The 70,404-nt window shown below is 47.5% G+C and overlaps 2 protein-coding genes across 14 annotated transcripts; both read left to right on the forward strand.

Annotated features, from left to right (window-relative positions):
- The first annotated feature begins 7,748 nt into the window (after positions 1 to 7,748).
- Positions 7,749 to 37,859, forward strand: KHDRBS1 (KH RNA binding domain containing, signal transduction associated 1). 5 transcript variants are annotated; one of them, XR_014785178.1, is made up of 12 exons: positions 8,028 to 8,456; positions 18,136 to 18,260; positions 22,328 to 22,444; positions 23,497 to 23,643; positions 25,980 to 26,113; positions 26,255 to 26,284; positions 27,310 to 27,523; positions 28,516 to 28,583; positions 29,108 to 29,166; positions 30,925 to 31,117; positions 34,005 to 34,055; positions 37,345 to 37,859. XR_014785178.1 is itself a non-coding variant. In XM_084816064.1 (10 exons), exons 1-10 carry the CDS (start codon positions 8,120 to 8,122, stop codon positions 31,020 to 31,022), a joined length of 1,329 nt encoding a protein of 442 aa, XP_084672190.1. In that variant the 5' UTR covers positions 7,749 to 8,119; the 3' UTR covers positions 31,023 to 32,309. The 5 variants fall into 5 exon arrangements, 2 of the variants coding, with proteins under 2 accessions (XP_084672190.1, XP_084672189.1); XR_014785179.1 differs by lacking the exon at positions 37,345 to 37,859 and adding an exon at positions 35,116 to 35,291; XR_014785180.1 differs by lacking the exon at positions 26,255 to 26,284.
- A 2,845-nt stretch (positions 37,860 to 40,704) lies between these two features.
- TMEM39B (transmembrane protein 39B) lies at positions 40,705 to 54,807 on the forward strand. Of its 9 annotated transcripts, none has more exons than XM_084816055.1 (9): positions 40,705 to 40,801; positions 43,233 to 43,511; positions 46,012 to 46,231; positions 46,755 to 46,847; positions 47,738 to 47,892; positions 49,302 to 49,638; positions 50,693 to 50,880; positions 52,655 to 52,775; positions 54,287 to 54,807. In XM_084816055.1, exons 2-9 carry the CDS (start codon positions 43,294 to 43,296, stop codon positions 54,521 to 54,523), a joined length of 1,569 nt encoding a protein of 522 aa, XP_084672181.1. In that variant the 5' UTR covers positions 40,705 to 40,801; positions 43,233 to 43,293; the 3' UTR covers positions 54,524 to 54,807. The 9 variants fall into 9 exon arrangements, with proteins under 9 accessions (XP_084672181.1, XP_084672185.1, XP_084672179.1 ...); XM_084816059.1 differs by having other exon boundaries at positions 43,233 to 43,421; XM_084816053.1 differs by having other exon boundaries at positions 40,705 to 40,797.
- Positions 54,808 to 70,404: the final 15,597 nt, after the last annotated feature.

The raw sequence follows: 70,404 nt of genomic DNA on the forward strand, positions 1-70,404 counted from the left end.
ACCACATTTGCCAGTTAGATGCCCATTCTCTCAGTTGGGAGAGATCCTTTTGGAGCTCTTCACAATCCCTTTTTGTTTTAATCACCCTAAATAATTTGGTGTCATCTGCAAACTTGGGCACTTTATTTATTTATTTATTTCATTTCTATACCACCCAATAGCCGAAGCTCTCTGGGCGGTTCATTTCACTGTCACTCCAAATCCCAGGTCATTTATTTATTATTATTAAATTAAATTTATTTATTATTAAATTTATTAATCGCCCATCTGGCTGGTCACCCAGCCACTCTGGGCGATGTACAACATACAATAAAAACAGTTTAAAACAATAAAATTCTACAATAAAAACATTTTCTAAAATACCCTAACCCACCCCAAATGCCTGCCTGAACAACAACGTTTTTAATGCACGACGGAAGCTCATTAAAGAGGGGGCATGATGGAGTTCCCTAGGGAGGGAGTTCCACAGAGTGGGGGCCACCACAGAAAAGGCCCTCTCCCTCGTCCCCACCAGTCTAGCTGTCCTGGCTGATGGGACAGAGAGAAGGCCATCCGAGGCTGATCTTGTTAAGCGGCCTGTCTGGTGCTGCTGGAGGCGCTCCTTAAGATAGGCTGGGCCGGAACCATATAGGGTTTTAAAGGTCAAAACCAACACCTTGAATTTGGCCCGGAAAACAACTGGTAACCAGTGCAACTCCTTCAGCACTGGAGTGATGTGATCTCGCTGGCGGCTGCCTTTAATCAGGCGAGCCGCCGTGTTCTGTACCAGCTGCAGTTTCCGAACCGTCTTCAAGGGTAACCCCACGTAGAGCGCATTACAGTAGTCTCAACGAGAGGAGACCAGGGCATGTACTACCGATGGGAGCAGATGGTCGGGAAGGAAGGGGCGCAGCCGCCGTATCAGATGGAGTTGATACAGTGCTGTCCGGCTCACAGCTGACACCTGAGCCTCCATGGACAGCTGGGAGTCCAAAATGACCCCCAGGCTGCAGACCTGGTCTTTCAAGGGTAGCCGTACCCCATTCAACACCAGGTCAACATCCCCCAGCCTCCTCTTGTCTCCCACCAAAAGTACCTCGGTCTTGTCAGGGTTCAGCTTCAGCCTATTCCTCCCCATCCAGCCACTCACCGTCTCCAGACATTTGGACAGGGATTCTACGGCCAACCTTGGTGAAGATTTGAATGAGAGGTAGAGCTGCGTGTCATCCGCATATTGATGACACTGCACCCCAAACCTCCTGATGATAGCCCCCAGCGGCTTCACATAGATGTTAAATAGCATTGGGGAGAGGATGGAACCCTGTGGCACCCCACAAGTAAGTGGCCACGGGTCCGAAACCTCCTCTCCCAGTGCTACCCTCTGGTACCTGCCGGAGAGGAAGGACCGGAACCACCGCAATACGGTGTCCCCAATGCCCAACCCCTCCAGGCGGTCCAGGAGGATACCGTGGTCAGCGGTAGCGAAAGCCGCTGACAGGTCGAGGAGAACAAGGAAGGAGCATTCACCCCTATCAAGAGCCCTCCACATATCATCTACCCAGGCGACCAAGGCCATTTCTGTCCCATGTCCAGGCCTGAAGCCCGACTGAAATGGGTCTAGATAGTCAGTTTCTTCCAAGTGTGCCTTCAACTGCACCGCCACCACCCGCTCAATGACCTTGCCCAAAAATGGCAGATTTGAGACTGGGCGAAAGTTGTTCAGAACTTGAGGATCCAAGGAGGGCTTCTTTAAGAGCGGTCTTATCACTGCCTCCTTGAGGGCTGATGGCATCACTCCCTCCTCAAGGGAGGCATTCACCACCGCATTGATCCCCTCACCCAGTCTCTCTCTGCAGCTCATAATGAGCCAAGATGGGCAAGGATCAAGTAAGCAGGTGGTTGGCCGTACTGATGAAAGCACCTTGTCCACTTCATCAGGAGGAAGAAGCTGGAACCGATCCCACAAAACCGATCCCAGGCCACCTCTTGCTCACTAACTGTATCCACAGCGTGCAGAGTAACACACCTAATCTGATCAATTTTATCTGCAAAGTGCCTTGCCAAGGCCTCACAGGAGCCCTTAGAATGCTCCAGTGGTTCCGGAGCCACAGGACCGACCAGGCTCCGGACCACTTGGAACAGCCTCCTGGGACAGCACTCTGCAGACGTGATGGAGGCAGCATAATATTCCTTTTTTGCTGCCTTCACCGCCACGTGATAGGCTGAAGATACAGCTCTAGCCCGTGTCTGATCGTCTTTGGAGCGAGACTTCCGCCACCGGCGCTCTAGCCATCTCACCTCCTGTTTCAGAGCTCGTAACCGCGGATTGAACCATGGTGCAGTCCAAGCCCTGTTCAGGGGGAGAGGGCGTTTCGGAGCCACCTGATCTAATGCCCCAGTGATTGCGGCATTCCAGCCACCCACCAGGGTCTCGACCGAGTGGCCGTTGGCATGCCCCAGAGAATCCCCAAGCGCGTTCAGGAATCCATTTGGATCATAAGACGCCTGGGGCGGACCATTTTAATGGGTCCTCCACCCCTGCAGAGCAGTTGTGGAACCGAGAAGTCCAACGTCACCAGATAGTGATCTGACCATGACAAGGGGGTGGTGGATATACCCCCGACTTCCAGATCACTCCCCACTTCTCCAGAAACAAACACAAGGTCTAGTGCATGACCGGCTACATGGGTGGGCCCAGTTAGAATATGGTGCAGCTCCCAGGAGGCCACGGTCTCCATGAAGTCCCGAGGTGCTCCTGTGAGGATGGCCTCCGAATGTACGTTGAAGTCCCCCAACACCAGTAAGTTAGGGGACTGCACGTGCACATCAGAGACCACCTCAAGCACCTCGGCCAGGGAGTCAGTCGTGCAGCGGGGTGGACGGTACACGAGCAGAATCCCCAGACTGCCCTTCAGGCCCAACCTCCAGTACATGCACTCAGCAACCTTGGTCTCCTGGAGAGGGGGTCTGGTGAAGACCAAGGACTCTCGGTAGATAACAGCCACTCCCCCTCCCCAATCCCCAGCCCTCGGCTGCTGTGCATACGAAAATCCAGCTGGACACATGGCTGCAAGGGTTGGAGCAGCAGCCTCGGCCAGCCAGGTCTCCGTAATACATGCCAGGTCTGCACCCTCATCCAGGATCATGTCATGGATGAGGGAGGTTTTCTGGGTAACAGACCTGGCATTGCAGAGCAGCAAACGAAGGCCAGAAGATGGGGTCACGCCTCCCCCAGCCATCCTTTGGCTCTGGACAGGCCCGGAGCAGGGGACAGATACTACACATCTCTCCCTTGTTCCCCTTACCTGGCATGGCCTGCCCCTAGCGCTCCGCCAGCGCCTGCCGCCCAGCCTCGATATCTTCTGGCCCCCAACACTCACCCCACTGCCTCCCTCAGGTGGACACATGCCCCCTCGCTCCCGCCTATCAGGCAGGCTACCCACCCCTAAAACCACAACAAAATCCCCCAGGAAAAAGAAAACACACACACACACACAAAACAATTAAAAATCCCCTTAAAAATAATGCCAGGCCGGAGTCCACAGGGAAGGCCAGGTGGTGGTGGCGGCAGCTGCTGCAGGCCCAGCAGCAGTAGGCGCGCCTCTTCCCCGGTGGTGGTGGCCTCTCCTGCAGGCCCTGGCTCTCCCAGGCCTCCTCAGCCAGCCAGCTTATGTAGCCCCTCCAGGGAGGGCAGGTAGAGCAGCACAGCTGGCTCGGTACTTGGGGGCCTGGTCCTGCAAGGACTGGCAGTCTGCCAGGCAGAAGTCTCCAGAGAGCCTGGTGGTGGTGGCGGCGGCGGCAGCAGCAGGCCCGCCTCTTCCCCGGTGGTGGTGGTGGCCTCTCCTGCAGGCCCTGGCTCTCCAATTTATGAACAGATTGAAAAGCATTGGTCCTAATACAGATTTCTGTGGGACCCCACTATTTACTTCCCTCCATTGGGAGAATTTACCATTTGAATTCAACAGATACATAACCCTTTGATATAAATCAAGATAGTGATGAGCCAACCCAGAATATCTTAGGTGAATGAGTGATGACAACTCTGGAGTGTAATGTTATTTCTGCACGTACTCAGAAGAAACTATTGCTTGTATGACCAAAATATTAAATATACAGCCAGATTACATTCCTCTCCTATACCACACTCAATGCTGAGGCTAAGAAATGAAAGATAAAAAATAAATGGGGGCGCATGAATTAATCTCATGGGAGCCTGAAGTAATATTTAACTAATTTACAGCTGTCCTAAATCACTACCTGAGGGCATTTTGAAAAAATAATTAATTGGAGCACTTCAATGAATTTTAACAGGAGCCTATCTATTCCAAACCAAAATAAAATTTTGTTGCCCTAAAATTATAACAAAGTAAGTGCCTATATTATTTAAAATACTTTCAGTGATTGTTTTGATCAAATATGTTGATTGATCCCATGGACCATAGCACGCCAAGCGTTCCTGTCCTCTGCTCTCTCCCGGAGTGTGCTCAAGTTCATATTCATTGCATCGGTGATGCTATCTAGCCATCTCATCCTCTGTCGTCCCCTTCTCCTTTTGCCTTCAGTCTTTCCCAGCATCAGGGTCTTTTCCAGAGAGTTTTCTCTTCGCATTAGGTGGCCAAAATATTTGAGCTTCAGCTTCAGTATCTGTCCTTCCAATGAGCATTCAGGGTTTATTTCCTCTAGGATTGACTGATTTGACCTCCTTGCAGTCCAAGGGACTCGTAAGAGTCTTCTCCAGCACCACAATTCGAAAGCATCAATCCTTCGGCGCTCAGACTTCCTTATAGTCCAGCTCTCACAGCCATACATTACTACTGGGAAAACCATAGCTTTGATTAGACAGACCTTTGTCAGCAAGGTGATGTCTCTGCTTCTTACTATGCTGTCTAGGTGTGCCATAGCTTTCCTCCCAAGGAGCAAGCGTCTTTTAATTTCATGGCTACAGTCACCGTCTGCGGTGATCTTGGAGCCCAAGAAAGTAAAATCTGTCACTGCTTCCATTTCTTCCCCTTCTATATGCCAGGAAGTGATGGGGCCACATGCCATGATTTCTTGACTTCCTACTTTGGCATTCCAATCCCCTATGATGAAGAGGAAATCTTTTTTTGGTGTTAGTTTTAGAAGGTGTTGTAGGTCTTCATAGAACCGATCAACCTCAGCTTCTTCGGCCTCAGTGGTTGGGGCATAGACTTGAATTACTGTGATGTTGAATGGTTTGCCTTGGATTCGTACTGAGATCATTCTATCATTTTTAAGATTGTACCCCAGTACTGCTTTTCCCACCCTTTTGTTGACTATGAGTGCTACTCCATTTCTTCTAAGGGATTCTTGCCCACAATAGTAGATATGATGGTCACCTGAATTAAATTCGCCCATGCCTGTCCATTTTAGTTCACTGATTCCCAAGATGTCGATGTTCAATCTTGCCATCTCATGTTTGACCACCTCCAGCTTACCTTGATTCATTGATCTGACATTCCAGGTTCCTAAACAATATTGTTCTTTACAGCATCGGATTTTCTTTTCACCACCAGACACATCCACAGCTGAGTGTCCTTTCGGCTTTGGCCGCTTCACTCTTTCTGGCGCTACTTGGAAATACCCTCTGCTCTTCCCCAGTAGCATATTGGACACCTTCCGACCTGAGGGGCTCATCTTCCGGCGTCATCTCTTTTAGCCTTGTGATAAGTTTCATGGGGTTTTCTTGGCAAGAATACTAGAGTGGGTTGCCATTTCCTTCTCCAGTGGACCACATTTTGTCAGAACTCTCTGCCATGACCTGTCCGTCTTGGGTGGCCCTGCATGGCATAGGTTATGGCTTCACTGAGTTACGCAAGCCCCTTCGCCACAACAAGGCAGCGATCCATGAAGTGGTTTGACCCATGGATAATTTAGGACGAGGCTAGACCTTGTAGGGAGTGGATCCTCAAGTCTTCTACAATAGCTAGTTTTGAGAACATGGAAAAATCTAAACACACCCTCAAACCAGGCATAGCTTGTGCAACTGGCAGATCTGGAAGGAAGGAAGGATTCCCAAAAGTTCACTTTGGGAAAAACAAAAAAATATATTTGCAATTCTGGAGTCAATTTCTGAGTTATTTTAGCACCGACAGTAGTGATATGTCTCTCCCTCGTCAACTGAAAGATTAAAATAGAATCTAACTTTATGAAAAGTTGATCTATGTACAATTTCCGTGTTCATTTGCTTGTTTTTAAAGTTTGCCTCACTGAGGTGCAGGGCAGAGTCAGAATATGGGCAGTTATGGATTATTAATTAGCTTTGTATTAACCAGCATTCTTGCATAAAATTGTTAACGGGGGAAAACACTTATAATAGATGTGGTACCAAGCCCACAAAGCATGCACACACTGTTCTATCATGCGCAGTAGTGCATTTGGCCTCTTAAGCTTTGTCCTTGGTGAGGCAGCTACATTCGGTGCGAGTTGCGCCGCAATCCTATACATGTCTACTCAGATGTAAGTCTCATTGTGTTCAGTGGAGCTTACTCCCAAGTAAAGTGGGAATAGGATTGCACAGTCCTGTGCAGAGTTAACTGATAGTAGGTCCCACTGAACTCAATGGGGCTTACTTCTGAGCAGACATAGGGTCAAACCGCTAGACTCTCACAGAGCGCAGCATCCGGGCTCACCTAGAAATCCAATTTAGGGCCTCCCTCGTCAGAAGGGAGAGCTGCGTGTAGAAAACAACGTAAAAATCCAGGTATGGATGGACAGCCAAACAAAAGATAGCAAGCAGGACAGCAGTTCTAACTTCGGTCTGTCCGATTTAGGTCTTATTTTGTGTGGGGGGAAATGTGACTTTTTCCATGGTAAGGCTGCAATCCTATTCAGGCTTACTTGGGAGCAAGCCCCAGCGGTGCGCCTGTGCAAACGTGCGCAGGACAAAATCAGGGCCCAGCTGCAGGGGAGTCAGCGGCATAGCAGGCTTCCGCACGCGACTCGGTCCTGGATTTGGGCTGGGCGGGCCCTGCCCCCCCGCCCAACCTGCCACGTGAGTGGACTACACTGCAGGGCCGAAAACTGGGGCCGGCGGGCCGTTTGAACATCGCCACGGACGGGTCACCTCCGTGGAACGTTTAGGAATGCGGCCTGGACCAGGCTTCTCACACGAAAGAACCCCTGGCGTGGGGCGCAACCCTACGCACGTTCAGACGGCGGAAAGGCCTACAGCTCCCAGCATTCCCCGGCCGAGCGCGGGGAGTTGTGGGCCTTCGCTCCGTCTGCACATGCGCAGGATCGCGCCCTGGAAGGCACGAGCAGGGCGGGCCTCGGTACATACAGATACAAGGTGGTAGAAAAGCGCAGGGATCCGAACTTCCCGGTTCCCTGAGACCCCTTCTTGTTCTCCCCGAGGAGAGCAGCGGCCTCTTCCCACAGGGAACAAAAGGGGGGCCCAGGGGCGCGGCCATTCTCCGCATTCTTTCCCTGCTCCGCGTACTTCTTGGATTTCTCCGTTGTCCTCTCCGGTCAGCTCCTTCCCCAACCCTGTGCCCTCCAGACATGTTATACTACAACTCCCAGCATCCCCATCCCGGGGAAGGCTTTCTGGGGGACGTAGTGTTAGTCCGTTGCAGCAAGAACAAAGAAGAGTCTTGCGGCACCTTAAAGGCTTCCGAATTGCATTACGGCCGCGGACTTTTGTTAGTCTCCAAAGTACCGCAAGGCGCTGAGGTCTTGCTTTTCTTGTCTCTATGTGCTCGCCAAAGAACCGAGCCCGGCCCCCACCACGGGTTTCTATTTTGCCGAGCGCGCATGCGCGGCGCGTGAGCGCGAGCGTGGCGAGCGGAAGGGAAGAGAAGGGCGCCGCCGTCGAGAGAGCGCGGCGCCTGCGCAGCTCCTCCCGGCGCGTCTTTTTTGGGGTTGTTGTTCGCGGCGAGGCGGCCCCGGGCTGGCGCGTGCGCAGTCGGCGCCGGAGCGAGGCCTGCGCAGGCGCAGTCGTGGCTTGAGCCGGAGGACGGTTGGCGGCGGTCGTGCTCGGGCGCGAGGCGGAGAGCGCGAGAGCGAAAGGCGAGGCCAGCGCGAGGCGTTTCCGCTCCGCTTCCTGCCCCGGTGGCCCCGGCGCTCCGTCGGCGTGGCAGCCCTGTTCCCTCGCGCGCCTTTACCGCTCCTTCGGCCGCGGATGCAGCGCCGCGAGGACCTCGCCGCCGCCCGCCTGGGCCGGGCCCCAGGCCCCGCCGCCGCCCGGCTGCAGGCGCCTCAGGCCGCGGCTTCCCCGCGGAGGCCGCCGCGGGGCGGGGGCGGGGGGGTGCGCGGGGCCCAGCCGCCGCCCCTCCTGCCGCCCTCGGCCACCGGCTCGGCCGGCCCGCCGGCCCCCAGCGTCGCCCCCACCCCGCTGATGCCCGGCGCGGGGCCCGCGGCCAAGGCCGAGCCCGAGAGCAAGTACCTGCCCGAACTCATGGCCGAGAAGGACAGCCTGGACCCCTCCTTCACCCACGCCATGCAGCTGCTGCAAGCGGGTAACTTCCCTGTCGCGCGGGGGGGCCGCCGGGCGGGCGTGGCCGCGCCGAGGCTGCCCTGGCGCGGCCTTCGGTCCGTTGCTTGGTTAACGTGTCCATAGGCCGCTTCTCCTTTGAAGCAGATCCGGTCGCCGGAGCTCGGGCGGCGGCTTCAGCGAAATCCGTAAGCCCTGCCCTCGGTTCTAACCAAACCGCGCCTCGCCCGCTGCAACCTTCTAGAAGTAGCCGCTCATGAGCCCCTCGCAAAAGGGCCCCCCCCCCGGGTCAGGGGGAGCACGGTGCTGTACAGATTAGCAGCAGAAACGGGTCTCTGCTGGTGTGGTCTACAGTCTGATAATGTAAGGGCCAAATTGGCAAGTTTCCCTTCCCGTTCAGAGTCTGGACAAAAGTTCCTTAAGTTCTCCCAAGAAAACACTCGGAGCCATCACACTAGCATAGCCAGTAGGTATCAGTGCAAATCGAAGTGCTATGGACTAGAGATACCGCTATCAAATGTCTAGTAGTGCAAGGAACTTTCACACATTATGCAGTGGTAAAGACAGGTTTATTGCTGAGGGTTCATTGGGTAGGAAGCTGCAGCCCAGTCCAGGCTTCCTAATGAGTGCGGGCTGGTTCTCAAGTGCATCACTTGATTCTGTGCACCTGAGACCTGACTTGGATTGGAAAACATGTTAGAGGCAATAGGAAGGTCTAGCAGTGTACTTGATGCTGCAACCAGCCTACTTGATTGCTGATGAATCGCACAATACTGCGGTTGAGTTATCAACCATGTGTGTACCAGACATGTATGTGTGTGCATTATGTGTTTGCAAGCACGAGTTTGTTTCACACTTGCCTTGTTCGCTTTTTCAAGTGAACACTTCCCAGTGAAATTAGGCGTACATGACTCTTTAAAAAGTACTGTGTGAACAAAGCCTTGTGTGCTCATATTTTGTAGCATAAGCTTCCTTATTGGACCTTTTTTTGATTGGATACAGAGGTATTGCCCAAATGTGGGGGGGGGGGGTGTCAAGGCTCATTCACCAGATAGTTTACCGAGGTGATCAAGTGGAAATAGAGTTCAGAGCTCTTGTACCTTTAGTAATGGCATAGAAGATAATTTTGTCCAGTACAATTTTACAAGCTCAAGCCTTGCCTAATGGAAGTATTTCTTATATAAAAAGGTAAAGGTGTCCCCAACCAGTCGTGTCCGACTCTAGGGTGCGGTGCTCATCCCCGTTTCTAAGCCGAAGAGCCAGCGCTACCTCTTTACATATGGTTATCCTAGTGATGGTACTGCACTTTAATTTCCTTCAAAATGTTTTATTGCAGAGTGATTAGGGGAAATTAAGGGGGTGCAGCTGAGGGGTGGAAATATGCTGCTCTGGTCCTTCTGTAAATATTGAGGAGGGGTGGGTGCAGAGCAGGAGCAAGCAACCTGATGCTATTCAGATTTGGGGGACTACAACACCCATCAGCCCCAGACGTGGCAGTGGGAGTTGTAATCCAAAACATCTGGAGAGCACCAGGTTGCCTACCCCTCATGTAGAGGAAGGATATCGTTGGATCCTTAGATTATGTTGTAGGCCAGGGGTAGAAAATTTCAAGCTTGGGGGCCAAATCCAGCCCTCCTGGGGTCTCAGTCTTGCCTTCTGGGGTTCCCCAGGTGGCCACACCCCCATCCCCAAACATTGATCCTTTGATGGCTTCCCAGCTTTTGTGCAGTTTTCCCCCCATTCTAAAATGTTGCAATGCCTCTCCTAAGGCTCAGTTATTGGCAAGGAGAGGTTAAAGCTTACAATATGCTGGTACTGTTTAGGCCCATCACTCTTGCCTTTGCCTTCAGCCTCACCCACCACTGAAATTTAGCCTCCAAGAGCTTCTCCAAAATGGAATCCGGCCCTTACACTGAAAGAGGTTCCCCACCCACTTCTGTAGGCAGGCCATATCCATTCTCTGCTGCTGTCTCCCCTTGGACCTGGAAGTTATGGGAATGGGTGACCTCTGCCCTCTGAGTAGTTAGATGCTGCTCTGTGTTTCTTCTCTTGTGCAACTGTAATCTTTGTTCATTCTGCTGGAAACATATACAGGACTCAGGGCTGTGAGGACTCCCTTTGTGGTTTCACACCAGTTAGTTTGTAGTGGGGAGAGAGTGCCATGTGGCATTAGTCACCTCGTGCTCTGGGTGAGCTGGAGCTTTCACACCAGCTTTCTGCCCAGCAAAGTTTGTGATAGCGGTAGTAGTGTATGTACTCTGAACAATTGTTTTAGTTGAAATTTTGATCTTAATCAGTGGTCAGAGGTGGACTTAAAAATTAGGCCCAAGAATTTTTCCTGAGCATTGTGATTGTTCTTTTTATGTTTTATTCCAACAGAGGAGCTTTCTGTGTATCTCTGCTCTTCCCTTCCTGCGGAGACAGGGGGTTTTGTAATCTACCTCTTGTTCATTGCTATGCATATCTGCATTAGTCCTTGTGTCATGCTTCTACTGGAACTAAACAGAGTGGAAATAGCAGTCTTTATCTCACTAGCACCTTCCTTCCCCTTCTGACAGTGTCTAATCGCCACAGTGCAGCTGCTGTGCTTTCAGGCTCTTGCTATATCAAATGAACCCAACTGCACAGAAATAACTAGTCAAAATTTAGAACAAAGGGGAAATGCTAGGTTTTTGACTGGTGGGTGAGATGGGGAGAGTTCTTGATCCAAGGGCCTTGTAAAGCAGAGAACATGCCGTTAAAGCAAATGGCTTTGTTTTTCAAACCAGTTCAGGGGTGCTCTGATTTAATCTTGCAGGATGAAAGGCCTGTTCCTGTTTTATTTTCTGTAACTGAGAAGTTTCATGTTGTATTATACAAATGCATGGATCCTATTAGTAGAGAATCTTAATGCAAGATCATTCCAGACGCTCCAAAACAGTAAATTCCAACAACAATAAATTCCATCTGCAAAAACAGTCCTACAGCCTTCCAGGCTCTGCCATCATTCCACAAAGAACCCCTAGGACCTAGATTCTAGGTGCACAGTGTATTTATTAATCACAAGTTTTATTGTTTCATCTGCTCTAATAACTATTTTCCAAAATTCGTGGACACTTCTAGTCCCATAATGCATGAAGAACTAGATGCCTACGGCCAAATAATTGGCTGGATAGTTCAAATCAATATAGGAAAGTTGCCCTTGCCACCACTTGCTGCTGCTTCACCCTCGTTACCTCCTTGGGTTGCCAGATCACACAGCTATGATGAGCCTTCCCCAGATGTTATCCAAAACATCTGGTGCCCTCCAGATGTTTTGGACAACATCACCCAGCACTCCTGACTGTTGCAATGCTGGCTGGGGCTGAAGGGAACTGTAGTCCAAATCTTCTGGCATGTGTTGGTTTGGGGAAGGCTGCTCTAGATCTATGCCCCTTGGCTCCCTCTGTTCTCTCTGGAACTCCCTACCCCACTACAAATTCAGCAGACATCAACCCTTTTTGGTGCCTTCTGAAAACAAACTTTTCCAACAGCCATTCCCAGGAACGTAATTTTGTCCTCTGTATGAAGTCTTGTTTTTGTACTCAGAAATTTCTTTAATATGATTCATAAAAATAATTAAATAGTGTGCAGCCCCTGCTGTCTCTAGGACCTATGTGTACTTTTGCCCAATTCTGCTTTATCCCCGGCTCCCCCTTTTTTCAACTACAAAGGACAGACACCAACCACTCAGGTTCCTGCTTCTCAAGCCGCTGCTTACTCTGCCACCATTGTTTCTTGGCCAGCCTCCCAGCTACTTTTCTTCCTCTCCCAATAGCATATGGTCCCTTCTGTATGTAATGTGAAACATCTTCAGAACCGCCCCCCACCTCAATTCTGTCTCCTCTGCCAATTTCAGAATGTTTTCAGCTACCTTTCCATTAGATTCCTCTTTTCCAGTTTGTTGTGTTTGATGATAAATATCTATAAATACATACATACATACAACTCTGGGGCTTTTTCCCAGTCCTTGTCCTCCGTGTGTAAAGTTCTAATCCTAGCCAAATTTGAACACCTAGCCTTTTCTTCCCTCACAAACTGGGCTTCAGTTTTTTAAGTTCCCTGAGGGACCGAACATTTAATGTCATCACACTAGATTAGCCAGTCAGCACAAACACAATACAATATAGTTCTCTTCATCTAGTAACTCATCTTCTAACAGTTAGGTTTGACACTTAATTTTATTATTTTATATTTAAGTTTAGTTTTTAAAGCTACATTTCATTCACAAGTGCGCTCAAAGCAGGTTATAATAAATTCACAATAAATCTTAAAATATTATTTAGAAAACAATATAAATAAAAGTTAGATCAAGAGGTCTGCCATATGACTTGTGGTTTTACCCAAACCAATTGTATTTCTCTAAAATTACTCATGAATGGCTCATAGAGTTTGTCCAGACTAGCATTAATTATTTGACTAGCATTGTCCTCTGGCAGACTCTTTCCAGTGGCTGTTTCCAAGCCTTTTCAGAGTCATGTTGGTGGAACCATATAAGTGAAGCATAACCTTGTTAATTCATACACAGAGAACAGTGTTCTGTTCCCATTTAGCAAAGTGCTGGTTGTATGAGTGGGAGTTGAAATGTAATATTGAGTATTGCATTACATCTGCCAAACAACATACCAGCAGGGTATTCTGCTTTTTTAAAACCCTTGGAGAGTAAAATCCATTTGCTTGAGTTATACGTATCTCCAGTGTTTATGTTTCGTACATACATTTGAAGATTAGACTAGGATTTGTAGTTATTGGAAACTAATGGAAGTGCCATGTTTTCCTTAATATTTGGAGTTTTCTTAAGAGGGAAGTGCTCTTCAGTCCATGCTTTAGAGACGCTTCAACTCTCTCAGACTAATATGTTTGAAAGTTTTCTAGTAATGGTTAATAACTACTGATTCAAACCTGATAAATTTCCTACATAGAAACTACTCCCATATAGGAAAAAGTTTGCAAAACGTATATAAAATGTGTGTAATGATCACACATGTCTATCTAGCTGTGTTCATGCTGCGAAGATGTGATTGCTCACAGTCTTCTAGCACCTCCAAACCTATATGTAGAGGAGTAGATGTATCTGTGATGTAGAGATGTTAAACATGTAGAAAGTTTGAAGCCATGGGGGGGAAGCTGAAAATTTTGGGGAAAATTGAAAAAAATATAAATATTTTTAGCACTCTTTAGAGATTTAAAGTCACTTTGTTACTTTAGGATAGGAACTTAAAATATATTACGCATAATTTGGTTTGTGCAAAATTATCAATTCAAAACATTTAAAAGTAAACTCAGTTCTGAGGTCCCCAACCTTTTTGGGCTGATGGGCACATCTAAAGTGATGTGGATGCTCTCACAAAATGGCTGCCATGGGGGAGTTTGCCCACTTCACAAAATGGCTGCCATGGTGGGTGTGACCAGTCACAAAGCCCCCTTTTCCCAAAGGCAAACTGGTAAAGCTAAAGGAAAAATAACATTCCCAAGAACATACAAGGCAGAGGTGTGGTCTTGTACTCCCAATCACAAAACCTCTCTTCTGAACACAGTTTTCTGCTTCAATGCCCATTTCACAGAAGGCAGATGGATGATGCTCAGAGAAACACACAAATCCAGGCAAAGCACACACCACACCAAGTAAACAAGCCAGACCACACCAAAAAAAAACAAGGCCAGGCAAAGCACAGGCAAAATACTCCTCTCATCCCCGCCATCCAGTCTGCCGCCCCAAGTTGCTGTCTCTACACGCTAGCCCTCCAGTATTCTCCCATCACCTTCAGCCTACATTTTTATTTTTCTGAGTCACTGGGCACACATCAAAATGAAGTGCTGGGCTGCAGCAGCGCACCATTTTTATTTTCTAAGAATGCCACTGTGGTCCACTTGGCGAACAGCCTCTTTGTTTAAAAATAATAATGTCTTTACAACGCTGCTTTTAAAAATCATGAGAGACAGGGAGCTTGGAGGTGGCTGCAGGCACCACAGTGGGATCCCAGAGGTAGTTAGTGACACTCTAATTGTCTGAATAAACTATACTTTAGATACCAAACAGGGTAATTTTATAAGCAAATCAAGTTATACATCATACACTTTAGGAACTTGGTCCCTGAAACATTTGAAACATCCTAAAAGCCAGAAGAAGCAGGAAGAGCTGGAAGCAGAGGAAGACTAATGTACAGCATCGGTTTCTGTTTGTGAGGAATTGGTTGAGGTGGAGTTTAGGGAAATTTGGTCTGAAGGAAAAGCTGTTGGGGGCTTATTTAGCTGGGGAAAATTCTCTTACCTATTATGGATGCTAACCAAACGTGTTTAATTTGAGAAACTTTAAGCAATCTCAACCTACTATTTGAAGAGTAACATTTCATTCCTTTTGTAAATAATCCCCATAATATTCTCTATTCTTGTTCATTTTGAACCATTTTTTCTAGTACTGTCAATCCCATGCCTGCGCCATAGGAGCGGGGTACTGAATTGCTTTTAGGTGTAGAGGTTTATTTTGGTGGCAGCGGTTCAAGGTTTTATAGCTGAGGAAGCATTCCCTAAAGGTAAGGTCTGAATGGGAACTTTATTAAAAAATAGTGGCAGTGAGTTCCATAGACCCAAGCCTCAATGGGTTTTTTATCTCCAAAAAAGATAGGTGGGTTAACTCACATGTTCCTTATCATGTGGTGGTAACCTACTGTGTTTTTCTCACATGTGGGTTTTAGAAATACATTCTTTAACTGCTGCAATATCTAACCAGAACAAGCCCAGAAATACAGGATTTTATAGCACAAAACCCAAACTATCAAGAATGCACTTTGTTCACATATGAGATAGTGACTCTAGTTACATGTTTGGAAACGTAGCATGATTTGGAGCATGTCTAAAGTGTCTATCAATAAAAGATACATTAGATCAATAATCATAATAAGGAATGGAAAAAATAACTGCTGGAAATCTTAGAGAATTAAAAAACATTTTCCCCCCATGGCTTCAAAATTTCCACAGATTTTACACGTCTAAGGGCACAATCCTATGGGAATAGGCAGCTGCCTCCAAACTCGGAGGCTACCGCCTATCCAATGCGGGGCAGGAGAAGCACGGAGTGGATCGTTCCCTCCGCACTTCTGCCCTGCATTTGCAGCTATTTGGCCATGGGAAGGAGGACAGGGAGGAAGATGCCGGATGACACATAGGATGTGTCATACCAGCATTTCCACCTTCCCCTCCCCAGAATGCCTTGGCTTGGCTGCTCCGCCCTCCTCTTTGGATTGCGAAGGATGGGGGCTGTTCCACGCTGCCTGCAAGGCAGCGCGGAATGGGGGGAAGGTCGGTTCCTGGAAAGCCAGAGATCGTATGGCCATCTAACCACTGACTAGCAGCCTTAGGATTGCTCCCTAAGTCTACCTATTACTTCATGTTTAGAAATAATTTTGGGGGGAGTGAAGACTGGGTTGTTGTTCAGTCATTCAGTCGTGTCCGACTCTTCGTGACCCCATGGGCCATAGCACGCCAGGCCTTCCTGTCCTGCGCTCTCTGCCGGAGTGTGCTCAAGTCCACATTCATTGCATCAGTGATGCTATCTAGCCATCTCATCCTCTGCCGTCCCCTTCTCCTTTTGCCTTCAATCTTTCCCAGCATCAGGGTCTTTTCCAGGGAGTTTTCTCTTCGCATTCAGTAGCCAAAATATTTGAGCTTCAGTATCTGTCCTTCCAAAAGACTGGGTAGCAATATATAAACATCATGTCTTAAGCATTCTTAAAACAAAAAAAAAAATCCATAGTCCAAAATAGTTCAATTTTAGAGCAATACAACAATGGAACCAATTACCTAGGGAGGCTGTGGGCTCTCCCACACTGGAGGCATTCAAGATGAGGCTGGACAGCCATCTGTCAGGGATGCCCTGACTTGGATTCCTGCATTGAGCAGGGAGTTGGACTTGATGGTCTTATAGGCCCCTTCCAACCCTACTATTCTATGATTCTATGATTACCATGTTTTTCTGGGCCTTCACATCTCAAGTGTGATGATACTACATAGTGTACTTGCTCTTTCTTGTACATAAGCACGTGGAAATGCGTCATGTTTGAAGTGCCCGTCAACTGCAATTTCATGTACTATTATTGTCCCCTTGGGCATATGGAGCTAGTTACCCCCCCCCACTTCATTGGAGCAATGAAAGGCTAGTGGGGTGGCCTCTCAGCCTAGAAAAATAGAAGCAGAATTGGAGAATGTCCCTAGCTATCCTCCTAGAAGCTTCTTGAATTGCTCCGAATGCTTTGCTTACATATGCATGTGTGTGAGAGAGTAAGATTGTAGTTGCCATCCACCAGCTTTCCCTCCTGCCCCAGTTCTAGATGCTGTTAACAAGATCACTTCTCACCCCGTCGGCAGAAAGCCGAACACCCATAGTTTATATCTGGAGATTCTGAGGTCAGAATGCTACAGCAAGATTGGTTGCCCTTTAAAACAGAATTTATTTTACTGTGTATGTCTGCCATGTACATCCAGCCCCTGGAGAAGGCAGTTGTTTTCTAAACTGTAGCTCTTAACAGAAGAAATTGGTTTCTATGCTTGAGTACTTCTCTTAGCCGTGTTTAACAGCTTGTGGTTTCAAAACCTTTATTCTGTGTGCAAAAAAAAATTAAATTGGGAAAATTTCAGCATGCTTCAGTGAGTTCTATGAAAATCAATATAATATTTAAGAGCCTGAAAATATGCGTTAGAAGGGTGTTCAAGGTCACTTTTTAGAAAAAAGAAAAAGCAAGACAGCAGAACAGTTTCTGTATTTTAATTGTGCTCAGAGTTGGTTTTGACTTGGGTTGGGCACCTTGCCTCCAACTCAAATACCTCAAATGGAGGTATTTTTACTGTTAGGCCCACCTTTGTTCTATAGTTACTGAGTGCAGTCTCACAGTTTCTGTGACTTGGGTGCTGCCCTCATTGCATCCTCAGAAACATAACATCACACTGTAGCTTCTCAAGCCGTATCCAAAAGTGTAGTACCACAATCTTGCAATTCTTATGTTTCATCCAGCCCTGCACAGAGAAGGCTTTGGAACTTGGAAAACAGCCCAGTCTTGTCAGTTGGAGCTTGTGAGTTACATTCTTGGGATCGCTTCTAGTACCAATGTACACAGCTTCAAATACATGATGTCACAACCAGAGCTGGGTCATCCTATTTCATCCCTTCATAAAAACAAGCAAGCAAGATCAAGTTCTTGAGGGTCTCACACCAGACATTTCCTTCTAGTATTAATTACCGCAGATGAGAGGGCTCAGAGTTTGGAGAGTTTGGGACCTGATCTTTTCTACAGTTTTCTTAGAAATGCTTGGGCTTCATGTCATAATTATGGCAAATCATATTAGCTATAAATATGATTGTCTTGATTTGTAAATTACAAAATTGGATACCAGATCATAGGAATTGGAATGTTTAAGTGTAGATTAAACGTAAGATAAACACTTCACTGGTTCCAAAATGCCTGCTGCCTTGATGAAAGGGAGTTGTAATCCCTAATACCCTTGCTTACCCTGAATTGGGCGCTCATTTTCACAGGACAGGAGCCTTGAGATGAGGCATGATGTGGAAGGCGTTCAGGCCAGCTACTGCTTGGCACCATCCACTGCTGCTCTCACTTGTGCACATGTCATGTACATTTTGTTATGTTAAAACTAAATTTAGTGGTAACTGAAGTATGCGTTGTCTTCTTTAGAAATCGACAAAGTTCAGAAGGGTGAATCCAAGAAGGATGAAGAAGAAACGTATCTGGACTTGTTTTCCCATAAGAACATGAAGCTGAAGGAACGAGTTCTGATCCCAGTGAAGCAGTACCCCAAGGTGAAGGCTGGCAAATAGCTAAAACCTTGTGTAAACTGATGCTAATGTCAAATTCTGCACCCAGCAGATTTCACTCTGTGCTGTCTTGGCTTATGCTAACCCATTTATTACTATTCTGAAATAATTCCAAAGTATTTCTGCTATATCCCTTTTTGGCATTTCTAGCATGCTTGAACATAGGCTTGTGATACACATTGTGTACTTAAGAGCTTTCATTATTGGCATATACTTTTTCTGCATCCTCTCATTATTTTTTATTTATTTAGCACCTTCAATGTGCATGGTGCCTTACAAAGTATAACAGAACAGATTCCTGCCTGAGGAGCTTACAGTCTCAAATTTGCTACAGGGGAAACAGGGAAAGGGGAAGATGCAGTTATTTCAGTTGTGCAGGCTTAGCTACAGTAGGGCATGCGGACCAGGTGGCTGTGACAAAGGCTTCACAAAAAAGGTGGGTTTTGAGGAGAAATATGAAGGAAGAGAGGGGTGGCATTGTGCGGGTGATCTGGAAGGTAGTTTCAAGCATGCTGGGCAGGAAGCAAGGAATGGCAGACTATTTTGAGAGAACTGATTTAACTTCAGATGGCAGGGACTGCTGGAGCTTGAGGAACAAAGTTCATGGGTGGGGTGTACTGGATGAAATATGGGGTAGGGATGGGAGAACAAGCAATGTTCGAGCTTGTCAAGGTTTTCCATTTTTCACCTCTATGCTTGTCCCACCTCATTCTTGCTTCTGAACATAAGTGTCTTCTCCCCCTGCCCCTGCTGCCCCCCCAACAGGAAAAGAGCACACTTTTCCAAGGATGCACCCCAAATGCACACTTTTCCCCCATAGGCCAAAGCATGAAAACGCAGGTTGGGGAGGAAATGCGCACTTTTGTGAACGCAAGCTCGGGAAATTGCAGACGTTTCCTGACAATTATGCTCCTGCTCACTCGTGTTCACATTTGCAGGCAGGACATGTTCACATGATTTGTGAGCAGGAACAAAATTCTCATAAATCCCTAATATATGGGGAAGACAAGCTGGGGAAAGTCATGGATGGCTTTGAAGGTAAGGATGACAAGCTTGTGCTGAATCCAGCAGTGGACAGATAGTGTAGTGATTTAAGGGGTGTCACATGGTTAGCAATGAGAAGGGTGAATGACTTTGATAAGAATGTTGGATAGAGGGAAAGGGAGCAAGGTGAGGCAATGGAAGATGAGAAAGGAGAAGATTGTAGTAGTCTAGCTGAGAGATGACATGGACCAGAGTTTTTGCCGATGGAACAGAGAGGAAGGGTGGTATTTTTGCAGTGTTGTAAGGGAGAAGAGACACAATTTAGTGACAGACTGACTTTGGGGAACAAAGAAGAGAGAAGGGTCAGATAAAGGCAAAGCTTAGTGCCCATTCACTAGGGTAACAACATAAGAGGTGTGCTGGAGTAGATCAAAGGCCTGTCTCATCCAGTGTTCTCTTTGCATGGTGGCCAAACAGATGCCTATGGGAAGCCCACAAGCAAGGCATGAATGCAATAGCAACCTCCCACTTGCATTCCCTAGCAAGTGGTATTCAGGGGCATAGTGCTATCAGATGAACAATGGTATTGACAATAAATAAGGGGAGTGTATGAGGAGAGGAGAGCTTGGATGAAAGATGAGAAGTTCAGTCTTGGACATACTGAGCTTGAGATAATGAAACATCCAAGCAGGAATATCTGAGGCATTGGAGATACAGAATTAGAGGGGGCAAGTAGGTTGTGATGGATGTCAGTGTATGGGTGGTACTGAAAGCCATGGGAATTTGAGATCACGCAGGGACAGTGTCTATAGTGAGCTGATCAGCATGCTAAGAATAGATCCCTGTGGGACACCAACATAGAGAGGGAAAGCAGTGAGTTTTCTTCTATGGAGATGTTGAAGGAAGTGAGGGCTGAATAAAAACCTTTAGATTCAGCAGTGAGGAAGTCCTCAGTGATTTTAGTGAAGGCAGTTTCAGTGAGTGCAGAAACTAGATGGGGTCAACAGCGTAGTAGGAGGACAGAAAGCTGAGAGACTTGGAGAATGCTACATCAAGAGTTTGGAGGCAGAGTAGAAGCTGGAGAGGGAGGATGGATCAGGGGACTCTTTTTGAGAAGAGAGGAAACAGGAGCATGTTTGAAAGCAATAGAGGGTAGGGTGGGGTGGGGTGGGGTGGGGGAGGAGTTGATTGTGGTGGAGAAGTGGGATAATGTCAGGGGAGGTGGCAATCAGGAGTTGGAAGAGGATGGGACTTGCAGGGCATGTGGAGGGGTTAGACAAGGGCAGCATGTTAGTCAATTCATCAAGCAAGATAGAAAAAGTTGAAACAGACAATGGGAAGGGTGGGGAGAGACAGTTCAGAGTGGAAGGTTTCAATTTTAGAATTGAAAAAAGAGCAGTGGGGCAGGCCTTAGCAGGGCATCAAAGATGGAGAAGAGTTGCTGAGGATTCCTAGACTTGGTATGTATCAGAGGGGTGGTTTGGCCAGATATGTGGCAGATGAAGAGAAGACAATGAATTTGTGGTGTGCAAAATCAGCCAACTCTTTTGTTGTCCTCCAGGTGCATTCAGCTGCGTGCGAGTATCAACAAAGATACTGAATTGAGGGAGTTAGCCAGGGCTGAGAATGAGAGGGGTGAATAGTTTGGGCGAGCAGGGCAGAAATGTGGTGCTGATGATAGAGAAGAATTGAAGGTGCTAACTGCTGAGTCTGCAAATCAAGCAGAAGCAGGGAAAGGACAGGACAAGGCTTCTGAGAAAGCCACTGGGTGAGTGGACTGGAAGTCACTGAAGGACGACAGAGGAGGATGGGCTGTGTGCCATGCTGAAGGAGATAAAATGATCAGACGGGGAATTCTACAGCATGGGGAATGGACAGAACAGTTCTTGGAAAATACAGAAGCAAGACAGTACACAAGGCAGTATGGAGGGCTGTCCCAACGATGAAGACTCAAGGAAGAGTTTAGGGAGAGGAGATGGAAGTAGCAGGATCTGGAAAGGAGGAGGCCAGCACCACCACTGCCACCAACAGGGCGCGATGTATGGGAGAAGGTGAGATGTCCAAAGGAGAGGGTAATATGATGGCAGTATTGGGAAAGGGGGAGCCAGTTTTTAGTGAGGGCAGGTAGCTGGCTCGATTGAGAGATCTTGGTTCTGGTTTACACATTTTTCAGGTTTACACACTGAAAAATAATAATTGATATTGTGTTGTAATGTTTGATTTTGCCTATTTTGTAATTATTTGAAATGTTTTAATGTCAGGGTTAGTGAAACGAGTTCATTATTGCTATGATGTACTGTTGCAATGGTGTATTAGTATGCATTTTGTTTTTGTATTGCTGTTTTGTTAGCCACTTTGTGCACTTTTTGTGGAAAGGCGGAATATAAATGAGGTGATGATGATCATGGATGTGACTGCTTTCTGGATGAGGGAGCAGCAGATGCAGAGGTAACAGGAGCAGGGTATCAGGCAACAATGGGGATAAAATTTGTGGAGGGAGAGACAGATGGGTGCCGTTACGTTAGAAAAAAGTACTGGAAAGCTAAGGAAAAGGGTAGGACAGGGTGAAGTTCTGAAAAGCAAAAGGAGCTGGGCTAATAGGTAGGTGACAAAATACGTGGCTTATTAGGAGAAATGGGTTGCTCACAAATCGGTTCTGCCCAGGGCAGCCACCTACATCAACTGTGTTGAAATGGAGGCTGAACTTGGACCCACACCCTCTGGTCTTAACCCAGCTGTTGGCTGGGAAGTTGGAGAGGAGTATTAGGGAGGAGGTAGCAGCAAAGCAGGTAATTGCTTAGAGGGAAAGAGTTCAGAATTCATTTGGTTGGCTAACCGTGGGTTCAGGATTGAGCCTAAATTACCCTATAGTGTAATAATGAAATGAGGGAAGGGTGTTCTCAAAACTATTTGTCTGTCTGCTAACATGTCTATATCAAAACTTGGAACTTTGTGGCCTGCTTTTTTCCTGGACATCTAAAGTGAGCACAGTTTAAAATTTAAGGAACGGTACAATTGCTGTTCTGTCATTCAACTAAAAGAAGAAAAACCTGTTTCTTCTCTCTCAGTTTAACTTTGTTGGGAAGATATTGGGACCCCAAGGCAACACCATCAAGCGACTGCAAGAAGAAACTGGAGCAAAGATCTCTGTTCTGGGGAAGGGGTCGATGAGAGACAAGGCAAAGGTAGGGACACTGGACTTGAACTGTGACTACTATCATATGTTGCAGGACTCGTATGTTCTCCCCCCTGCCCTAATGGATGATTGGGTTGATCATAACAGTCTTTTATTGATGGTACACTACCTTAAAGTACATTATGCCATTGCATTTTTTGTTCGGTACTATTGTAGCTTTTTAAAATGCATTGTCTTTATGCTCAGAGAAAACAGCTAATAAAGTCTTGCTGGAACTGCAAGACTGTAAAGAACTATAGAATACCCAGTAGTGTCTGTTTAGTTGTTGCCAATGAGCAGGAGCTGATTTACAGAAATTAGATCTGTTAACCTAACACAACCAAGTGTCCAGGATTTTATGTATCTAGGTGATATACAGGGCAAGACTTTAGAGAGCTCTATTTCTGAGTTGAATTCCTGCTTCCGGCATCTCCATGTGAGTTTTAAAGAGGGCATCCTAACTGAAAGCTTGGTTTTCTTACCTTTGTTTTTACTGCAATTATAAAGACTAGTATTAACCTTCTAGATCAGCCTTCCCCAAACAGATGTCCTCCAGATGTTTTAGATTTCAAGTTCAACCCCGTCAGCCCTGGGCAGCATGGCTAAAGGTCAGGAATGCTGGGAGTTGTGGTCCAAAACATTTGGAGGGCACCAGGTTGGGGAAGGCTGCTTTAGAGAGTGCCCTTTCCCCCATTTCTAGTTTTATGACATTGCTGGTTTTGTGGTCGAGCTCTGAACTAATGGTGTTTACCCAGAATTAATCATATAGTGTCGTGTCTAAAGGAATTGCACTGTAAACAGTAATGATGACCAGACTTTTCCTTAAATGTTAGGTAAAGACATGAAATATAATCCTAATCCCTAGTTCCTTATGAATGGTACAAAAATTTGTCTCTGTGTGATGGGTTAAGAATCTGAAAGGCTGTTGGCATCCATTTTCACACCCAGCAAAGGAACACACCTGTGACCTTTGAGCCGCAAGTAACAATCCTGTGTGTAAATCTGAATGGTTTGTCTTCTCTTTTGAAATCTCTGGCCATTTTCTATAACATGTGTTTTCAGGAGGAGGAACTGCGCAAAGGTGGTGATCCAAAGTATGCTCATTTAAATATGGACCTGCATGTCTTCATTGAAGTCTTTGGGCCACCCTGCGAGGCTTATGCTCTTATGGCCCACGCCATGGAAGAAGTCAAGAAGTTCCTTGTTCCGGTACATAACCATCTTTCTCCAAATATTCAGCATAAAAGACATGTTTGGTCTAGGCAAATGTTTTACAAAGTAGGGCGTGTCTTCCACGAAATATGCTTTGTCAGAGAGAAATAGGAGATACATTTGAAATATTCATAAACAGCTGCTGAGAAGGATTTGAAAGGGTTATAATTCTCTTGTAGAGGTTCACCTGCTTTGCCCAAGAGTTCTTAGACCATGGTCGCCAGTAAAATCTTGGGCCAGTTTTGGTCACGTGATTACTTACTTGGGGAAATTATCTGCTTTGTGCGCTAGCCAGCAGATGCACTAAGGGTTGCAGTTTAGAAACCAGTGCTGAAGGGATGTTTAGCCTCCAGCTTCACTGGAGCCAGCTTGCCCACACGTATGGTCTTCTTTATGGAAAATGGCTTTTGAGCAGCCAAGGATTTGGAAGACTTTCTGCTGTTTTGGAAGAGGTACTGGATTTGAGATACAGCTTGGCTAGTGTCCTTAGCTTGTCTAGGTCCAGTTTGGGTCCTATAGGTCCTTATACCCACCATGTAGTGAAATCAGAAATGAGATTCTGATACAGACTTTGCAACATTTATTTAAAAGCGTAACAGCTCAAATTAAATCAAAAAGTTATGAAGTAATTCAGCAAGCAGTTGGTTTGTAAGAGTTTAGATGACTCAGCTCAGGAGTGGGCAACTTGTGGCTCTCCAGATATTCGACTGCAACTCCCATTAGCCCAACTACATCACAACTAGTAGTGAGGGATGATGGGAGTTGCAGTCCAGCAACATATGGAGGGCCACAAATTGCCCACCCTTTACTTAGCTAAACAAAGAGAACTACTCAGAATATTACTATCAAATATATACTATCCTTAAGAAATCAGGAAAGAGAAGCTGAAAAGAGAACTCATCAAATCTGTTTCCAGCAGATTTGATAGGCACCTTTACTTACACTGTAGAAGTGTTTTGGACTTTTGGGGAGACATCCTGAAGAGACTAGCTTAGTCATCAGAACCTGAGTTTTATTTACTAAACTTGCAAATGTTCGGGGGTTGGGGCAGGGAGATACCTGGCTTGTTGGTCACCTTACAGTATCAAGAGTTCTAGTTTCCTAAATGGTCCTACCTGCATCAGAATATTTTAACATTGTTCTCCTCGCCCATCTTCCATTTCATTACATCCATTACAGGTGCACTCCTGCTGTCTGGTACTGAAACACCCGCCTTTGAAGTTTCAACTCAACTAGAGAAGGGTTTTTTATCTCTAATGCATACAAGTCACTCTAGCTGGATTTTTCCATCTCAGCCTTAGTACCTCTCTGGTAAAGCCAAAAAGAAATGTTCCAAAATGCCTAGCCATCATTTTCCCAATAGAAAAATCTGCAGAGCTCCAACCATGGAAACCATGTGTGTGTAGGGAGTGCACACAGAAAAAAAATGTCAGAAGTGTTACCTGAGTTACCTCTGGTTGGCTGAATGTCCATACAGGCAGACGCTCCTGGAAGAGCCTTGGGGTTAGGCAAAGCTGAAACAAACCAGGAGTTCAGTGTCTGCCCCTTTATAGATAATAATGTATTGTTGATGTATTTATAGTTTTGTTGTAGTTTATACAGAAAAGCGGCATACAAAAAACGTGACTAACGCTACACTCCCACCTTCACATGTGGTACACAAAGGCCTCAGGGGTTGAAGACTCCGCATAGGTCATGTAAAGTTTCTGAACTTTTGTGGTCTGTCTTGTGTCTTCTTTAAAAGGATATGCATTTAAATTTGCATTGCCATGCCCACAAAAGTGGACGCTTGCCTTGAGACCCTTGCTTGCAAGCCATTTGTTCCTTTTTACTCTTGTTACTCCTACAGTCCTGAGGAGTCCCTCCGACAGACTGGCATCAGTAACTGGATTCCCTACTGGATAGTGGAGGTGGGGGGAGTGAAATACTTCCTCCTCAGCTGCTAATACCTCTGCAGATTGCCTGAAATTGCACCCCCTGGGGAGAGCAAAGTGCATGGAGCAGAGACAGAAGTGAAAAAGACAAATTAGATATACTGGTGGGCATTTGCTCTTCGGGCTGAAACCATTTCCTCCCTCCTATGAGTAGGAATGACAGGTTTATGTCCTCAAGGGAGCCGACTTCTGCAAGCATTTGACTGGCAGGGAGCCCAGCTGCTTTGAAGGGTGGAGAGAATGTTTTGCAACAGCTGCTGTGACTTGGGCAGGCCACTCACCTGTTTTTCAAGTGGAGCATCAAGCAGTGCCTGTAGTTAACAGGAGAAAACACCCCCCACCCCACCCCCTTGAGCTTTTTGTGTGGCCTGGAAGTGAATTCTCTTTGTTTTTGCTTAGGACATGATGGACGACATCTGCCAGGAGCAGTTTTTGGAGCTGTCCTATCTCAATGGGGTGCCAGAACCTACACGTGGTCGTGGGATTCCTGTGCGGGGAAGGGGAGCTGTGCCTCCACCTCCACCTGTTCCTAGGTAACAAATGGAAATCTTGCTAGAGATGAGCTGTTGCGGATTATTGCAATCACATATTTAAGCACTAAGGTTGGACTTCTGATAGTATGGGAAGGTGGGGAAGCAATATGGACTTAATGGATATTTCAATTTTTTTTTTAGTGTGTGGAGTGGGGCAGCCTTGATGACAAGGTGAGAGGCAATAGAAAAAGGCACTTAATTATATTTCTTAGAGGTGGTGGGTTTTGAGTCTTGGTTTACTCCTGCAGTCATAAGTTATGTCTTGTTTGGCATGTAACTGAAAGCTAGATATATGGGGAGAGGGATATGGATTGTCCAGCAGGGTGCTAGCAACTTCGTTTCATCAATTAAACCTGCTGTTATGTCCACCCCATGGCCCTGCCAAGAAAAAGTAGATTTTGACATTCTGAATGTCAGTTTTCATTTAAGAAAGTTTCTAGCCCTCATGGTTTCAGAGGGAAGCTTCAATACAGACTTCAACACATGTTTTCAGAATCTCTCAAAACAGATGGGGTTGGGCGTGGCTTCCAGTGGTTGGGGGTTAGTTTTACGTGCTCTGCACAGCTGCCTTCTGCTCTTCCATGGCTACTTTCCCCCAGCCCTTCTAGACCTAGATGTTGCTACTCCATAAAATTTCTGATCTGCTTACTACTTCTGTGCATCCATCCCTTACTCATGCCTTTTCTTTCTCTATTTCCCCTTTGGCAACTTTGGCCCTAAACATTAAAAAAAAAATCCAGATTATTTAAGAAACTGAATACACATTTTGATGGTAGAATCTGGGCCATGTATTTTGGCACTGAGTGACCCTGTTCACTCCTCCCCTCTCCCCTGCCCCAATACTTTGTAATGAAATCAATAAGCTATAAAGGCCCATATCAATTTTGAGAAGGCTAGGGCTGTGTTTTGAGCTGTCAGCTGATGCTCCAGTTTAGCTTATCTTTAAAGTGATTCTGTTAGGTACTTAATCTTTGCTGCTTATTCAATCCAGGTTTCATATTTGAGCATTTCTGGCTCTGCTTCAGCACATCATGGGCATGTTTTACCTGAGTTAATTTTGTCATTGATCTCTGCTGCTAGGCCTCTGCAAGTTTAGCTTCTCTGTAGGCAACAGTTCTCTGATCAGACTTTGTGGGTGTTCTGAGCATCACTGTGTGCAGACAGCCTGTGCCTGATTTTTCTCCCCTTCTTTATAGGGGACGAGGTGTGGGCCCCCCTCCACCTCCTCCACGTGGAGCCCTTGTGCGAGGGGCCCCAGTGAGGGGTGCCATTGCAAGAGGAGCGGCTGTGGCCCGTGGTGTTCCTCCTCTTCCAGCAGTGAGAGGTGCTCCTGCTCCAAGAGCTCGTGCAGCAGGCATTCAAAGAATACCTCTTCCTCCTCCTCCTGCACCAGAGACCTATGAAGATTATGTAAGAAACTAAACTTTGCACTCCTGAGAGTCTGAGGGTAGTTATCTATTGCATGCAAACCTCATTTATTCAAAGACCAGGGTGAGACATACACACAGTGTTATGTTAATGGATGGCATTTGAGAAGTACAGGGGAATACTGTGTTTCACATACCCTTGATTTGACACAGGGTCCCATACAGCAGATTCTGATCATGATCAGTCTGTGTTGTCATAAACTCTGCAGCAGAGCTCCGATCAGTCCTAACCTTCTGAAACAGACAGCCCACCTCACAGTGAAACACAAATGTGGGAAAGAATCTGCAGGAGCAAGAAAACCAAGCATGTGTTGAACTTGTGTTAAAAACAATCCAAGTTCAGTATCTTTGTTTTCCTGCACCAGTAGGTTCATTTCTCTTTTTACTTCTCTGAGGAGTGTACTTGTAGAATACAGTGCTTTTGTTGCATTCACACTTGAGATTATGACCTGATGCATAACTATCTTCCAGTGTGTTCCTTCCTTCCTTCTCTTTCCTCCTCTCACCATTTTGAACGACCTCCAGGGTTTGTTAGCTAGGAAACTGGTTTAATCTCAGACTACATACTAGGATCCTGGCTTCATATCCTGTTTGTAGTCCCAGATTAAATCAGTTTCCTGTAATGGGAAACCATGGTTTTAACAACCCTGGACATCTCATTACAGTGTGCAAGAGGAGAGAAGTGGGAGATGGAGCCCATGAGCACAACTCTCGTTCTCAGTGTAATGAACCGTGGTCCCATTTATTAGACTAAGAGTACACTTTTTTTTAACGTGTGAAATATTCCTAAGGGTATCTTTTGGAGAGCCATGACTGCAAAATAAAATCATCTTGTGGTTCTTGGATGTGTATTATCTTTCCTAATTTGGACTTGCCTTGTGGAGAAAAGGTTCCCTGCCCTTTCAGATTATATCCTGGTTTGCTGCTATCCTTTTATGATCGCTGACTCCCTCCGTATCTCTTTGTCCATTTCAGGGCTATGACGATGCTTACGCGGATCAAAGTTACGAAGGATATGAAGGCTACTACAGCCAGGGTCAACAGTAAGTGCTCTTTGGTCTCTGGCTCCGTTAGCTCGCTTCCTTCCTAAATTGCTCATCGTCTTGGGCAGAAAAAAAACGCAGCGCCCTGTGCACGGGTGGCCTACTTCCCTCTGTACCTGGAGTATATGCGCCACAAGGAGCAGCAGTATCTGGCCTTCCCTGGGCCAGGAGAGGTTTTAGCCACTAGTTTCCGGTGACTCTCAGCAAAGGGCCCTAGTCCTCGAAAGGCAGGCCATGTTCTTCCTTTGTGCCCACTGAACCTTTGCTTTCCCCCCTGTTGCCACTGGCACCATCTCTTCTTTAATTGCTTGTGGTGACTGCTGGCAGCTGGGCTAACATGGCAGACGGACAATGTTGCAAGGAAGTGTGCAGTCCGCAACTAGGGAATCTCTAGCCATTTCATGAAGCAGATGCACATGACAGCCCCTCAGCGCACAGGAGGTCGAATTGGGACTTCCTGAATAATGTTCAGAGAAGACCATCACCACCTCAAGGTATAATTGTGCTCTGTATTGCTCTTGCAGGGAAACAGAATATTATGATTACGGACATGGTGAGGCTCAAGAATCTTACGAAGCATATGGTATGTCTGCGTGTTCTGTTACTATGACGGGGGGCGGGGAGGTATTGTTCACTTGGAAACTGCTTGGTCCTATGTCTGAAGAATTAACTTCCAGTTATTTTCTGTCCTAAATGCAAGTGGATTTTTGAGAGAAACAACATTGGGTGTAATCTGTCTTTTCAACTAATTACAAATCTACTTGAATCGAGATCTTGATTTTGCTGATATTGTCTGATGCTTTTAGGGGTCACCTTGAGACTAGTGCAATACAAAGGGGGTTTTAGGCTTCCGCACCAGAGCTCCCAAGTGGCAGTAGAATTTATCACAAATTGTCATTCTGCACCACTATATTAGAACTGTTGTCTGTATAATTATGTTGAGACAGTTTTTGCACAATTCCGCTTTCTGTGGGGAAGGCAAGGAACTGTGAAGATAATTTTAAAGCCTAGCACTCTTCTCCTTTCCCTCACTTCTGCCTTCCAAAAATTTAGTAGGCCTTTCCCACACACTTTGTAGCCGACCTTACAAAACCTTAAGGCTAGAAATGTGTGTGTGCATTTTTGTAAATGCAAACTTGAGTTTCTCAGGGTGCTGAATCCTGTGCCCAGTACTTCAATTCACACTGGTGCAGTGCAGTTGTTGAACTCGTGAAGCTTTAAATTTCACCAGTATGGAACAGGAAGGATGTTGAGCTGCCCAAGCATTCCCAGCTGAATATGAATAAGGTAAAACCAATGGGCCCACATTAAACCAGTCAAACCCTCTTTAGAATTACTGTTTCTAGCTGTGTTACCAGATTGAGGGGCCAAATTCCTTCTGGGACACTGGACACAACATTGCTTTTGTTAAGTAGTTCAGTCACAGCAATTTTCTTTAGTGCCTGCTCTCCTGCAGACAGAATGAGAGAAATAAATAAATAGTGTGGGCCACTGCAGGGAAACAGCACAGTAGTTTGCCTGTGGGGACTTTGCTGACATTAGTTTCTTATAGGAAACCAGTCAAACTGAAATGAAATTGTGATTTTGGGGGGGCTTTTGCTAGTCAAAAGAGGATAGGTTTCAACAGAACCAATTTCTGTGTTTTCTTGAAAAGAACTTCATGTTTTCTAGCCTCTGGTTTTCCCTGAATTGTTCTGCTTATTATGTAAAGTACTATGCTTTGAGGAATAATAGCTTCCTCCTCTTGAGAACCTCTGCTTAACATGTGCAAAAAGGGCACGGTCTGAGGGTACAGCTGAAGCTAAGCAGGTCGGGATCTGGTCAGTGTCTGGATGGGAGATCCTGCAGGAGCCCAGTGTGTGTCACTTGAGAGTTCCACGATGGATGAAAGACACGATATAAAATGTACTAAATAAAGTAGCTTTGCAGGGAAACAAAAAATGTTTGGGTGATCAACATGAAAACAGACAGCTTAATCTTGCTGTTGAAGCTCTCTGGTTGTTGTAGAGAAGCATGCTTGTTGAAAGGAAACATTCCTTTAAGAAACTGCTGCTTGGTGGAGGGTATATGTAGCAAACTCTGGTCAATTCTGTGTTTGGATTATGCTAACTGAAGTGACCTTTTCATCTGCCAGTCTGTTGTTTGGACAATTGACAATTGGTGCAGGCCCTCTGTGGCTTGCCAGTGCTAAATAGCACTGCATACATGCACCAGCCCCCCAAACACAGCATTTGGTAGCCCTCTGAAATCCTTGCCTTGCTAACCTATTAATTCAAGAAAACCAGATTTTCTGTCCTTTTTTCTTTTGGCTCAGTGTATAAATGTGTTTTCCTTTCTACAGGGCAAGATGATTGGAATGGAACCAGGCCCTCCCTCAAGGCCCCTCCAGCTAGGCCAGTGAAGGGCGCATACAGAGAGCACCCATACGGACGCTATTAAAGCATTCCTGAGGGGGAAATATCACTTTTGAGCAAACAGTTGTTTCTGATTCTTGTATCTCCCAGGATTCCTGTTGCTTTACTCACAACAGACAAGTAATTGTCTCCCTGATTTTTCTCTGGCTCCCTTTTTCTCCCACCTCCATCCTCCCCCACCACTGACCCTGCATTCTGGCTTCTGTATGTAGTACTTTTAAAATAAGTTAGATTTAGAAAACTGAATTCAATTTTTAAGTGTGTAGACTGCTTTTCTTTCTGTTTAGATATATAAACACAACTGTACCTTTAAAAAGAAAACGTTGAGATAAAATGTTAGTTTCCAAAGTGACATGCTTGCTTAACAGTTATGAACTTAAAGTTTGTTAATCTTTTAAGTATTTTTTGTTTGTTAGGTAACCCATAAAAGTTGTAGTTGCAGAATCCCAAAGTAGGCTACATTTCAAAATTCAGGGTTGTTTTTTATGAATTAAAATCATAATGTAATGGTAGTGACTGTCGCAGTTTAAAAGTAAGTTCAAATGTCAAAACTTTGCCCTTAAAAGCAGATTGCTTGATTAATCATAAGTTTAAATGCTAATAGAAAGGATCCTCTTTAACAAATTAAACAGTGGTGTTTTTTTCTTCAATCAATTAACTAAAAAAAATTAGGTTTGTAACATTGACTCTTACCATGTGGGTTTTGAAATCTAGCCCCAGTGTGGAGATGCTAGTATCGGGGGGTTTCCAGCAAAAGGTGTTCTTAGCTTAATTCTGCATGAAGAACTTTTAAGAGAAGTGGACATCTAGCTGCTCTGTAATTTTTTTATATTGCTCTAACTGCCCAGTGTTTTGATATTAGGAAGTATTAAATGAATAGCTGTGCATTGTGTCTCTCTTTTTTTCTTAAAGGAAGAGCTGAACACTTGAGTGTTTGCAGTACATAATACAGCTCAGGCTTAAAACTGGCAAAACCATCAAGCTTTTAGCCATTCCAATGACATGTTTGTGTGCCTCGGCACTAGCATTATGTTAAAAAGGGACATTGCAGCTGAAAAACCAAGGAGAAAGCTTATTTTGTACATAGATTTGTACGCTGTCCTCCCATTTTGTTCTTGGAAGATTAAATGCTACTACATGTGTAAGCCTGCCTAAATAGGTAGCTAAAATTTGTCAAGATGTCTGCAGTAGTTTGTCAATAAAGTTTAGTCCTTTTTTAATCAAAGTAAATGTGATGAATTGTCATTTTTTTAATTTTGGTCAAGCAGTAAAATAGATCTTCCTCTTTCAATAAATTTAAATTAATGCTAAAGTACATGGTCTGTTTGTTTTTTAAAAAAGACACTTAAAATCCAAAGACGTTTTTAAAATGGTGTGTTCCGAAACTTTAAAACTTTACCAAGCTGAGTGAGCTTAATTTTAAAACAAAATTATTTTTCACCCCCTGGAAGTTGAGCTGTTGTGCCAGAAACTGGGCTTCAAGTGGCAGCACCAATGTTCTATGTCACTGAACATTTGAGACCTCTGCTGGCTTTTGAACTTTAGCCTGTGGATAGCTGCTTCAGCACCCCCCTCTTTGTAGCTGCTATTGGTTTCAAAAGGGCACAGCAGCATTCTTTCACAAGCCCCAGTCATTTTGGCGACGCTTGCGCAAGGAATGTTCCCAGTGGATTGCTCCCTCTGCAGCGGCTGAAGTGGTTGATCCAAAAGTAATACTTGGTCAAATTAGTGTAATTTGATGCATACAGAGAGCACCCGTATGGACGCTATTAAAGCATATTAAAGTTCCTTAGAACTCCGAAAGCCTTTTTTACCAGTGGAAAAGGAAGCTTCTTCCTTGTGATGTAGCCACAATTTCTTTCTCCTTCGACTGCCTGCTGTTCAGGGTGGCATGCCCTTGGGTTCCAAAGCACAAGTGGTGACTTACATAGGGTGCAGGCAGATTGTTCACAATAGCTCATTAGGAAAGGCACATAATACAGCTTTGCAAACAGCCAGCCTGTCCATGCAGCCCCATGTTAATGATTGGTTGCCTCAAAAGGAAAAAGAGAACCAGATTCTCTGTCTGAAGACAAGGCTAAATCGATATGGGCGAAGTGGCTGAGTGACTGCTTACAAACTTGGCATAATAGCAGAACAGACTGCTGTGTAGAGCTGGTGGCTTGTTTGTATTCTCCCTCCTTGGCACAATCGTAAAATCAGATACTCACTGGGAAAGAACTGCTTGGGGGTGAAAAAAAGTCCACTGTTATTGTCAAATTGCTCATAGCAGTGCATGATTGAGGGAAACTTTTAAAAGCCAAAAAAAGAGAGAGTTGTATTTGTAGATTGTTATTTTAAAAAAATGTAAATAACTGAATTTTCCGCAACGGTTTGGAGTCAGCTTTCAGGGCTTAATGTCTTGCTTGATGAAAAGATCGCCCAAACCCCCCTTTTAAAGGAAAATTATCGCAGGAGAATTCAGGATGTCTTAAAGCTAACATGCACCGAAAAACTCAAAAGGTAACCTAAATGTCTGATTTTAATAGCACATTTCTTTTACATAAACTGTGACGGCAACTTGCATAAACTTTTTTTTATTACTGAAGAAGTTCTTCAAATGTTAATTTTAATGCAAAATTTTGTTCAAAAAAGATGTTTTAAAAGTAGATACTTAAAATACATCCACGTGCTTCTGCATAAATTAATAATAATGTTTTAATACTTGTGCCCTTTTGTCAATGAACCTTGGGCAAAAAAGCAAAAAGAATCAAACCTTAAATATCAAAAAATGGATGTAGCTAGTCCTCTGTGTTTGTCAACAAAATCTGCTCAGTTATTCAAGTAGAAACCTCAGCCCTTATTGACCCAATATTGCTGTTCACTATATTCAACTTTCTAGTACTTAGGTATTAAGTTGCATGTTTTCTTTTCCTGGAGTGTTTAAATTGCATGCAAGAGTTCTGTCAAAATTTGTTTCAAGTTATGTGTGATTCTGAGGATACTTACTCTTATTCTCTGTTTACAGGAGGTGCTCTGCTGTTCGGGGTGGAAATGGCTTTTGTTGAGAACAAGTTTGGTATGCTATTCAGCTGTTTCTACTTGTCTGGTTTTGGACCCAAGGTCACTTGTAACTCGCATAACTACATTTGCATGGACAGTCATTTCGGTTCAATAAGCCCTTACTGACCCTTGATTTCTGGCCAGTTTTGACTAAGGGAGGACTGCAGTGCAGATGGAGCAGAAGGATGAATAGGGCTATGTACGCCATACTTAAAAAAAAAAATCTAAACTCAGTTTCTGCATTAGAAAATGTTGAATTCTGTGTATCTGCAAAATTTCATGCTTTAAAATACCCCACAATTTTTCAGGAAGCTACATTCTGTGCCCCATGCCACATACTTCTCATGTGCTTATGGCAGTGGTGGTCAACTGCGGGAGGTCTGGGTGCCATTTTTTGCCCCTGGACAATCCCCCTGCAGGCTGCCCTCCCAAAAAAAGTTTTAAAAGAAAATTGCCAGTTTGCCACCATAATATGGCAGTAAACAGCTCCATATCACTACAGAGCACTACAAGGGTTAAAATTGCCTAAAGTGGCCCTTTAGGTACTCCATAGCCACCATGGATGCCATTTTTTGTTTTAAGAACATTTGGGGGAGGGGACAGCAGGGGCTGCATCTTGCCCACCCCTTGCTTATGGAATACAGCAGAGTGGGAAATCTGTGTCACTCCAGATGTTAGACTACAACTCCCATATTCCTTATCATTGGCCATATTGGCTGGGGCTGATGAGAGGTGGAGTCCAACATCTGGAGGATGGCTGGTTCCCCGGGCATATAGAAAGCCTTGCTTCAGCTACTCTGGAACTGTTGGTTCATGTGAATGTTGCCAGCAACAACTGAGACTCCATTCCCTCTCTCTGTCAGTTAAAAACAACAATTGGCTGTTTCTTCCCAAGGTTTGGGGGGGTTGTTTTTGTTTGTTTTTTAAATTGAGGATTGACTGCTGGCTGACAGAAGGAAAGTGCCAGAACATAAAATTATAAACAAATAGCCAAGACATACAGCTTCCAGACAGTGTGAAAACCAGGATGCTGTAAGTTTACAAATTACCTATTACCAAATTTCTGTATCTTCCAGCTGATCAGTTTGATATATGCTTGGGACCAGGCTACCTGAAAGACCCCCTTCTCCCATGTGAGCTTGCCCAGTTCTTAAGATCTTCTGGAGAGGCCCTTCTTTCGAGACCACCATCTTCAGAGGCATGTTTGGTGGCAACGCGAAAGAGGGCATTCTCGGTGGTCGCTCCCTGGCTGTGGAACTCCCTGTCAAGGGAGGCTAAGTTCACTCCCTCTCTGCTGTCAGGCAAAGACTGTTTTATTCAAGCGGGCCTTTGGTGTGTAAGCAGGTCTGTTGGGTTGGAGGCTTTTTTTTACCATTGTTGTGTTTAATGTATTTGTTTTGATATTTATGTATTTCTTTCATTTCTAAATCACCCAATAGTCAAAACTCTCTGAGCAGTTCTCAAAAACTAAAAGCACAAAGTACAAAATAAAACAATAGAAAATATGAAAGCTTAAAACTACAGTGTAAACGTACAACCAGAATAAAATCTAGCAGCAATGCAGAGATTTAAAATACAGATTTAAACCAGCAGAGATAAAAGACTAGAGTGCTAAAATGCTGGGAAAATAAAAAGGTGTTCATCTGGTGCTAAAAGGAGTACAATGTAGGTGCCAGGCAAACCTCTGTAGGGAGCTCATTCCACAGCCTAGGTGCCACAACAGAAAAGGTCCTTTATCAAGTTTTATTAGTGATTGTAAGCTGCCTTGAGTGCCATTTTTGGTTAAAAGGTGGGGTACAAGTCAAATAAATAAATATGAAAACATCATGAAATTGGCAGAGCGCACAGAGTCTCCAGCTTAACTGGAACATCTTAAAAGTCCTTTTCTCAGCCATAATGTACCCCCCCCCTGATCTGGAACCAAAGGTAAGGTTGTTTGTGAGCATGCAGGAGCAAGCAAGCAAGCGTGCTGGTTCCCACCTGCTTCTGCTTTCAATTAACTACTCAGGAACACCCTATTCCTACGTTGTTTTGTGATGTCTGAACCTACAAACTCTGGTTTGTTTAGGGGGTAAACAACCCAGAGTTAACCCAACAACAAGCCACGAGTTAACTCTGAATTTAACTCCTAAACAACCCAAAGTTTCTGGCTTCGCATGTCACAGAACAACCCAGGAATAGGGTGTTCCTGGGTTGTCAACTGAAAGCAGAAGTGGCGAGCTGGCAGGAGGCAACTGCCCCCCTACCCCAATTCCTGTGTTAAACATGGGAGGAATTGGTTGTGAAGTGCGAACTGTCAATGAATGGAAGAGCTCCCTCTAGTGGCTTCAGAATGATCATATTTCTGTGATTAGGACTTGTTTGCTGCTTCCCGCAGACCCCAAAATAAAATAGCGTGATTGTGACAGCACTGCAAGCTTGGAAGGATCTAGTTATAACTACTAGGTTAAACTTTTTAAAGGGCAGGAACCCAATGGGTCAGTCCAGCACATTTCACAGCAACCAGCTAAAGAAGCCTGAAGATTTCCTAATTAAAACTAGAATGCTGGCTCCAATCCACTAGACCAGGGCTTATATCACAAGAAGGAAAAGGTACTGTGTCAAGAAAACTGAAATTATGGTATAAACTGGGCCAGCAGTTCTTGCGTATTTTAAATGTGTTAGTCTTGATAGTGTCACAAGACTATTTTTGCTGTTCATGCTAACATGGCTACTCTTCTTGGACTTGTGTATTTTGTTCTATTTATTCTGGTTCCAGGAGCCCGGTGGAACTTTTAAATTTTATGGCAAGGAATATTGGGGGAGGGGGTGCTAAACTGGATGGGAAAGCCTTGGTAATAATAGAGGTACACTTATTGCATGTATAGCAGTGGTTCTTACGTTGTATGGTATACCACTATTCTTGTGTGTCTGTTCTTTGAGGACCACATCTTCTTACCTTTTGTCCATCACATGGAGCATTCTTGAAAGACTTCCAAAGTAGCTTTTGCTCTTTTCTTGAGACCACAGTCCTACAAGACCACATTTGTGCATGGAAGTAGAATCTGTAGTTCAAGTTGTTTTTTTGTACTGCTAAAGAGGCAGGCTGCTTTTCAGAATTTAAACTGAAAATCAGTTGCTTTTTCAGCTGGTAGTGGGAATGACAAACCTGTAGCTCTTCAGCGTTGCCTAATTTCATCTAGGAAGGGGGCACTTACAGCCGTGATCCATGAGCCAATTTAAGAACCACTGGCATATAACTTTTCCATCATAATTGCTGATTGTGTGCTATCTTTCAATAGATTTCTCCTGTTTTCCTCCAATAGGTGGAATCCTCAAATCCAAGAAGATGACTTAGAGACAACTTTATATGGGGCATAGTCTTACCAAGAAGTGCTCTCTGGAGAATTGCCAATCTCTGTAAACTACATTTGTACTGGGTCTCCAAAGATTTATTTTTTTACCTAGGTTTCGTTTTGTGTCCAGTGTCTTTTCAATTCCGCCTACTTAAAACAGTTCTTGGACTAAACCTAAAACTGGAAGTGCTAGCAAATGAACATCTAGACCACAGGATACAACTTTTGCTCACACATGTTCGCATAAGATACATTGCCAGCAAATATGCTAGTGTATATGAGGTTCAAAAGTACCTAAACAATTGCCCTAATAACATGTTTACTATGTGCACTTCTCCCTCTAAGTGGTCACACTGGTTTTCTGGAAGTCTTTTGTTTGTACAAGTGCTGCTTAGCCTATTTATTACTGGAACAGAGAGTGGACCCCGTTATATTTTAGTGTGCTGTATTTTTGAGTACATTTTAATAAAGGTACTCCTTTTTTAAAAAAAGTGATTTCATGTTGCCCATTTAATCAGTTTGAGCATATTTAAGAACTTCATCTGAACTTCATTTTCAAGTTACAATTGTCTTTTCTCCCCACCCCCAAAAAGAAACCGCTATTCTGAGTTATGGTAACAGCTATACTTTAAACATCTGGTTCTAATGCAGGTGAGGTTTAATGCCTTTTTTTTTGGTGTTTACTGATTTTAAAATTCCTGTGGTCTGTTCTTCTTGAACATAGTTTACAACTTTGAAAGTGTTCTCCCCTTGAACTTTTTGGATGCCTCAAAGGATAAGTTTATTTGTGGGAAAACAGAAGTTGCATCCTGACTTGGTTCATCGCTTGAATCCTAGCTGTCAGATCAATTTTGGCTTGAAATTCTTGGCCAAAGTGTCTAACTACATGCAGAATGCATTTCCTAAGCAAAAATTGGGTATTAGGGCTCCCACTGTTGAAGGCATTATGACTTCCAGTCCTGAGCCTCAAGGTCTCATTTTAGAAATTAAGTAGTGAGCCTAAGGAGCTTGCTGCACTCTATTTATTTATTTTTTATTAACAGCATTTTTATACTAACCATTAGCAAGTACTCTGGGTGGTGTACAGAGAACATCTAAAACCATAAAAATATTTTAAAATACAAAACAAAGACTTAAAAGCATCAAAATAAAGTGTCCAATGTCTACAAAGCACTAAAACATGTTTTTTAAACTGAAAAGCCTGGGAAAATAAAGTATTCACTGGTGCCAGTGCGGTCTAGCTGGGCTGGGACTCGGAAGGCCTGGGTTCTAGTCCCCACTTGGACACTGAATGACTTTGGGCTAATTACTGTCTCTATGTAACCAACCTCACAGGGTTCTGAGGATAAAATGGAGAGGAGGCTTATGTACTTCGCCTTGGAGGAAAGGCAGGATATAAATGTAACAAATGATAAATTAAAAAAGAATGTCATGTAAACAGCAGGCAAGCCCCTCTGAGGAGGGCATTCCACAGCAGAGGTGCCACCACTAAAAAGGCCCCCTCCTTTGTAGTCCAGCTGCCTCAGCTCATCTAGTGCTGGAGAAGGGCCTCTGAAGATGATTTTGGGATCCAGGCAGATTATATATGACCGGAGACCTTTGGGGGGGCCCAATCCTATGCATGTAAAAAAGTTCTGCAATTCCCAGCATGACCCAGCCTAGGGAATACTGGGAATTGTAGGACTTTTTCTGTCTCCACAGGATTATGCCTGCAGTATATAAAGTAGACTGAAAAAGTGGTAGGGTGTAAAATGGGGTGGCCAATTATTCAAGGGGTAAAAACCTGAGTACATAAAATATCTTCATTGGCCTAAACATTGTTGCTGATGTTGGAAGCGAGTTCTGAGTGAGTGTCAGTGCTGAGCAAAGTGGTGGATGTTAGATGTGCAGGCTAACAACAGAGGGGCAGCCCAGCGGCACATGTGACCTGCAGGGTCCATCTCATTTTGTCATTAACAACTCAGCTTTGCCTTTATCCCGTGCGCTCCCCAAGGCCTGGAATGTGTAGTGTTCTTGACCATCAGCCCTAACAATCACGGGATGTTGATCTTAAAAAGGCCTTCCAAAGTATGAAGGACTGGTGGAGTACATAGCTTCACACAGGATAGCTGGATCAAGCACGGCTAATCCTGACTGCTGAATGGATGCTGCGTGGCCAGAAGCAGCGTACCTGAGACGCACATGGGCTGCTGGGGAAGCTCTGACCGCCGTTGCCCCCGCTGCTTGCGGGCTTCATAGGAAGCTGCCTTCTCCTGGGCCAGACCCTTATTTATTGTTTTTATCCTCAGCCACAAAAGGCTCCTGGGGCGGCTTACAGTCAATGAACAAATAAGACAGTTCCTGCCTGCAGGCTTACAACCTAAAAAAGACGGAAAAGGCACTGGGGCTGGGGGGGGAGAATTCAGCAAGCTGCAGGACTGGTGGGATGAGTCCCCCCACCTCCCGAGGGAGGCGCAGGCCCTGAAGTCCCCTTCGCCTGCGGCTTGCCCGCGGGGCCGGGACGCCAGCTAGCCCTGCGGGGCGCGGGGAGCCCAGCTGCAGCAGCCCGTCGGCCCACGGAGCCTCGTAGCGCAGCACCGCGGCAGCGGCGGCTCCACGGCGTCAACGGGCAGGAGCGCGCCCAGCCCTGCCTGGAGCCGCCGCCGGCAGCCACGCCCGCAGGCCCAGCAGGCGCCCCTGCTCAGCCGTGGCCGCAGGGTCGCGGCGCAGTGGGGCTGGAGGGGCCGCGAGAGGCAGGAGCCTCCCGCCCCCGCGCCTCCCGCCGGCCTCGCGGCCCTCCCGCTGCTCCGGACCGCAGCCCCACGGGAGCGGCGCGGGGGCCGGGCGGGCGGGGGGCACGAGAGCGGCGGGGTCCACGAGGCTGCCACGGCGCAGCAGAAGGGCGCCGCCCCGTTCCCAGCAGCAGCGCCGGGCCGGGCCGGGCCGGGCCGGCGCCTCCCTGGAGCCCCGCAGCGCCGCCGCCGCCGCCGCCGCCGCCGGGTGATGGCACCGGGCCGGAGGCTGCCGTGGCGGGAGGCCGAGGAGCCCCGGCCCCTCCGGGTGACGCTGGGCCGGTCTCTCCGCCCAGCCGACCGCGCAGGGCGGCTGCGCGGGGCAGACGGAGCGGGAGCGCCGCGCACCCCGCCTCGGGCTCCTGGGCCGGGCAGGAGAGGCGGGAGGCGGACGCGAGGACGCAGGGCGGGCCGCTTCCCGGCCGGGCCGCAGCGGAGCCCGCGGGCGCCGCGCCCTTCGCTCGCCGCCGCCCGCCGCCCCGCGAGGCGCCGCCCCTTTCCCGGCGAACGCGCCGTGCGCCGCCAGGCCTTTTGTCCTCGAGCGGCCGCCGTGGCCGCCTCCCCCCGCGGGAGCGCGCGGCCCCGCCCGCCATCTTGTTCCCCGCGGCTTGCGCCGCCGCCGCCGCCGCACGCCGAGCTCCGCCCGCCGGAGGTGGGTGAGGAGGAGGGGGAGGAGGAGGAGGAGGAGGAGGGGGCAGTGGGGGCGCCGGGGACGGGGCCTTGCGGCCGGGCGCGCCCCGCCCCGCCGTGACCGGGCCGCCCCCCGCGCTGCGCCCGCGCCCTTTGGCCCCGGAGGCGGCGCCGCCGCCCGGCCCGGCCCGGCCCGGCCCGGCTCGGCTCCGCTCGGGGGCAGGAGCCGGGCGCCAGGGCCCCGCCTGCCCGCGCTTCAGCGTGACCGCGGCTTCCTCCCGAGGCAGGCCGTGGGCCCGGCCGCTGCTGCCCCGCGGTGGGCTGGCCTTCAGCTCCCGGCAAGCCCAGCCTGCGTGGCCGGGCCGGGGACGCCGGGGGCTGCGCCCCCACCGGCGGGGAGGCGGGCCGCCCTGAGGGGCCGCGGCTGGCCGGGGTCTGGGCCGGGCCTTCCCCAGCTCTGCCTGGATCGAGCCCGGGCCTTCCGCTTGCGAGGCGGTGCTCTGGCCCGGGCCGCAGCTCCCCTCGCGGCCCTCGCCTGTGCGGCCGCGGGGCGGGACTGCGCAGATAGGAGGGGGCCTGGTTCTTGATGGCTGGAGGCCGCCGGGCGACAGGTCAGCGCCTGCACTGTGGTGGCCCCAGTGCCGCTACTTGGCCTCCTCCCGTGGAAGGGGCTGGCTCCGCTCGGGGACGAGCCTGTGGCGAGGTCAGACTCCGCCTTGACGCTGGGCATCGGAGCACTCGCTGAAAGGGGCCCCGCGGGGTGTGTGAAGCGCCCTCAGAGCGCAAGGGCAGGTAGTTTGCCGAGGTCCTCCTCGGAGGAACCGCTCTGTGTTCTTCCACCTGTGGAGGTAGGCAGGTCTATAGCGCAAGATCGTGGAATGCCCTCCCAAAGCTTTGTGCTTTGAGGAGACCCTTGTAACGGGCATTTTGTTGTGTTGCTACTGAGCACTTTTGCAAGCGTTGTAAACGTTCGTTGCTGTTGGCATTTTTGTTTTGCTGCTAATGTTTTTTGCTGTTGACATTTTTGTATTGCTTTGTGTATTTTAAGCTTGTAAGCTGCTTTGGAGTGTTTTCTTGTAAACTGCCAAGTGGGATAAAAGTGTTTAGGAATTAATAAGAATAAGTATTAATTATTTGGCATTTTTGCACCTTTCCTCCAAAAAGCTCAAGGTGAAGTACATAGATCTGTCTTCCTTTTCCATCAACGCCACTTCTCCCATTGTTTTCTCACAACAGCTCTGTAAAGTGGATTAGTCAGTCACTCAGTTTACTTCATGGCCGAGCAAAAAATTGACCGCAGGCTCAAGACCAATAGTCTCCCGTTACACCATTCCCTCTTGCTCAACCGTATACATAACTTGCCCTTACCAAGCTCTCTAATAACTAGGGCTGGGGGGAAGAAAGTGAGGTTCCTAGGGGCCAAAATTGAATTATCAGACAGAACCTTGATCTCTAGGCACCAGCATGACACTTCTAGGCACCCAGGCAAGCATTCCTAGTCACTATATTATGCACACTAAAAACGTTACATATGTACTTCAAAAGACAGGCACACACATCTGAGAAGGGGGAACACCAGAGTGGCATCTGTTTGTCCATAGTTGGTCCCTGTGGCGTGTACTTCTCTATGTGCTATGGAAATGACTAGTGTGTAAAGGTGCTAACGTAACACAGTAGCTAAGAGCACAATCCTATACATGTTTAGACAGGAAAAAGTCCTACAACTCCCAGCATTCCCCAGCCAGCCATGCTAGGGGAGGCAACCACCTATCCAACGCAGGGCAGGAGAAGCACCGAGGGGATCATTCACTCTGCCCTTCTCCTGCCATGCATTTGCAGCTAGACATCCAACTTTGGCTCCGCCTAGCCACAGCAAGGCGGAGCAGGGGAGGAGGTTTCCAGACGACACATAGTACATGTCATACTGGCGCTTCTGCCTTCCCTGCCCCGGAACTCCCTGTTTTGGCCGCTCCATCCTCTTCTTCAGAGCACGGAACGCGGGCCTGTTCCACATTGTTCCACAGATATCCTATGGCTATCTAGCCACTGACTAGCCACCATAGGATTATTCCCTAAGAGACTGAACGGTGAGCTGGGAAGCCTCTCATTCTGATCTTGCCTTTGCCACAAACTTTCTAAGCAGCCTTAGGCTCTCAGCACCACCACCCCCAATCTATAATATAGGAAGGCTATCAGCCCACCTTGCAGGGTTGTTGTAAAGATTACTGAGATGTTTGTGGAACACTTTGAACATACCAAAGTTTGGTGTCTTGGTGTCTGTGTATGAACCAAATTTCAAATGAGCTGCTTGCTCTCTGGAAATTTTATTTATATATTTCTAAAGCTTACATCCTGCTCCTGCCTGTTTCCCTGAACAGGAAGTCAACCAGGATGGTGTTTTGAGATAACTAAGGAATTGCTACGACTACCCAGGCCTAACAAAGCTTTCATTTCCAGTGCTTAGAACCAAAAGAATAATTTGAGGAGAGGGACCGACGCCCTTTGACTGTCGGTGGTTATGGCAGGGGGAAGAAGGGGACCTAACCGGACGTCCTACTGCCGCAACCCTCTTTGCGAAACTGGAGCCATGGGGGGTGCCGGCCATTCCACCAGTTCTTCGGTCACCAGCGTGCGCTCCCGTACCAGGTGGGCACGAGTCCCAGGGGTTGTGGAGTCACTCTACCTGATGAAGAGTTCTGTCAAATCTGAAACCGTCATACTCCTACATAAGCCAAGGTTGGCCCAGGAAAACACATCCATTTTGCTACTTTGCATCTCCAGTGTTTTATTAAGCAGGAGATTCTACCATACGGCTCTTGAAAAGTGGAGTAACACAGTGACTCAGAGAGTTGGTTGACGTTCTTGGTTCAAACAGCAAATTCACTAGGTCACGGATGGGGAATCTCAACCTGAGAGCCAAATCCAATTTCAGAGAAGCTCTCGAGGGCCACATTCCCAGTGGTGGGCAGGGGCAAAGGCAAAGGGGGCGGGGCTGAAGGCAAAAGGGTTGGAGCCCCAAATACTACCATACTGTGGCTTAAAAGCTGTTGCTCCCAGTAAGTCTTAAGAGAGGCATTTCAACTTTTTAGGCTGGGGGAAAACCAGCGCAGAAGCAGAGAATCCACCAAATGGTTGGTGGTTGAGGGAAAGGGGGTGGGGCCAGTAGAGGGGGCATGGCCATCTGGGAACCCTGGCGAGCCAGATTTGGGCCCCAGGCCTGTGCTTTCCCACCCCTGCACTAGGGGTCTTGGGCAAGCCACTGTCCCACAACTTTTGCCCCCATCTGCATTATAGGGATAGGAAGACTGACATGACCTACAAGGTTATTCACTTATCCAGATAACCCCCTGAAATGCTTTCAGCTTTCTAAAAGACCATAAATGCTCAGTAGTTATTAAAGGCTGCCACTCCCCACGAGCGTCCCTGCGCCCTGTCCTCTTCAGGCTAGTCCGAAATCCCGTTCATTGTGCAAAGTGGGAATATTAAGAGCATGGAGTAGTGCTGTGGGTTTTCCGGAAAAAAATGAACTGAATTATTTTCTGGAAAATGTTCCTATGCAAATGAAGGTAATTTGCACAGGAGCATTTCCCAGAAAATTTATCTGATGCAAATTAAATACCCTGTAATTTTCTGATACCCTGGAGAGTTATCTAACTTAGGATGTTTATTTTACTTGTACTTAGGATACTTTTTTTTAGGTTTGTGTTTACTATGTTCTTTCTTTATCCCAATATGCCACAGGTATGTTACCTGAAATAATTGAGGACAGGAAATAAAGCACGTGTAATGTGCTTTAAATGTTATTGTATTGGATTGCTTGTAAAAATTTAAATTTTTAAAGTATATATTTCTCTTAATTTGTTCAAATTTAAGGAAAAACCAAAGGTATTGAAAACTGTTGATACACTAATCAATTTTAGCGACCCAAAGAACTCTGCATGACTTGCTGACACTCATCTGTTTCAACTTGTACAGTCATTAAAAACCAGTACAATACATAGTCATTCCTGAAAAAACTGTTTTTATTCTCCCCACACACAACCCCCTGCTTACAAATCAATGATGTATGTATTCTCTGATGTATTTGCCAGGAATAGTCACCAGAAAAGCATTAATTATAACTTTGAGACTCCCAAGCTTGCCTAATATTATATTTGTAATTGGGAGCCATTCATTGTAACTAATTATTGTTTGAAATGGAAACTTTCCTTTGGAAAAAAAAGCACAGGAAAATTTTCTGTCTTGAAAAATTTCCCACCATCCATCTCCCCTAGTGAAATTGCCTTTTTTGAGGTCTGGATCTCTTCTTCCCTTACTGTGACCTATAAGGTAAAAGCCACCTATTTTAGAAAGTGTTTGACTAATTATTACTTATTTTATTTATTCATTTCCTGTCTTTTAGGGCAAGCCCTCACAAGGTGACTTACAGTAAAAGTGTTTAAAAGTTTTTAGGGGCCAAATGGAGTTCTTGGGGGAGGAGAGTCCACAAATGTGGAGCCACCACTAAAAAGTCCCTGTCTCTGGGACTTGGCCTTAGTGCCAGGCCCAAGAGCGGGGCTTCTGAGGCTGAGCTTGGGGCTCGCTCAGGTTCATTTGGGTGAAGGCACTTCTTGAAATAGCCTGGTCCCAGAGTGTTTAGGGCTTTCAGGGTTAGGACTAGCACTTTAAATTGAGCCTAGAGATGAATGGGTAACCAGTGCAACTGATTCAAAGTTGGTGTGTTAACAAACTGCTTAACCCGCGCAAGCATCCTGAAAGCTGAATTTTGCGCCAATTGACGTTTCCAGAGGGCAGCTCTAGGTAGAGAGCATGAGGGTTGTCTAGCCTGATGAACTGCTCTATGCTGCTGTGGCTGTTCTGTTGCCGAACATGAATTTCCTGATTTGAGTAGGTTTGTGTGAGCTGCCTTGCCTTTTGGAAAGACACCATGCAAATGATTTAACTGAATAAATATTACCATTATTATGGTTTATGGACCGGGCAGTGCAAGCAAGATGATCGCTTCAAAGCACTCTCTCTTGCCTTGGAAAAGGGCATTGTAGAGGCAGATGGAAAAATGGAAGGAGAGAATGCTTTTGGAACAGAGGAATGGGGAGAGCTCCTAGTCTGCACAAATAGAGGCGAGTTCATGTTAGCAATGTAGACTTAATTTCTGGGGCTGATGCATTTGAATGTTTGTGATTCTTCCTAAGTTTATGTCTTCTTTTTTTTCTCCCCCCCACCCCACCCCCGGTAGGAGTGGTTCAGGGACGGGTCTTTCCAGTCCTCCTCTGGCGACTCAGACCGTGGTCCCCCTCCAGCACTGCAAGATCCCAGAGCTGCCCATCGAGAGGAGCATCTTGTTTGAACTCCAGCTCTTCTTCTGCCACCTTATTGCTCTCTTTGTCCACTACATCAACATCTACAAAACAGTGTGGTGGTACCCTCCGTCTCACCCTCCCTCCCATACCTCATTGGTGGGTATCTTTATATCTTCCTGCCCATTTGCAAGCTCACAAAAGAACACTGATAAAGCCAGTAAAGTATTAAAATGTTATTAAAAATTCCCTAAATGCTTTCCTAAAAAGGAAGACGTTGTGCTTCCTAGAACAGCTTACATTTGAGAGCTCTGTGGTGCCAGCTGTTGCCTGAACACAGCCAATACAACACATTTGCCAAGAGAGATGTCAAGAGTAAACAAAAACATGAGACAACTGCTTCTTAATATCTGTGGGTAATAGCTGAGTTTTAATTCCAACAAAAGACCATGTGGAGTATACAGCTGAAAGAAGCAGACCAGCACAAAACGTAGATTGAGGGAACTCGCCCTTAATCTTTTAAGAAACTGGAATACTTTGGTCCCCTTGTGGGTTCCATCTTTGTTTTCAAATGCTTCCCAGTGGGTCTTGGAAGCCCCACCCTACTGATTTTTCATGGTTTTCTCCTTGCTTGCAAGCCTGCTGCGTGTGGGCCAACCAGTTTTTTTTCCTCTTCCCGCAGAATTTTCATCTCATTGACTTCAATGTCCTGGCGGTGACAACCATTGTTCTGGCAAGGAGGTTGATTGGTGCTATCGTGAAGGAGGTGAAGGAGGTAGAGGCCTGGAGCCCCTCATCCCACTGTGGGGGGGCCTCACATTCTGTATTTCAGCATGTGCTTACTTGGCTTTTGTTTCTTGTGTAAAGCACAGCTGTGCTCCTCTGCAGCTGCTGTCCATTTCAGTGGGGCTTCCGCAGGAGAACTTGCCAGTGGGGTGTGACCCTTGCCTGTTTCTCATAAGCAGAGGCAAGCACTGGTGAACTTTTGGAGTTTCAAAAGACCCTTTCTCTCCACCCCATCATGTCACGCAGGGGTGCCCACATAGCTGTGAGTTCCTCCAGGTTTCTATGTCCTGCTCCCTGGAGGAATCCCCGCTGTTATCTCAGGTCAGAGACCGCAGTGGGGGTGCAGGTGGCAGCGGACTCCACTGGTGCTGGGAAGAGCAGGTGCTCTTCCAAGCAGTAGCTGAGTCGCTTTGCACAGAGTGTGGCACCCTCGCAGGGATGCCGGGCATCGTATGAAGCTAGGGACCTGGCTGGTGCTGGGAGGAGGAGCTGCTTTGAGCACGACCACACCCACTGATGTCAGCCCCCGGAGGACAGTCTGGCCCCCCCACCTATATATAGTTCTGCACCCCTGGTGTAAAGTATTATCTGTGGGGTCAGGGGCAAGTATCTCCCTCATGAAGAGGTATGAAGAGCCTCAGGTGAAGGGAGACACTCCGTAGAGAATGCTTGGCTTAAGCCACTACGGTGCAATCCTGAGCTTGTTTACTCAGAACCAAGCCCCTATGAATTCAGTGGCAATTACCCCCTGATTAGCAACTGTAGCCATAGGACTTTGAAAGTGAAACCACCACCTGGAATTCTGGGGCACTGCTGATTTTTCCCCAGGGCGGGAAGGGGCATTAATTTCTATCTTGTTCTTCCTCTTTTCCCTTCCAGGCTTCTCATACTGGCAAAGTTTCCTTGCCACGCTCCATTTTCCTGGTGATCACTCGCTTTGCCGTCCTTACTGGGGCAGGTTGGAGCCTGTGCCGATCAATAATCCACCTCTTCAGGACATATTCACTGATAAACCTCTTGTTCTTATGCTATCCGTGAGTATCTTCTTGTGTTATGGCTTCTTGCTGGGTCTCAGGGGAGACAAACTTTGAAGCCTCAGAACAAAATGGTCCCTTGGCTAGACTGCAAAGAAAAATGCCCAGGGTGGTATATACTTTTGCACTACAAAAATCAAAATTATTACACCAGCTTAATCAAAGTTCTGTGCCAAGAAAAAACTGGATTCTGCAAACTGTATATAATACACATTTGCATGATTTATCTATTCTGTATAATATACTCTGCAACTTTTTGGTACTATTTTGTATAATTCACTGTGTACTCAATTCCCCAGTCTTGGCTCAGAATTTTTACCATTGGCATATAAACACCTATATATCTTCTCTGGGTAAGCCTTTGGCACAGCTGAAATAAAGCTGTAAGTTGGGTAACTGCATTCGTGCCTATTCACCTCCTATTCCTTCTGGTTCTCTTTCCTCCCCTCTGCCCTTTCAAAATGTAGATGGTCACTTCCTTGGAGACAGGGGCTTATCTTTTGCTTACATTTTTCTGAAAAGTGCCAAGACTGTATGTTGGTACTGTATAAAGAAGAGCCCGCTTCCACCTCCTCAGCTATTGTGGGAACGCCTTTCCTTGGAGTTGCATGAGGAAAAGCCTCCTGTGTGGCATGCAGGGTGTTGGTCCTTGGTACTGTGGCTGAGCAAAGAGCCTCGCCCCCTCCAAGTATCCCCTTGTTACCTCCTCCCATGGGGGGCTTTTCTACTCTCCAGTAGCCTCTCCGCCTTCAAAAAGATGCCTCTCCAGCACTTCCCCTTATCAGGTCAGTGTATATACCACAGGGCATCCCCTTGTCCTTGGGAAGAGGAAGAGGCGGGCAGGAGAGGCCTGCTTCTCATCTGGCCTTTCCACCTCTCCCCAATCCTTCCCCACAGGTGAACCTTGCACAGGCTGTGGCTGCCTATTGGTAGGGATCTTGCACATCACCTTGAGGATTCCACAGAAAAAAACATTAAGAATTTTAAAAGGAATCATCGTCATCTGGGTCCTCCTTTTCTGTGAAGCCATGGGCACAAGCCCCTGATCCCCATTCCCTATTACAGGGGCAGGGGACAACTTGTAGGCCAAAACCTTTGGAGGGTCTGCAACTCTCATCAGCTCTAGACAATATAGCCAGGAGGCCACACGTCTGGAGTGTCACACATTGCCCACCCCTGTGCTACAGCAACTAACTCTCAGTAGGTGTAATGGCCATAATTACCTTTCCATCTCCTTTTTACCCTGGCTGCCGTTTCCCTTCCCTTTGCCTGCTGTCTCCCTTGTATTGTTTCTCTGGCCTCTCAGGACCCATCCTTTGTACCTCACCCTGGACATGACTGGTGCTATACGAATGAGTAATTTCGGGGCTGCTCTCCTCACCCCCTCCTCCTCCTCCTCCTCCTCCCAGGTTCGGCATGTATGTCCCCTTCCTGCAGCTGAACTGTGACTTTCGCAAGACGGGCCTCTTCTCCCACGTGGCCAACATTGGCCCTCGTGACACGGTCGACATCGGTGCGAGGGGCAAGGACTACCTGTCAGTCCTCAAGGAGACCTGGAAGCAGCACACCCGGCAGCTGTGCGGTGCAGAGGCCATGCCCACCCATGCCTGCTGCCTCTCCCCAGATCTGATCCGCAATGAGGTGGAGTACCTGAAGATGGACTTCAACTGGCGCATGAAGGAGGTGCTGGTGAGCTCCATGCTCAGCGCCTACTATGTGGCGTTTGTGCCAGTCTGGTTTGTAAAGGTATGTGAGAGAGTGGCAGGTTGTGCCTCTGCGGCACAGAATGGAGCCCATGTGACTCGGGGGCCCGGCTTGGCTTGTTAGGGCAGGGGCGCTGGGCCCTTTCAGCCCAAGGGACGAGTGGAAAGCAGTTGGGGCCACATTACAGTGGTGGGCAGAGCCAGAGCCAAAAGCTAAAATACTAGAAATGCCAACCTGTTGTAGCTGAAAGCTCTCACTGCCAGTCACTAAGTTTTAGGAGAGGGATTTTTTAGAATGCCGGGGGGGGCACAGAACCTGGGAAACCACCAAACAGTCTGGGGAAAAGGGGTGTGGCCATCTGGAGAGCCCTGAAGGACTGGATTTGGCCCCCGGGCCTGAGGTTCTCTGTGGAGCAGAGACAGATATGAAGAATAGGTCTTCTGGCAGGTATTAGCTATAAGGGCTCAGTGGGACCTCCATGTGCTGCATCCCAGATGGTGGGATGCCAGATGGTGGGAAGGCTGCCCCGTCATTCTGTGTTAGTGAGGTTCCAGAGGCATTTGGCTGGTGGTTGGAAACAGAGTGCTGGTCCATCCTTTCCTGGAAGATCTTCTGTGTGGGGCTGTGAACTGCCTGGCAAGACTGCAGTCTTGCCTTTGAATTGCTCATGTTTTCGGTTTTGTTCTTGAAAGCAGACCCATAAATATCCATTCATCTCCTTGCATGTGGCAACTGAGGAACCCGGCTCAGTTCAGCTTTGAGGTCTCCCTCCAAACCCGATCATAAAATCAAATGTATTTTGAATAAAATACGTTGCATTTTGCTACAGTCTAGCCCCCAGAACCACTGTCTGTAGAACAGAGCAGCCTTTGAAGACGGCCAGCTTGAAGACGGCCAGGGATGTTCCATCCCTGCTCTGGAACATTCTGACTGCCTTGCAGCTTCAAAAACAATTCCTCCAGGAGGCTCAGCTACCCTTGGAGTGGCTCACTTTGTGGATGGGATTGTCCAGCTCTAAAGAGGCAGCCGCCGTCCTGAGTGTGCTCTCTCTCTCTCTCTCTCTCTCTCTCTCTCTCTCTCTCTCACCTTTCCAAAGAATACTCAGTATTATGACAAGCGGTGGTCGTGTGAGCTGTTTCTCTTGGTCTCCATCAGCACCTCCGTCATCCTCATGCAGCACCTGCTGCCCGCCCGCTACTGCGACCTCCTCCACAAGGCTGCGGCGCATCTGGGCTGCTGGCAGAAGGTCGACCCAGCACTTTGCTCCAATGTGCTTCAGCATCAGTAAGCAGCCTTCTGGGCATGACAGCCTTACCTGGAGGAGAAGACTATCAACTAGTCCTGATGGCCGTGTGCCACCTCCAGTGCCAGAGGCAGCGAGCCTCTGCACACCAGCTGCTGGGGGGACATGGGTGGGAGGGTGCTGTTGTGCTCCTGTCCTGCTTGTGGGTTTCTCATAGGCAGCTGGTTGGCCACTGTGTAAACAGAATGCAGGACTAGATGGACCCTTGGCCTGATCCAGCAAGGCTCGTCTTATGCTCATGACTCCCAACCTGAGCATCACCAATGTATAAAACTGAGTCAGTTAGGTTGAATCAGTTCAACATAAATGAAACCCTGAATGGAGGGCCTTTGGCTGTGTGAATGGTCCCTCACTTGCATGCTTCAGTGCAGGGATTTCTCTTCTTGGAGTTTGCTTACACCAAGGGTGGGGAACCAGTTTTAGGTAGGAGGCCAGATTGCCCCCCATCAGGCCCTCCACTGATATCATCACCCCCTCCCCTACCTTTTTTGCTGTTGACCATGCTGAGAGAGGCACAGAGAAAGGAACTTGGCCAGGGCTGGGAGGAGCAGCCATCTTCCTGGGGCATACATCGTCCTCATGGGGGTGGTGCACCCTGCACAAATGGACTTGGCTGGCGCTACTGAGTAGAGCTGCCCCTCCTCCCCCCAGCACCCACAGAGTCTCTGGTTTCGCAAAGCACAGAGGTTCCACTCTCATAGCTGACGCCAGTCACTTTCAAGCTTTCTGCTGATAGCAAACCCTCTTTATATCAACTTATCTGTCCAGGAATTTCTGCATGTCTGCTGCAGAACCCAGAGGATTCTCGGATGTGTTCCAGAATCCTTGTATGTGAAGCCAACCAAGTTTGGTGTTGCCATCGCTCTGCGTGAAGTAAGAGCTTGTTCTAGAACAGCTGAGGAGTCTTGGGCAGGCTGCCTTTCATGGATGTTTCCATGCTATTGCTGTTCTCCCGTTGAGTGGGAACCCTTGCTAAGCCTCCAGAGACCATGGGTTTCCCAGAGCATAGTTTGAAAGCCATTGGTCTACACCACCAGTTATCCTGGGACCACCACCCCTTCCCGGTTCTTTCAGCATCTGCCTTGTGTAAAGCGCCAGTCAGTGAGGCTGAACCAACGAGAACAGAGGGGCACAAACCCTGGTGAAAGCAGATGGATACCCAGCTCTCTTTCATCCTGGGATTCCTGGTCATGTTAACCAATAGCCGAGGAGAATGGAATGGCAAAGTAGGTTGCTTTTGTGAAGCTAGCCAGCTGCTGCTCGGAAGCCCACCACATTTTGTTTAAAAAGGCACAGGAGAAAGGCCAGTAAAAAGCTGGCAATCTTAGGAGGCAGATCTCCCCACAACCCTGGAATAATGCTGTCGGCTCTAGCTCAGTCCCCTGCAATTCCGTTCTGGGTAGACAGGGTTTGTATCATTCAGAATTGCTGTCCATCAACAACCTTTGAGATGAGCTCAAAACTTTGGCCTTCTAAACATCTGCTGCTGCTCCTGCCACTGCCACCCCTCTTTCCCCTCCTCTTCCACCCCACACACACATACACACACTGGTGTCTCAGCAAATTGGAAAAACAAAATCCTTCTTAGTGAGGAACCCGTTAACTTTTGCACATGCAACAAAAAAAGTTCATGCAACACTCTGCAGTCCTGTGGCCTGTTTTGGGGGACTAAGCCCCATTGAACTCTGCCGAGCCAAGTTCAAAATGGTCTTCGCCTCTCTCCTCCATGTCAGGTGTCTTTCCATTTATTTGCAGGTGGACTGAGGAGTGCATGTGGCCGCAGGGGGTGCTGGTGAAGCACAGCAAAAATGTGTACAAAGCCGTGGGCCACTACAACGTCGCTGTGCCTTCTGACGCCTCCCACTTCCGGTTTCATGTAAGCTTTGCCCTTTTTGTTATGCTGACAGGGTGTTTGGGGGTGTGAATGTAGGAATGCCATTTTTATCCCACCTTTCCTCTGTCCATGGCATACAAGATTACCCCTGCCCATTTTATCCTCACAATAACCCCTGTGATGTAGGTCCAGGTGTGAGAGAATGACTGCCCAAGATCACCGAGTGGGCTGAGTGAGGATTTGCACCTGGGCTACCCCAGTCCTAGGCAAATGCTCTAGCCACGTCACCATATTGCTTCCCTGGTGCATGATGTGGTTTGCCTGTTAATCTCTTCAAAAGAGCCCGGTTCTGCAGCCAGAAGGGAGCAAGCACGAGTGCATGGAGTTACTTAACTTCCATAGCAGTGCCTGCTTGCTGGATTGGTGCCCATCATAAGCAGGGCTCAACCCCCGCCCCCCCGGGCTTCTGTGTCTTTCATATATACCGAGCTTGGAATAAGCTTTGTCGTTTGAAAACCAGGGTGGCTCAGTGGAGAGAGAGTTCAACTTGTCTCTCTCAGGCTTCAAGTCTTGTCTTTGCAAGTGTCCATTTCCTGGCCTCCATTCTTCTATACATAGAATGGGACAGAGGAGTGAGCTGTTGTGGGTGCAAACATATTAAAGCAATGGTTTTCCAACTTCTTACCCTTGGGGAACCTGTTCCATATCAATTTGTTGGCTGATGAACCCCTGAATGTCTGCCATGGAACCCGTGTATCTGGGGAGAGGAATCTGGGGCGTGTGCTGTAGGGCATATTGCTTAGTGCATCTGGGCCCTGGCCAGGTCTCTACGAACTTGCTGTCTATTATTATGGATTTCCATTTTTTTTTTTATCAAGGTAATCAAAATGGCTTATACATGTATAAAAAAACCCTAAAAATAAAATCTGATAGTAAGAATATCTTTTACTAAGTAGAATATACTAAGAATGAAATCTAAAGTATATCAAGGTGAAAACACAGAGCAGCATTCCAACCAGTATTGAACTGTTTCTTTGTTAAAACCATAGAAATTAAATATCAAATCTTTGATACCTGCCAATTGAATATCCGCTGAAGATGGGCCAGAAAGCAGGGCCTCTGAGGCCAGTATTTGGGCTCCAACAGGTTCATGCGGACAGCCACTTCACACACCATTTACAGCTTTAAGGGTTTAATAGGAGAGCCGTTTGCCTCACACAAACAGAGAATCTGCTTAGAAAACACCTAACACTTTTCTGCAGCTGCATGTTGCAGAGGAAGATCGGTAGTGGGCTGGTAAGCTGTCTTTTAGAAAAGTTTGTCCACCATTGCTGAACCGTGTTTGAAAGTCACTGCATTAAAGGTTGAAAGGCACTCTCCAGTTTTAAAAAAGGAAAGTTAAGCTATCGGCAAGCAGACCTGCACGTTCCTTCGAATGCATTTTCATTTTTTAAAAATAGAATTGCAAGTTTCTATTCCTCTTGTAGGCAACAATCTAGGCACTTCCCAGTAAACCATAAACGTCTCACATGGAGTGGTCTCTTGCCTTCTAGTTCTTTTTCAGCAAACCCCTGCGGATCTTGAACATCCTGATTCTCCTTGAAGGGGCTGTCATCTTCTACCAGCTCTACTCACTGATTGTATCTGAGAAGTGGCACCAAACCATCTCCCTGGCTCTGATCCTCTTCAGCAACTACTACGCCTTCTTCAAGCTCCTGCGGGACCGATTGGTGCTGGGGAAAGCTTACTCATATTCCACCACCAGAGAGACTGACCCAAAGCTAAACTGAAGGAATCACACAGCACACCTAAGGAAAGCGAGTGAACCGCCTCAAAGCTTTGTCGGGGCGACCCGAGACATTTCTGCCACCCCAGGCGCCTGCACCACACTGCCGGAGAAGTGTTCCCCGGGAGGCCTTGCAGAGGGCACTGGGGCGCAGTGCTTGAGGAGCAGGGCAGCCAGGCCGGCCCTGAGCTTTGTATATCTTTTTTTACCACTGCTTTTGTTCTCGTTTTGTTTGTTTTTCTTTGATAACTGATATGATAAGGAAAATACCTTATTTTTGTACTCCCAGCTGCTGTCAGTCTGGTTTGTTGACTAGCAGGAGCAAGCGGTAAGAGCTGTGGGTGCGTCTGGCACGCGTGTCTGGCTATCGAGTGGGGGACTTGATTTGAATCTTAAGGTTTCTAAGCTCATCACCTTGTCAAAAAAGAGGCTCCCTGACTGCTGGTGTAATGAGGCGGCAGAGTGTGACCGGTGGTGCAGTGCACCAGCCACTCTCACCTCTGCTACAAACCTACCTCATGGGGTTAGACGAGCCACGTTTTTCTTGGCCTAGCCTCCTTTCTGCATTATGAGTGTAAGCGTACTGCTGGCCTGCCTTACAAAGCTATTGCGAGGACTGTTGAGTCAGGGGAGGCGAAATTGCTTTAAGTTAGAATGTGCCCTTGACGCTCATGTTGTCACACTTTAGCTAGAGCCCTGAGCATACATGGCATTTTGCTGATCAATCTTGGCAAATAAGACAGTGAACAAAGCTGGCAATTGTTGAGGGGAGCTAAGAAAAAAATAATTTGGAGAGAACAAGTGCTGACTGCCCATTTATTTCCAGAGTAATCAACAAGACCCCAACAAGCTGAGGCTGTGTCCCTCCAGACTTTGGGGTCATGGTCCCCCACTAACACTGCAGCTGTCTAATAGTTTTCCAGGCAAGCCTGCCTGACCACAGCTACCAAACTGGGACAAAAGGCCTTTGGCTAGTGGTGTAAAAAGAGGATCGCCTCATCCCTTGAGCTTTCAGAAGGTTTCTTGTCCCTTTTTGGCAATTGTAAAGCACCTCAAGAAGGGATGGTCTCCCTTCTGTTGGCAAAAAACAACACCGAGCAGTGGATTGTGGGAAACTACCCTTATTTTTATACCAAGGCATTCCAGATTTGAAAGGGTAATGAAGGATGAGCAAGGTTCCCTTGTTCCTTTATTGTTCCAGAAGTTTGCCGCATACATCATTTCACTCTTCCGCAATTCTGGTTTAACTAAACAAATTTCTAAATGTTATTCTGGCATTGGAGGATGTGGAATTTCCCTTTGCTTAAACATTCCCAAGCATCTTTTGTCCCATTCTGCTACTGATGCTCATTGGTAAAACGGCAAAAAAGCAATCTTGATATGGTTGTACATATACAGTTGCATCAAGATTCTTTTTGTGATTCCTCTGTTTAGTCCATACATGCATGAGATCCTAAACATTGGTAGAAAACCACACACAAGAGACTGAGTTTGCATGACGTGCTAACTCATCGTGGGGGCTGCCCATGATGGGTCAGTGTATCGTGTGAACCTGGACCGTTTTTATCAGGGTGGGTTGTTTTTCCCAAACAAGCCACCCTGATAACTAACAATCTGCAGTAGGGGTTGTTTTATCCACAGTGGGTTGGTGTGTCAGGCGAACCCAAACATGCCAACCCATCATGGCTAAAGGGCATTGGGCAGCGAGCCGCTCAGCAAGAGCAGCAGAAACCCCCGCTGCTCTTGCCCAGCAGGACCACAGTCACAACCAAGCCACTGCCCACACACTTTTCGCCATGCCAGTAACAGACCCTCCAAGGGCATCTTGGAGGGGTTGTCATCCCGCCTTTTGCCCCCACGAATCCCCCCTTCCCAGCTCTGATCGCGGTCGGAGACCCTTAAAAAAAATTTCCCAGCCCCGTTTGTGCACAAAAACAGGACCAGGAAAAGTGTTCCACACTTCCCCGTGTCCAGGAATGTGCACAATTTTTAAAAAAAATTAAAAGCACCCCCATGCCAAAGATTGGCTGGGGGGGGGGAATCCAGCCCCCCACCATGGACATTTGGGACAACAGGGTCCATAGCGGGGGGTTGGATTTCTCCCTTCTCCAGCCAATTTTCAGCAAGGGGCACTTTAAAATTCCTATACAAGGAATGTAGGCATTATGTAGGAATTTAAAACCAGCTGAAAATCAGTGGGGGGGTGGGAATCTAACCTCCTGCCATGGACCCTTGGGGCAACAGGGTCCACAGCAGGGGGTTGGATTTCCCTCTTCCAGCCAATTTTTGGCACAGGGAGCTATAACAGGGATTCAGTTGCGATCAGAGCCAGGAAGGGGGACTTGGCAGTAGACAAGACAGGCCTACCACCATGTCCCTTGGGATGCCGGGTGGAGGACTGAGGGGGAGGGAGGGGGTAAACAAGTCGTGCACTGTGGATGGTGTGCCCAGTCGTCTGGTGTGTGCGCCAACCACATCCTGGGGGTTGTTCGCAAAACAACCCACAGTGCATGGCTAGTCACCCATCATGGACTGGCGTGTCCTGTGAATGCACCCAAAGAGTCTTGATTGCTTTTTTTTAATGGTGGTTACAGACAGAAGAACTGAAGGAATGTAAAGCTGGGGGAAACTGCAAGCACAGCTATCTACAAAATTTAGAATGGAGGATTCAAAATGCCTCAATTCCACTTTGGCAACAAGTCCAGGGCACTGGAACTCTAAAATCTGGGATAACATTCAGATGATAATTTTGGAAGCAAAACATTTTGGAGGGGACTGCTTATTCTGCAAAAGGCGTATGGAAGACCCCTTCTTTAAGAGATAATTGCACTATCTAGTTATTTCATTTCATTTCTATACCGCCCAACAGCCGAAGCGCTCTGGGCGGTTCACAAAAATGAAAACCAAACACACAATAAAACAATTTAAAATATATAGAACATTAAAATCACAATATATAGAACATTAAAAGCACAATACCACCACAATAAAACCTAGCAGCGGTGCAGGAGTTTAAAATACAGATTTAAAACAGCACAGCTAAAAGTCTAGAAAGCTAAAAATTGTGGACTCATTCATGTATGCATGATCAGTTGAGCGCAGCAATGGGTAATGACTTGCATATATGAACAGATTATTGCAGATTTAATGCAAAGAGAAAACTTCTACATTTCCTCCCAAACCGCGATTTTCACGGGAGTTGGTTCCCACATTCAGCTACCAGTCGTCAAGTGTAGAATAATCAAATGATGTCCAGGCATGTGTGAGCCAAGTCTGTGCTTTGGGTGGCAGGATAAGTCAAAATCTACAGCAAGTGATGTGGAATTCTGCAATGGAATACATTACTAGTCATAATTCAGTTGGCCACAATGAGCAACAAAAAAATTGCGCCCCAGATCCCAGAAAATGTGATCAGCAGCCCTTTGGGGAAAGGACCATCATAGCTCAGTGGTAGAGCACCTGTGTTGCATGCAGAAGGACTCAGGTTCAATTCCCAGCACCTCCCAAATAGGGCTGGAAAAGAATCCTATACAGCCAGTGGTCAGGCTGGAGTCCAGCAACAGCTGAAACAGAAACAGATTTCCGACCCCTGGGCTGCAGACAGTACCGAGTGAGCCTCTTTGGAGTTCTGACTGAAACCTGGAGGGGATTTACCACCCCACTGACATCGGAGCCACCATCCTCCATCGATCAGACCAAAAGGCCCTCTGGGCCACCATCCTTTTTGAAACAAGGGCTTCCTGCCTCTGGGAAGTTCACCAGCAAAGCATCCAGGCAATAGCCCTCTTCTCCAGCCTTCCCCACCTGGACGCCTGCCAGATGTTTTGGACATAGGCTCCCATCAGCCCCAGATGACATGATCAATAGGAGTTGTCCAAACATCTGGATGGCATCCAGCTGGGGAAGGCTGATCTCTTCTGCATGCGTGCACACATGCTGCGCTCAGATATAATAAATCATACCCAAACAGTATAACTATATAACTATGGCAATAGTGCAGAGGTAAACAATGAGTAAAAAATAAGCCACTCATCCTAATCCATTTTCAGTTATTTACATTACACTGAATCCTTCCCACTTCACATTTTTATAGTTATGACTGTGGTATGAAACAGTACCAGCATTCCAAAGAGTCCTTGTTGGTTTTGAACCCATCTTGCCATAAGTATACCTCAGGATCCTTTTAACAACTCCACTGTTGTTTGTCGCCAGCACCTGTTACTTGCAGATAGTCTGTGGCTGACCATAGAGATTCCTTTGTGTGTGTGAGGGTAAGACAGGGGGAGGGAAGGGGAATGCATATTCAGCCAATCTGGCCAATTTGTTAAAAATACGAATTTCTTACGTGTTTTAACACACCAAAGGGAGAAGGTAGCACAGCCCCAAAATACCATGTTTGCCAGTCAATTTAGCATAGTCTGCAGCCACATGACTCCTGTTCTTGTCCCCCTTCTCAGTTCATTAGTAGTGGGCCTGTTTGAAAACCTGACATGATGAGTTCAACGTGATTTAGGCATGTGTTGAAGGTGTTTTGTTTGTTTTTAATACTTTGTTAAAGGGATCCTTATCGCTGGAACTTTGGGGCTTGTTTGGCCCTTGGTTCTGACAGGTTCAATCCCGTGGGAAATTCTCCTGCTCACACACAGAGAAGATGTCTGGGAAGACAGAGGCTCTGAAAGCAATGCCCAGACTATCCACAGATTCCTGCCAGCCAGAGGTTGCTCCTGAATGCTGGCACTAGTGGGCACCAAAGCATTGCTTCTGCCTCTGCAGGACTCATTAATGGAGGCAGCATCATTCTGCCAAGCCCACATCAACCCAGGGCAAACAAAATATATATGAGTGTCCCTAAGGTCAATGATCACCAGAGAAGGGGCGGTTAAGTTGGTGGATAAATGGCAGAAAGGAAGCGTTGGGATTGGAGACAGGAGAATGGGAAGAAGTGGGATATCTGTAGATATTCCATGCCATCACTGAAGATTAGCCAGTGGCTGGTGCTGGGTTTGCAGGTGACCCACTGGCTACAGATTACATTTTGTCCTTCCCCCATCATCAAGCAATCCACAAGAGAAGAGAAAGCCATGGGCCTTTGTTGGTGCTCAGCTCATTGGAGCTGAGCTCCATCCTATCACTTATTTTCAGTGCTCATGATGGAGTGCATGGACCTGTGACAAACAGAATGCCTCTGAAGCATGTCCAGAATGCCTTTTCCTCACCACAGAGTCCCTAGGCAGTATTTGGAGGCAGGGCCTCCAAATCAGGCCCACCGCCTCTCATGATTCCCAAGTTCCTGGGCGCCTGTCCTCTCAGCCCTTCCCACCACCGCTGCCCTGGGGAAGGCTTGTTTTGGTGGTTCAGCCGAGCAGGTCCGACGCAGGCCCAATGCACTGATCACTGCTTGCTGCTGCTGCCACTCCTTGTTCCTAGACAGACTCGTCAGCCCACCTTGCACTTGATCCGGCATGTCAGTCTCATGATGGCGGCAACCCCCAGAGGCTGCTCCTGCCAGTTTCTGTCCAAGGATTTCCCCTCTTGCTCCCGGCTCCTCTCCCCAGACAAGAGCTTCTGAATTTGTAATTAAAGCTTTTATCGGAATCCCTGGTGCTGGGCCAAGCTTTGCGGGAGGAGGGGAAGAAGGGACCTGTCTCTCCTCTGAACTCAGAGTGAGCAGACCGGTTCTTCAACTCCCTGCTCACCACATGTGGAATCTTTTGCTGAACGTGGCCCCACATGCTCGGATTTGTAGCAGAGGGCCAGACTGTGGGAAAGCCCAGAGGGAAAAGAGTTAATTTATAGTCAGCTTGGGGGAAGAAGGTGCAATATCGGCTGCACTGAACGGCGTGCTGGAAATTACTTGGGCTTCAGCTACCCCGTTCTGTATCTTTATGAGGTGATTCCAGATACTTCCAAATCCCGGGAAGTACTAGTTCCCTCTACTCAGCACTGGGTAGGCCTCATCTGGAGTACTGTGTCCAGTTCTGGGCACCGCACTTTAAGAAGGATGCAGACAAGCTGGAGAGGGTTCAGAGGAGGGCAACGAAGATAAGGGGCTGGAAACAAAGCCCTGTGAGGAGAGACTGAAAGAGCTGGGCATGTTTAGCCTTGAGAAGAGAAGACAGGGGAGATAGGATAGCGCTCTTCAAGTACTTGCTAGGTTGTCACAGAGAGGAAGGCCAGGATCTCGATCATCCCAGAGTGCAGGACACGGAATAATGGGCTCAAGTGACAGGAAGCCAAAAACATCCTGACTGTTAGAGCAATATGACAATGGAACCCATGACCTAGGGAGGCGGTGGGCTCTCCCACACTGGATTTGTTCAAGATGAGGCTGGACAGCCATCTGTCAGGGATGCTCTGACTTGGATTCCTGCATTGAGCAAGGGGTTGGACTCGATGGTCTTATAGGCCCCTTCCAACCCTACTATTCTATGATTCTAGGCCAGGCCGAGATGCTGGAACCATCATCTACCCAACTACCAAAAAAGCAAAAGAGCTCTCTCCTCCTTTGCATCAGGTTACCCTGCCAGGGAAAACATCTGCACTTGGATGAATTGTATGAGACACTGTAAGGAAAGGCTTGAGGAGGGAGGACAGGCTGTGTGCTCCTTAGATACAGAGCTGCATGGATTCTTTCCTGAAACAAGCATGGTTTGTGCCAAATGATTAATTAATTAATTGAAACTGCTGTATTGGTAGATGCTGTGTCTTATTTTTAAAAACCTGCCTGTAAGGGGCTGCTGATCTATGGTGGTGTCATTCCTTCCAATGCAGAATATTCAAGACTTCCAACTGTTGGCCCTGTGCTGGCAGAATGTTGTTTTTAATGAGAGAGATGTTGCTGGTGTGGGGGGGGAAGCTTTGATGTGGTCCCTTAGAACCCAGAGATCTGGGGCTGGCTGCAGTGTAGGAAGACTACATCCCCCTCCAGCCAACCTCCACATCTGAAGTAATTCACAAAGCCCCAATGGGCAGGATGGGAAATTCAAGTTCTGAGGTTGATCCCAGCATTTTGGGCTCCATGGTTCCGTTGGCTTCCTGAGCCACAATCTTCCAGCCTCTATCGACAGTTCACTTCCTTCCTGCCAACCCCCTCCTGTTCCTCACCCCTGTGATTTCCCCCACCTCACCTGCATTGATATCACAGAAGCTGCATTATTTCTTAAAGCGTCTAGAGTAGCCTGGTGACCTCTGGATGTGTTGGGACTACAACCCTCAGCATTCCTGACCATTGGTTATGCTAGCTAGGGCTGATGGGAGTTGAAGTCCAAAATATTTGGAAGGCACCAGGTTAGGAAAGGTTGGGCTGGGATATTTGTCAACATCCCCTGCCCTCACTGCTGATGAGTCAAGGGCTAGGCTGTGATCACAGGTGAAAGGTTTCAGGCTGGCTACAGCTGGCAGATAGCTTCTAGCCAGGAGTTGTAGTCAATGCATCTGGAAGGCACCAGGTTAGGGAAGGCTGGGCTAACCTGTTTTTAGAGGCAAATATTTCACCTTTCTCCCTGTTGCTATTTTGTCTTACCCTCCATAGCCAATTGCATCAGGCCCAATTCATGTTCTGCCTTGTAAAATAGCCCCCTGATGAGCAAAGACAACCTGGAACAAAACACACACACACACCCCCTCTCAGAGTGAGTCTCCATCTCAGGTTGCCAAAACAAAGCGATCATCAGTTCAGTGTGCAGAGATCACCAGGTAAACCTTACCCATCATGGAAAGAGAGAAGCATCATTACCTGCCTGCTAATTTGTGCAAATGGAGCTGTCATTAAAAGCACATTTGCAGTGCTGGTAGGGGTGTTGGCAGCCGTCTTTCCGCTCTCTCGCTTTGTTTCCTTACTGGACAAGGGGTGGACTCCTACCCATCATCTTCTCCGGGAATGGGGAAACAGGGGAACATGCCTTCTTGGCCCCTTGGCAGTGCAGCTTTGCTTCCCGCTTCACAGAGTGGCATAACAGCGCAGCAGCAGCAGCCTCTGAGCCTGGTCTCCACTCCCACCCTCCTCCCAGCCAGCCAGCAAGCATGCTAAATATAGCTCTCAGGAGCAATTAGAGGAGGGGTTCAGGTGCAACATGAATTTCGCTTCCTGCCACTTGGTAAGCAAGAATGCCAAGCTGCTACTAGGCCTGGTGCAGCAGAGACAAGGCGAGCAGATAACGAGACTTCGGGTTTTCGAGGGAGGCTGCTGGGCTTCGTAGGGACGTCTGAATGACCAGGGCAGGTGAGCCTTGGCTCCTGTGCGGCAAGCTATTTTGGCAGGGTTTGGCTGCGCAGTGCTGAACATGACATCCTTGGAGAACATGCCAAGAAAATTAGGGATCATTAGGGATCATTCACCAGGGCCCTTTGCCGCCTTATTCAACTTAAACTTCCTTCCTCACTCTTTTACGCTGACCAGAATAGTATTTTCGTTTTTAATTCTATCACTGGCTCAGTTCGCACGTAACGAGACACCACCATGGTAGATAGATCAATGTCATTATGATCACAGATCAGCACAAGCCACCGTAGCTGAATTTCCCTGCGGGGCTTGTCGTTGCAGTGGCGGCCGCCATTTTGAATATTCGGGGTGCAGCACCTCAGCGAGGGTGGATTGTTGGGGTGGTTGATAAGCCACGCAGAAACCATGGGCTGTTTTAGGGTTGTGGCTAGCTTGCCAACCACCTCAACCACCCACCATTGCCGGCTTCACACATAACGACAACCTATGGCCGCCCCCACCATGGCTTGAATATTCAAAATGTCAGCTGCCGCGGCAACAAAAAACCCTGTGGGGAAATTCACCCACAGTAGCTTCTTGTTACATGCGAACAAGGCCACTGTGTGCCACTGCTTCCCTTTTTAAGTGTTCCAATGCTCTGGGCAGCCAGTGGAGATCAGGATGCAGAGAATATCACCCAGCCAGCCAACAGCGAAGTCTCCAGCTCTCCCTTTCCAAGGAATATGCATCTCTGAGGGAGACATCCTGGCCTTTTGGCACTCTGGGCAGTTGCCCAGCTTGACCTGGGATTGGAACAGCTCTGCAAACTGACCCGTATGCTGAGGAGCCCCTCCACGATCTAGGAACCAGCCATGGCACCTGCTGCCTTTGCTGTCATTCATATCATATCTGGGTCAATTTTCCTCCATCAGAGAGATGGGAGCTTCTGCCTCTTCCAGTAGGGAACCAAACACCCCTCTGCAGAAAGCAAACTGGGTACATTTTTTACATCAGAAAACTTGGATAATTGAATCATAATATGAGAGCTCATTGGGCTGGGACCCTATCCCAAGAAGAGGAGAAGGAAGAAGAAGAGGAGGAGGAGGAGAGCAATAATAATACCATCTAGGAATATTATTATAGCCTTTTTCAGCTATTTCCCTCACATCTTTGCCATTCCCATCCCACTTCCTAAGTCCTATCTGAACTTTCCCCAACCTGGTTGGTTGGGGCCAGATGAACTGCACTCTAGAGTAATAAAGGAACTGGCAGAAGAACACTCAGAACCACTGTCTATTATCTCTGAGCAATCATGGAGGACGGGGGAAGTGCCAGATGACTGGGGGAGGGCTAATGTTGTCCCTATCTTCAAAAAGGGCAAAAAGGAGGAACCTGGGAACTACAGACCAGTCAGTCTGACATCAATCCCTGGGAAAATTCTGGAGCAGATCATAAAGCAATCCATCTCGAAGCACGTTGAAAACAATGCAGTGATGCCTCGAACCCAACATGGATTTGTCAAGAACAAATCCTGCCAGACGAATCTGATCTCATTTTTCGATCAAGTAACCTCCCTTGTGGACTGTGGGAATGCTGTGGACATAATATACCTCAGCTTCAGCAAAGCTTTCAACAAAGTGCCCCATGATACCCTGATGAGCAAACTAGCTGAAAGTGGGCTAGATGAAACAACGATCCGGTGGATCCACAGTTGGCTACAGAATCGGACTCAAAGAGTGCTTATCAATGGGACCTTCTCAAACTGGGGAGAGGTAATGAGCGGGGTACCGCAGGGCTCAGTCCTGGGCCCAGTGCTCTTCAACATTTTTATTAATGACTTAGAGGAGGAGGTACAGGGAATGCTGATCAAATTTGCAGATGACACAAAATTTGGCGGGATAGCTAATACTTTGGAAGACAGAAACAAAATTCAAAGTGATCTTGATAGACTGGAGCGCTGGGCAGAAAACAACAGAATGACATTTAATAGGGATAAATGCCAAGTTCTGCACCTAGGAAAAAGAAACCAAATGTACAGTTACAAGATGGGGGACACGTGGCTCAACCACACTACAAGCGAGAAGGATCTTCGAACTGTTGTCGATCACAAGCTGAGTATGAGCCAACGACGTGATGTGGCTGCAAAAAAGGCCAATGCTCTTTTGGGCTGCATTAATAGAAGCATAGCTTCCAAATCCCGGGAAGTACTAGTTCTCCTCTACTCAGCAATGGTTAGGCCTCATCTGGAGTATTGTGTCCAGTTCTGGGCACTGTACTTTAAGAAGGATACAGACAAGCTAGGGAGGGTTCAGAGGAGGGCAACGAAGATGATCAGGGGACTGGAAACAAAGCCTTATGAAGAGAGACTGAAAGAACTGGGCATGTTTAGCCTTGAGAAGAGAAGACTGAGGGGAGATATGATAGCGCTCTTCAAGTACTTGAGAGGTTGTCACAGAGAGGAAGGCCAGGATCTCTTCTCGATCATCCCAGAGTGCAGGACACGGAAGAATGGGCTCAAGTGACAGGAAGCCAGATTCCAGCTGAACATCAGGAAAAACATCCTGACTGTTAGAGCAATACGACAGTGGCACCGATTCCCTAGGGAGGCGGTGGGCTCTCCCATACTGGAGGCGTTCAAGATGAGGCCGGACAGCCGTCTGTCAGGGATGCTCTGACTTGGATTCCTGCACTGAGCAGGGGGGTGGACTGGATAGCCTTGTAGGCCCCTTCCAACCCTACTATTCCATGATTCTGTGATTCTATGGTGCCCTCCAGATAGATGTGTTGGACTACAACCCCCACCATCCTCAGCCAGCATGGTTCTTGGCTGGGGATGAGGAACATTGTAGTCCAGCACATCTATCTGGAGGGCACCAAGTTGGGAAAAGCTGCCCATCTCCCCCGCCCCCATGTTTGCTCTTTCCCCCTCACGACCGAGAGCCTCCCCATCTCCCGCCACATCCCCCCCCCCACAGTATGGCCTCCCCCTTCCTGCCACGACTGCTGCTGATCAGCATCAGAATCATAATGCTAAAATTTGGGGCACTTTCTGTCCAAAGTCAAGTGTTTGCAGGCCCACCGATTTCAATTGCACCTGCTTATCTGCAGTCAAATCATGCCTAATTAAATAAGAATAATAACGATATATCATAATGTATCGCACATTAGCAGGTGCTTGGTCTAATCTGCTGTGCTGCTCGTGATACGTAAGGAAGAGCGTGAATATCGTCGTGATTTTATATTGTAGGAATACAATGGCGGCGTCCGGGTTCACAGGCACGGGGCTTCTTGTCAAGTCCCTCCTAGCGCTGATGGGACTGGAGGGCAGAGACGAGCTGACAGACTGAGTGCTTTTGAGCACTGCTCATTTCTGGGTGCGCGCCTTCCCGCCCTGCTGACCAGCCGTGGCCTTCCCCTGGTTTCCCCCTCCTCCACTGTGGCCCTGACCGTTGCCATTGCGCCAGGCCAGGCCCGCCGCCGCCAAACACAGCCGCCATTTCTGCACCAGGGTATTGAGGTCCTGCTTGGGAGGGAGGGGACAAGAAAGCTTTCTAAGCCCCTGAATGGTTGCCGTGGAAACCAAAGGGAAAGGTTACCATGGTCCCCATGGGAACGACAGTCGTCAGACACCCCCTACCATGGCTGCCACAGCCCACCCCTCTTCCTTCCTCATGCAAATGGGGCTGGGGGGGAGCTCACAGCAGGAGAGAGGCAGAGATAAAGGGAGGGAAAAGATTCCCTCAGAAGGTGGAGAGAGGAACAGGCCAGGCCGCTGCAACACTTGAGACTTCAGGGTTGCGGGCAAGAGGTGGATACGAGGCGCTGCAGCAGAGCATCATCCTGCACCTCAGAGCTTCGTTAGAACCAAGCCGCAACTGTGGGATCCATGCGTTCGCAATACAAGATGAAGGGTCCTGCCTCTGAGCCTGCGCAAAGTGCCTTTTCCAAAGCACGGAGTAGCCAGATTCAGCTTCTGCATGCCACAGAATGAAGTGGAGGTGTTAGGAGGGCAACCAAATGCCAAGGGGGACAGTTGGCCCTGGGCCTTTCACACCCGTATAGGAGGAGAGGGAATTTTTGCAGGTGCAACTTCGCATACAGGGGTTGAGAAAAGCTTCCCTCTGGTACACAGCTACTGAAGGCACAGGGCTCCTGTCCCCCCCTTGGCATCTGGTTGGTTGTGATGGCAGAGATGGCCTATGCCAGATAGGCCAGTTCACGTACCAGTTTGATGACTAGGTGCTAACATGTGACCTAACTCTACTGGGAAGGAGGGTGGTGTCATGGACGGTGTCTGGGACGTGAGCACCTCTGGTGGCCGCATTCACCCAGATGAGCCATCGCTGGACTGTTGCAGTCAGGAACATGCTGACCAGGCCCAAAGGATTGACATTTGAGCCAGGCCATGTAGACCTTGAAACCCTCTCTCGGTGGCAGAGCTCAGGTCTGAGGCAGGCAGGATGATGACAGAAAGCGATCCTCTGGGCATGTGCAGCTTGTCTTTTGCTGACCACCAAGGACAAGAGCCCATGCATATCTGGTGTTCAAATTAAGGGCCTCCTCCAGGACAGGGAGCTTACGTCCCAGTATTTAAAAAAAAAAAAAACCTAAAATTGACCACGGCTCCAAACAGTGAAGCCAGCCGAGATGCAAAAGGCCTTATAAAGATTCTCTGAGCTTGTATCAGACAATTTGGAGAGATGATTGATTCAGTGTGCAAGATCAATGTAAAAAGTGGATTCAATATTTTGAGAAAGGTGCAGTTTGGCCCAGAGCCTGTCCAATGCAGTCCACCTTACTGAATCCAGCTCAGTCTCCACCCAGTCCGTTGGAGAAAACCAGGCACATCCTGCCCTGTGGTCCTGATACACACCCTTCCCGGGCTCATCTCATCCCTGTGATGGTTTTGCTGGTGCTGAAACCAGCTCTGTGCTGCTTATTATCCCTTGTGAATAAAACCTCCCCTAAATAAAGGTAAAGGTGTAAGGTAAATAAAACCTTACACAAACAGGCCGTAAGCCTTTAATTCATAACCCTGTTTCCCTCCCTAGTCTTCACTTCACACTGAAGAATCCACCCGCCTTTAGACTCTAATAAGACTTTTCACATCCCTTCCCCTGCTAGACACGCACACACACAGCTCGGATGTTTCTCTTCTGCTTCCTTTTGCCGTTCCAGAAAAGCCCTTGATCCAAGCAGTTTCTGTCGCTCCCAGTTAATTGTCTTTTGTCTAAATGCAATGGGACATGGGAGAAGGAGGATTAGCAGCGTGATGCACACCAAGCCACTTAGACACGAAGCTCTACGAAATATTATATCTCCAGCGGCATCCGCTCCAGACAGAAATGCTGCCAACGAAAGGAAAAGAGGGACAGTGATGTGGGGATCTCATTAGAAGTGTGTTGTTATAACTCAGTTAAAGTGACATGCTCCTTACAAGGACAGGCTAAAGTGTTTGGGGCTTTTTAGTTTAGGGGAGGAAAAGATTACTGATAAAGTGGGATATCGCAGACATTCATAAAATTATGGATGGTGTAGAGAAAGTGACATCTTTCTTCCGCTCTCGTAATGCCTGACTGTAGGATTACCCAATGAACTTGATTGGCGATTAACTTTTGGGGTTCTCTTACCACACTGCGTTGTGCTGATGCCCACTAAACTTAGCTGCAAAACCAGATTGTACAGATTAATGGAGGATGGTCATGACAGTAAAATGGAACCTCCAAGTCCAAAGGCAATCACTCTAAAGACCTCACCGTGAGTGCGCTTCTCAGGGCAGTGAGTTGCCTCTCGTGCTCACTTCGGTTCCCCCTGCGGCCAGTTGCGGGTGTCCCGTCTCCCTTCTCCAGCTGTTACCTGGACTGCATGCAATGCTGACTCAACCGTCACTTGTCAGATCCATGGGACACGCACAGGCTGACTCACTTCCCTTCGTCTCATTTCCCAATGTGTAAAGGGGAAAGGGCGTGGGGTGGGCTACTGAGCCATGAGCCAGGACTTCCAAAGGCAAGAGCTGGTTGTTCGGCTGGACAGCGCCATTTTTATGAGAGGAAAAGCAAACGAATGCCCAACTTTGGTGGGTGTATGCATGTGCAAGAGCCAGTCATTCTTTTTATGAGACTGTACGTGTAGGTTTAGCACGTTTGTGATCAGACTTAATTGTAACTATGTTATTTTTAAGTGAGAGAAATTTAGTGCTTAATCTGATTATTTTGTTTAAAGTCACTGATTTTTATCCAGCCTGGTTCTGAGGCCCTGCCTTGCCCCTAGCCTGCCATCTCACACACCTCAGCTGGAACTGAACTGAAACCGTTGCTCACGTACGATAGGCCAATCGTGTGTTTCCACTACATTTCTTTTGGGAAAGGAGCAAACACCCTCTTTTCCTTTGAAGTCCAGGCAGGCCAAGCAGTTGCACAGAAAATGAATGCAGAGTGTCCAGCAGCAGCGGCAGGGCAGAGAAAAGTCAGGGCGGGGCGGTGGGTAGCGTGCACTCAGGCAATGTAATACAGGCACCCAGGGACAGGTATTTTTGTCTGGGAGATATTGGAGGGCTTGGAATGCCTAACCAGATCACAGTTCCTTCGCTGCATTTTTCTCTACTTCCTCCTTGGCTTCCAGACTCTCACACACCTTTTCTGCTGCTGTTATGAAATGCAGGTAATCTCCTGAGATTTATCCCCCACCCCACTAGAGCTGGCAAAGCACTCCCGGTGTGGGAATCTAACCAAACCTCCAGAGTTGGACTGCCTCAAAAGTGACTAACACCTCCATTTTTCTCTTGGGCTCAATCAACCCCATTTCCCAGCCAGTATAATCTGAGGCACTGATCCTGTTTGGGGGGATTATAGGTTGGGCACCACAGCTGTTTCACCTCTGGGGTCATGGGTGCAGGGTGGCTTGGTGGGAAAGGCTGCAGTCCCACTGGCAGCTTGCGAAGAAAGAGGAAACGGGTCTTCAGCCGGTGCCACGCTGGGTGCAAAAGTGCAAGCCCCCCCATTCAGCAGTTGTGGAATTAGAACCCAGAACCTGCTAGGGGGACTTTGTGGTGTAGAACCTTCCTGTTCGCTATACAAGGTCATTCAAATATTCCTCAGACTCTGCTGGGATGCCAGGCCAGCCTGGGCTTTGAATGGGCAAGGAATCCTTTATAAAATTCTTCCCCGTGCATTTGAATGTAGAAAACTGCCTCATGCCGGGTCAGACGCCTGGTCCATCTAGCCCAATATTGTCACTCTGCACTGACAGGCAGCTGCTCTTCAGGCCGGAGCCTTTCTCAGCCCTACCTGGAGCTGCCAGGACCTGAACCTGCAACCCTCTGTATTCAAAGCAAGGGCTTTTCTGCAGCCCCTCCTGCAGCTTTTTTGCCTGATAAGCAGCCCTCACTCCCAGGGCCTTGGGGGGTCACTTGTTAGTCAGAGAGCCATGGGAACGGCGGAACAGGGCAGTCGTTCAGTGCAAAGAGATGAGGACAGCATCAGCACCCCAGGCTGGGATGAATAGGTCAGTCTCTTTTTCAATCCAGGGTGGGGGGCTTTTGGATTCACCTGGGGAAGCTTGGCTGGAGGGGCTGCTAAGACGTGGGACTCATGCCAGGACTTACATAGGGTGCAATCCTATGCATGTTTAGACCGAAGAAAGTCCTACAATTCCCAGCATTCCCCAGCTGGCTGGGGAATGCTGGG

Source organism: Heloderma suspectum, chromosome 10 (assembly GCF_057233095.1).
Source record: "Heloderma suspectum isolate Gila_16-S chromosome 10, 16-S_ref, whole genome shotgun sequence".
Lineage (NCBI taxonomy): Eukaryota > Metazoa > Chordata > Lepidosauria > Squamata > Helodermatidae > Heloderma > Heloderma suspectum.

Coding starts and splice junctions, on each gene's coding strand:
- TMEM39B (XM_084816055.1), top strand. CDS start 43,294: ATGGCAGGGGGAAGAAGGGGACCTAACCGGACGTCCTACTGCCGCAAC. Junction 49,639..50,692: donor TGCCAGTCTGGTTTGTAAAG/GTATGTGAGAGA, acceptor ACCTTTCCAAAG/AATACTCAGTATTATGACAA. Junction 52,776..54,286: donor CCTCCCACTTCCGGTTTCAT/GTAAGCTTTGCC, acceptor CTTGCCTTCTAG/TTCTTTTTCAGCAAACCCCT.
- KHDRBS1 (XM_084816064.1), top strand. CDS start 8,120: ATGCAGCGCCGCGAGGACCTCGCCGCCGCCCGCCTGGGCCGGGCCCCA. Junction 22,445..23,496: donor CGATGAGAGACAAGGCAAAG/GTAGGGACACTG, acceptor ATGTGTTTTCAG/GAGGAGGAACTGCGCAAAGG. Junction 26,114..26,254: donor CCACCTCCACCTGTTCCTAG/GTAACAAATGGA, acceptor TTTTTTTTTTAG/TGTGTGGAGTGGGGCAGCCT.